Source organism: Salvia hispanica, chromosome 1 (genome assembly GCF_029641045.1).
Source record: "Salvia hispanica isolate PSC_SH4W2 chromosome 1, Shi_PSC_v1, whole genome shotgun sequence".
Classification (NCBI taxonomy): domain Eukaryota; kingdom Viridiplantae; phylum Streptophyta; class Magnoliopsida; order Lamiales; family Lamiaceae; genus Salvia; species Salvia hispanica.
The window spans coordinates 59512467-59584555 of record NC_142692.1 but is presented as its reverse complement, the minus strand read 5'-3'; the positions used below and the strand labels follow the sequence as shown (position 1 = coordinate 59584555).

The 72089-nt window shown below is 38.3% G+C and overlaps 1 protein-coding gene, 1 long non-coding RNA gene and 4 pseudogenes across 3 annotated transcripts; 3 read left to right on the top strand and 3 right to left on the bottom strand.

Annotated features, from left to right (window-relative positions):
• Window positions 1-32946: 32946 nt before the first annotated feature.
• LOC125220299 (SNW/SKI-interacting protein A pseudogene) lies at window positions 32947-33592 on the top strand (annotated as a pseudogene).
• A 2832-nt stretch (window positions 33593-36424) lies between these two features.
• Window positions 36425-41917, bottom strand: LOC125219944 (uncharacterized). The gene is made up of 3 exons (XR_007176260.2): window positions 41662-41917; window positions 41509-41582; window positions 36425-36694 (listed from the first exon to the last, which is right to left on the bottom strand). It is a non-coding gene; the product is annotated as an uncharacterized LOC125219944 (long non-coding RNA).
• Window positions 41918-44161: 2244 nt separating this feature from the next.
• LOC125220300 (putative proteasome inhibitor) lies at window positions 44162-45010 on the top strand (annotated as a pseudogene).
• A 1405-nt stretch (window positions 45011-46415) lies between these two features.
• Window positions 46416-50609, top strand: LOC125220302 (SNW/SKI-interacting protein A pseudogene; annotated as a pseudogene).
• A 4574-nt stretch (window positions 50610-55183) lies between these two features.
• LOC125224204 (BTB/POZ domain-containing protein At1g67900-like) lies at window positions 55184-58076 on the bottom strand (annotated as a pseudogene). The gene is made up of 4 exons (XR_016130355.1): window positions 57543-58076; window positions 57118-57186; window positions 55983-57046; window positions 55184-55898 (listed from the first exon to the last, which is right to left on the bottom strand). The product of XR_016130355.1 is annotated as a BTB/POZ domain-containing protein At1g67900-like (transcript).
• A 3222-nt stretch (window positions 58077-61298) lies between these two features.
• LOC125220303 (uncharacterized) lies at window positions 61299-62336 on the bottom strand. Its single transcript, XM_048122461.2, has 2 exons — window positions 61644-62336; window positions 61299-61490 (listed from the first exon to the last, which is right to left on the bottom strand). Exons 1-2 carry the CDS (start codon window positions 62334-62336, stop codon window positions 61299-61301), a joined length of 885 nt encoding a protein of 294 aa, XP_047978418.2.
• Window positions 62337-72089: the final 9753 nt, after the last annotated feature.

Below are 72089 nucleotides of genomic sequence, written 5' to 3'. Positions count from 1 at the left end.
AGTCTCAATTAACAGTGTCGTTTTAAGGGAAGCTAATTGTAGTGTCAACTAAGTCGATGTAACTCGCCAACCTCCTCTCACGATTATGTAGCACATCAATTTGATCATCGCAGAATGTGTCACTCAAACGTGAAGCAATTATCCAGAACTTAGAATAGAAACAGAGTAAGAACAAAACAGATATTAAATAAAAAGGAATTGTATAACCAAAGACATTAATAACACATCCCTAGAATTTTATGAATTTAGTTACACATGGAAGAATAATCTAAAAAGGAATTGTATAACCAAAGACATTAATAACACATCCCTAGAATTCTATGAATTTAGTTACACATGGAAGAATAATCTAAAAACATACACCTTCTATTCCATAGTAATAGAGTCATTTTGTCATTTTGGTACGTTCCATGGTAATAGAGTCATTTCCCTTTTTAGTAAAAGTCAACACATTTTTCCACACCTACTTTACTCTCTTTTACTTTTTTCTCTCTTCATCTCTCCACCTTTTTCATTTTCCACTTTATTCTCCTTTTACTTAACTCACCTAATACATTTTTCATAATCTCCGTGCCAAAAAGTAACCCTCAATGGAGGGAGTAGTTTTTAAGGAAATCATATAGAACATAAGAACTAAAGTGAATAAATCCCAAAGGTTGAATCCTTGTAGCATTGATCTTCTTTTGAATCCTTCTTCAAAACCCTTGCACATTGATGAACATAGATGAACTCTCAAATATTAATGCTCTGGAATTATGCAGAAAAAAGAAGATCCTTTTTAGAGAAGTTTGAGAGGGTATTTCTAGCTACAACTTTCCATTGCCTCTGCTTCTTGAACAGCGGTCACTGTCACTGCACTTGTTTCAGCGATCGCCGGCAATCATCCCGTAGCTTCCGGATCGTTTGGAGCAGCCGCTGAGCACACCCCAGCGGTCACTACGCGTGTTCTTCTATTCAGCACAACTTTCCCGGAGTGGACCGATCTTGGTTAAGCGGTCGCTAGCTGGGTTGCAACAGATTGCTAGATGTCTCGAAAGCTCCAGATTTCCAACTTTGATTTTTAGCTATCTTTTTAGGCTCTAAAATGCACATTTCTCACAAAACACGTCAATATGCAATTTAATGGGCGTGTAGTGCAACTTTGACACTCAAAACGGACCAAAAAAAAGGCCTTAAAACAGTGCAAAATCCGAGTGTATCAATTTCACAATAATAAGTAATTGAATATTCATATTTTCCAATGCATATGTATTAGGTTGGAATTTTTCGCTTAATTTTCAAATAAGATATTTTCAATGATATTATTAAATAAATGTATCATGTTAAAATATCAACATGTGGATGTGGTATGTGTATAAAGCTGATAGATCGTGCAGGTTGGGTTATTACCAGGTCCGCCCAATATCGATCCAACCTAATAAGGTCAAACCCTAATCCAACCCAAAATCGTTGGTTCAGCAATGATATTACACATTAACTTCGTGCATGTTTAGGATCAGTAATGTTAGTAAATTACTATACAAATTAGTTTGACACTACACAATAATGATCAAACGGTGATATTACACAATTAAAACTTGATATTATCCTATTAAATGGTATGATATTACATGGTTAAAACCTAATATAACATCATTAAAATTCAAATATAATATACTTTTGTTATTAAATAGTTAAAATAATAATTTTATTTCTTATCTTATAACCTAATCCCAACCCGACCCAACCTGAATCCACCCCTTAATCATCCGATTTTTATTTGGTCGACCCTATAAGGATCCAAACACATTAATTTCGTGCGAATTTGTGTCGTATTATCATGTCGTGTCAAAAATTATCAGCCCTAATATGTATTGATAACATGGATATCAAGAGATTATATGAAAATTAACTAACATTTTATGTCCCAGCATTTAAGGTTTTAATTAAGGGATTAGTCATATACATCACGATGTCTAATTATAGTATACTCGGTTCCGTAGGATTTGTAAACAGGGTATTAATTAAGTTGTTTTAATTTTTCTTACTGTTTTGTTCACATAAATAATGACAGATTTTGGTGGTGTAAAAGACATGTTTTCATTTAATGTGTACGTATGTGCATGTGAACTTCGGGATCCTTGTTGTGTTTTCCGATATAATTGATTTATTTTAATAAATGTGTCATATTAAAATATCAAATTTTATACGTGTATTGATATCATTTATATCACAAGAGATAATAAGGTAATTAACTAATGCCATTTTATATCCCAACATTTGATATTTTATCATGGGATAAGTAATAAAATCACGATTAACGAAGTCTGATAAAATTATACTCCCTCCGTCCCATTAAATAAAAAATATCTTAATTTAATATTTTGTTTACAGATCTTACGGAATTGAACATAATTTAATTAGACTTCAGAATTTAAATGACTTAACCTTTAATTAATAAATCAAATGTTGTGATATAGTATATGGTAGTATCGGTTAATTTCTTTAAACCTCTTGGTATACATATATCAATACTCACAAAATCCACATTTTGATATTTTAACATGATACATTTATTAAATAAAATTTGTCGTGAATCACCACAAGCATCCCGAAGATCATGAGCACATTTATATTGTGTTTATGAATCTTACGAAATTAAAACCACCGAAATCTGTCGTTTTATATGCGAACAAAACAATTAAGAAAAATTAAAACATCTTAAAATTTATATTCTGTTCATGAAACTTCATGATTTAAATTACTTGCCCCTTAATTAAAAACTCAAATGCTGGGACATAAAATGGTAGCAGTAGTTAATTTCCATATAATCTTTTGTCCCTTGACATCCATGATATCAATTGAACAATTCCAACTCATATAAATGCATTGGATTATTTAAATTTTCAAATTAAAGAAACTGAAAAATATGTTGAAGACCTAGTAATCTTCAACTAGTACCATCATGCGATAAACAAGGTGGCATGTGCAGGCTTTGTCGCAGGTCAGCTCTGCCTCCTGCCTATCCGGGCTTGGCGCGGAGGCCATGAACTCCCCTCAGCCATCGACCACGTGGAGTCCGAGATGAGGTGCATGGTTCTTCATGCACTCCATGTAGACGACTCCATCTCCATCCCTCGTGGCAACTTGTTGTCTGAGCACAATGATAGAATAGTTTGTATCGTGAAGAAAAAAGAACATACACACACTGACACACAAGGATGCATATGTATTTATATACATAATTATCCACTAAAATCCAAAATTGGTCATTTGCTCAAAATATATTTTGGTCAGATACATTTTGATTTATATTTAACGATTCTGTGATAACTCAAGAATAAAGTCAAAAGGCGTTTGACAGAACCTATACATATGAATTAAAACATATTATTTAGAACCAGAAGCTAACACACTTAATATATACAACTGAAAAGTTATTTTAGAAAAATATATGCAACTAATTTTGGACTTTAGTAGTAATAATTATATAAAGGTAAATGGAACAGATAAGGTTAAGTTGTTGGCTTTTGATCTTTATGTTGAGATATGTTGAACAGTATAATAATTTCGTTATCTTTAAGTTAAAACTAGAAATCTTAGAATTGTTATTGTAACAACCCGCCCTCTTAGGTTACAATAAATGCGGCGGCTGCTACCCAAAACCAACTCTAAAGAAGTAAACATAGACTAGGGTTTCATTTAAAGAGTATTGACCAAAAGAATTGAAAGAGATATCAGAGTATTAAATGCAACAACTTAACCTAGATGATTAGAGGAAAGAAAAGTATCATAAATCACGATAAAAAATCTCGAGAGTACGACATCATATCCAAGTCAAAATCACAAGGAAAGACTAAGGCTTCAAACCGAAGGCAAGATGCAAATATTCCAAAAACAAATTCTAGAGTGTATCAAAAATTCAGCGGAAAACGACCAAGAGAAAGTATAGCTATGTATGAAGACACAACTACGCTTGAAGTTCAACATATCCTTTTTAATTCATTACTCTGCTCAACACCCACCACCACTCGTCGTCATTCAACCTGCACATAAGGAAAACACATGCAGGGCTGAGTATTTTGAAATACTCAGTGAGCTTGTTGCCAAAACATTTTATAAGTTATGCCACCCTTACCAAGTGTACTCGAGTTTTAAGCAGTTATAAAAGGAATATCACGAGTATCACAAAATATATTTTCATAGACTGGCCAGTCAAAATAACCTCCCATTTTCTCATCAATTAACAATCATTCCATGGTGCGACGAAAGTGTGGCCACACTTTTCGCCCACGAGACCGGCCGACTAGCAAGGACGGCTCTCGATCCCATTGTGTACACGTAGGGCTTGCGGCCCATACTCAGACCCGAATTCGTATAAGCATATCCAACAATCACATTTAAACAAACATAGGCATGGCATAACAGTTAAACCACCCTTATAACCCCGAACAACATTTTGATAAAATAAAAGAGAGTTTTTAGAGTAAAGCCCACCTCGACTGCTTAGTTTTCAAGTAGATTCGCTTTTCCGTTATCTGGCTTCGCAACCAAAGTTTCACCTTTTAATCACATAGGCACATATCACAAATTAGGTTCAATACTACTCTTACTCATGCATGTCTCATTACTTTTCCCTCTTCCCAATGATTTATCTTATCATTACTAATTAATCAAGATCATGTTTATCGCACACGAAGACTTAACCATCAAACACACACTACACAACACATCAACACACACACACACGGCACACACACACACACTCCACACACACACACGGCACACACACATACACATGTCCCCACATCCCTTTTTATCCCTCTTTCACTCAACCAAGATGCATGAGGGTTCAAGAAGACCGATTAATCGGTTAGAAGAAGAAAAAGAAGAGGTAGAAGAAGAACAAACATAACTCTTAAACAAAAATACCTTTTTAGCGAAAAACAATCGGTAGAAAACAAGTATGAGCCTTGATTCTTCAAAGTTCTTGGATTAAACTTCAATTTCTTCTCAAAGGATGAAGGATTAATGGAGTAATGTAGAAGAAAAATTGAGAGAGTGTGTGGGAGGGTGGGGCCGAAAATTATGGGGGCTAGGGTTGATGTTTCTCTTATTTATAGTGCTCAACAAGATCTTTAGGTAATTAGGATAGAATATTTGGTAAGATCTCATTCTCACAATTAAATAAAAATAAAAATAATATTGTGAAGTAGGGAAGAAGAATTAACAAAAATAGACTAGGTATCAAGCATGGAAATTTTCGAAAACTAGGCTTCTAGGATAGACAAGATTTTGTTTTGTTATATTTTACGGAGTAGAATAAAATATCACGGAGTAAAATAAAAATAAGAATTCTCTCAATTTGGAGTAGAAATAAGCGTCCCCTATGCCTATTTAAATAAGGCATGGATTCCTAATATTGCCTAGAATAAGATAAGGCAAGATCTTTTGAAGTATGGAAAGATTTGGTAGAATATTTAAATTCTAGGTATGGAAGGAAATCAAGTAGGGAGTCAAATAAAATAAAATAATTCCTTCCTTCCCAAAAATAGTGATTTTCGAAAATCACTAGAAAAATAAGGGGGCTCGATTTTTCCATCTCTAAACAAGGAAATAATTGGCTTTTGGAATTAATTTGGATAAATATCCCAAGGATTAAATAAATTCCGGAAAAAATAGAAATTCCTTCTCCAAGGGGCTAGGGTTCGAAAATTACAAGAATTAGGGTGACAAGTATTTATGGATATTTTCCTCTAATATTCTCACTCACCCATAAACAATTAAATTGCCACATAATCTCATAACTTAATATATCACATGCCACATCATTAAATCAAATAGTTTGACTTTTCAAACTTTCAACAAAAACCCTAGGCTCGACTTGGCCAAGGCATCCCATGAAATAAATGCATTCACGACTCCACGTCATCAAATAATTAATTCTAGGGCTTTAATTTAGGGTTCTAAATTCCGGGATGTTACAGTCATCGCACAAGTTTTTTTCATCTTCCTATTTCAATTGTCAATAGTTGACTTCGAAAACTCTTGAATGTCAAATTAGTAATTCCTCCTTTCTATTAAGGCTGCATTTGGTACACGGAATTGGAGGTATGAAATTAGAATTGAAGCCTTCAATTTCAAATCCAGTGTTTGGTACTTTAGTATCATTAAAATTCTTGGATTTGGAATTGAATTACAATTCCAAATCCTCCAATTCAACAATTTGAATTCCATATCAAAAGTAGTGAAATGACAAATATTTATTAAATTACAAACACAATGCACACACTACACACATTCTCACACACATCACACACAGCGCGCGCGCAAACACACACACTTCACACACAAACGCACACACACAGCACACATTCACACACAGCGCGCGCAAACACACACAAACGCACACACACAGCATACATTCACACACATACGCACCCACACGGCACACACTCACACACACACTGCACACACAAACGCGCGCGTGCGCACACACACAAATGCACACACTGAAAACACAAACGCACACACAGCACACATTCACACACACACAGCACACACACACTATTATATTATTTTTATTTTTTAGGTACACTATGGCGGCGACATGCTATTTTGAATGAGTTATTTGTCTATAGATAATGTGCATTTCTCTTGAAAAAGTTTTAAATCCAAATACATGAATTGTAATTCATCTGACTTTTTCTTAAAGAAACTAGGAGCGAAAAAAAATAACCATAATCTCCAAAGAAAAAAAATCTTTGTTTTCTTTAAATTATTGCATGACTCCATCACGTAGAGTATTTGTAGCATAAATACATATACTCTGTTAGACAACTAATTTGAAAAATTAACACTCCGTTAAAACTTAAAAGTTAATAACATCAAAAATGATACAGTATCATTTTAATGCTCATAAATTCTACACTAATTTGTCACTATTACTTTCAAAAATAAGTTTTGGTGTAAAAATCTTCTACAATTATAAAACAAACTCAAATCATTTGTGAAACAACACCAACAATAGTGCTACTACAAAAATTTTGTGAGATAAAAATTTAAAAATGGTTTATATTTCGAATTTGGTGTGATATATACTTAAGAGTAAGAGCCAAAAGTAGTTCTAAATATAAGATGATTTTACGATATTGGTCCAGAATATTATCTTTTCAATTATTTGGTCCAACAAAATTGAAAACGGGGCAGATTTACTCTCTTTTGGACTAGATAGTTGGGCTATGGAGATTCTTTAACAAAATAAATCCGTTTACCCCTTTTTTAAATATAGAAAAATAGTGTACTGACATTTCTTTAGTATTTTAATATAGTTATTAATTTGTATTTTTCTAGTTATTAGGGCATCCACAATGGGACGCCCTAAGCGACGCCCTATGCACCGCCACGTCAGCATTTTATCCTCCTCCCATTCCACCTGCAGTGGGGCGGACTATAGCCCGCCCTAAGCGATGCCCTAAGCATTTTATCTATTATTTGAATATTTAAATACTTCAAAATTTGAAAAAAAAAACTTCATTTCATTAAAATTAAAACATTACAATACGAAATAAAAAAACTACAATTTCTCAACGGTGGCGGTTGCGGTTCCAAACTTCTTCAATCATGTCGGTCATGAGCTGAGTATGGTCTTGTTGGTTGCGCATAGAGGCCTGTCGCTGTAGAACCGCACCGAAGCCCATCGGTAATCCTCGAGTGACAGGCGAGGTCGTCGTGCTGGAGCTAGATCCGGCTTCATCATCCACCCAATCGGTGACATGTCCACGTTCTTGTTCGACTATCATGTTATGCATGATGATACACGCATACATGACGTCGGCGATGACTTCCTGTTAGGTTTGATATACTGAAAAGCATGTTTCGAGCAAGTTTCGCTCGAATAGAATCTTGCTTGTATACGTAAAACTCTATAATCCACTTTTAACCCGATTCAGTATTATTCGAGCAGTTTCGCACGAATAGAATCAGTATATTAGTATATTATTACATTGTGTTTGTTTGTGCATTTATAAGATGTTTTACAAACATTTAAATACATAAGAAGTAAACAAAGTCTAAGTCTTTCGCTTAGTAGACCGGTTGTGGGCGTCGTCCACTTTAAGGTAACACGGTCAGATCTAAGCAATGCTTTGCAAAAGAAAAAGAATAATTCCACCACCTAGATAGGCTTAGACTACCTATCGTGAAAGGTTGCAATGTCAGTCCGTATATTTCTAAGCCTTACTGAAATAAGATGACATTGGTGTGGTATAGCACTGAACGGATCTAACAGCAAGACGTGTCTTTATGCTATCTACTGAAAGACTAGGTCTTGATAAAATACTATTTCTTAATCTACATATGTTAGCATTGAGCATACGGTATTGATTATGCACTACTTTGACTTATCAAATGGTGCGGGTTTTTCGCAACCCAATATTCCTGATATATTGGGTAGTGGTGATTAATATCTAGAGGTGCTAGGATTGCTATTATGTTGAAACGTGCGCGAGGTGAGTCTCGTTTGATAATGTCCTCAAGAGGAGCTCGAACAAAGTTTTATTATTCGGAAAACTGGCCAGTTGGAGTTTTATCGCTCTATGAATAATAAATAAATGTTTCTTGCTAAGTCCACTCTTGGAATTAATAAGATATTAATTAATTAAGTCCATAGCAGACATTAATTAATTAATGGACATTTATACCTTAAGCGCGGGAAATAAATAATAAACAAAGTGGAAACCCGGATTACTTGTAATTTCGGATTTGGATGGGGAGAGTTCAATATTACTTCTGTAGTGGCTGCTCGTAATATTCCAATATAAGCTTGTATTAAATTGTGGGTTCAATTTAATTAGTAAAAGGCTTAATGGGGGAGCCCATATCCAAAACCTTCCATAGATCCATGTCTGGACCCAAAAGGAACTTAATATAAATAGGAGAATAAAGTAGACAGAAAAAATTATTATTCATTAATTTCTCTACAAAATTTCGTTCCTTTCTCTCTACAGAAGGAAGCGAATTTTTCTTGATTTTCTCCTCCGTGAGAATATCAGCTCCTCCTCCGTTAGGAATTTTTCTGTCTTCTTTATTCGAGTCCTAGTATTTTGATAAGATCAGCCCACCCTGATATCGAGATACAATTCTGGAACCAGAGAGAAGATCTGTGGTCTAGTATTGAAGATCATCGTGGAGAAGGCGCGAGCAATCGACGATTCTTTGGAGAATCAAATCGGTAACTCTAAACCGTAGTATTCATGTTTAGGATTTACTTTCTATGAGCATGAATTATTTGCGTTCTAGCATGCAATTATCTGTTTAACATGTGAATTGATTAATCGCATAATCGGTCAAATAGATCTGTATCTGATTTATTTGTTTTGTACAAGTCTTCCGCTGTGCAAGGGGCACAAAACCCCAATAATTGGTATCAGAGCCAGGTTTTTAGCTCTGATTATGTGAATTAATTTCATGTTATATTAATTGCTTGAATGCATGTTTTAAATGTTGCCTGTTTGGATAATTTGCGAAACCTTTTCTCACCGAATTGTGTTGTTTTTATCCATGAATATCAACTCGACGTGTTATGAGGAATCTAATTCCTTATATGTGTAATGATCGCTCCAATTTTTTTTTTTGGGTACGTAATTTGAATTGCTATGTAATGATTAAATATCTTAATTACATACCTCAATGTATTCTGTTTCCAATTACCTGTACGTGGAATGAATTGCGGCAATTGCCGTAAGAATTCATTTTGTTTTGCCTTACGTGGATCAAATCAAATAAATCTTCTTCACGAAGTTCGTCCATTCGTTGCTGCTCGGAGACTTCGCGAAACATGTAGAAGCAGCAGCGCGTTGGCTGCGATGCAGCGATGATACAGCGGCGGCGCCAGTACAGCCGCGGAGAAGCAGCGACGTCGTCACGGAGGCAGCAGCGGCTGCGGAGCCGAGAGAGCTGTCGGAGGCGACGTGCAAGCAGCGACGACGACGCAGCTGCGTTGACGTCAGGCAGCAGCGGCGTCCCTCTTTGAGCAGCCCCAACAGTGGATGAATTTAAGGATTCGTCCTATGCGCGACGCTCGCGCGGGTTCCACCCGCGCGACGTCGCATTGCCTCGTTCTTGTGACTTCGCTTTCCAAAATTGAATTAGGGTTTCCTAATCCTTGGAATTAATTTTGGAAAGTATTCAAGATTAATTTAGAAATAAGATTGGAATATATCTTTTGGGATTTTATATATTATATGAGATTTAATTATGAGTTAAATCATGGATTAATTAGATTCTTTCCTTATTTTATGGATTTATATGGATTTTATTCCTAGATGAATCCTAGTTAAATTTGGATAATGACAATCTAATTTTTTATCTATATCCTATGGATTTATAAGGATTTATTCATAGACAAATCCTAGTCGGATTTAGATAATGATAGTATTATTTTATTCTTATCCTATGAGTTTATATGAATTTATTCATAGATAAATTCTGGATGGATTTGGATAGTGATAATATAATATTTTATTCTCATCTTATAGATTTATATGGATTTATTCCTAGATAAATCTTGGATAGATTTGAATAATTATAATGTAATATTATCTTATTCTATGGATTTATATGGATTTATTCCAAGATAAATCCTAGATGAATTAGGATAAACATTTATATTAATTCATTTTATCTTATGGATTTGAATAGATTTAATTCTATTAAGACAAATCTTAGATGGATTAAAATAAGTATTAATCCAAGTTATTCTTATCTTTTGGATGTATGTCCTAGATAGATTAGGATGTTAATGATATATAAGAAAATCCTTATTTAATTGGATTTAGATAAATTTATTTATCTAAGAAATCCTAAGTAATGTTTGATATATTCTGGATATCTATTCTAAATAGAATTAAGATTTGTATAAATCCTGATTGATTGGATTTTATTTTTATCTTATGGATTATGATGGAAGTGTTTCTATCTAGTAATATCCTAGTACGATTTAAATAATGATAATCCTAGATCAACGTTATCTTGAATTGTAGGATTTGATTTTATCGAAATAAAATCTAGAATAATCCTAAATGGATTTAGATAGATAACTCTATCTTGATAAATCCTAAATAAATTTGGATAATTATTATCCAATATAAAACTTAATTATTTAATTGATTCTCCCTTGACTAGATTAAATAATTGTCGTTAATTATCCTGAGTGTTTAAAATGGCATGCATTAAATAGATTTATCTGTTTATTTGGTGTTTGTCTATTTAAAGTGGATTATCTGCTTTATCTGCTTATGTGATAATTATGCAAAAACCATACAAAATGTCTAAGTGATGATTACAACAAGTGCGTTGTATACGGTCTCCATCGGTTGGACTTCCAAATTTTGTGAAGCTGATTTTCCAATATTATTGCCACCTGCAAAGTAGGGACAATAATCCTACGAAAACAGTAAGTTCATAAGGGCGGACTTCTCACATAATAAATAAAATGAACTAGAAAGTGGCTCCCAATATTATTGCCACCTGCAAAGTAGGGACAATAATCCTAAGGAACTGCAAGTTTCAGGGTTCAATCAGAATTTATGAGATAGCTTGGTTTTGTTATCAGCACATGAACATTGTCATGGGAGTGTGTCGTAGAAATAAAATTCTGTAATGCTAAATCTGATGGTCGTGCTTAGGCAACATTAGGCGCATTAACCTCCAAAGGAGGATACAATTTAATGCGTCGGTGTTGTGACCAGTAAAATTGTCAAAATTTTAATGCGTATTAACCTCCAAAGGAGGATACAATTTATTAATTTTGTTGTTGTAAGATACATAATTGTTTTGTGGTTATTTGTGATTATGTATTGAGCATGAGTATTTGATAATAAGTTTATTTGCCAAATCTTCATTATGTCATTTAATATTTGTATGCGATCCTTAAAGAAAGAAAACTCGAATGCCTAAATTATGTAGATCGGAAACGAAAATGGATAAGTTTCTCATCGCTGAAAACCTTGAGTTTATACTCAATAATTCATGTCCTCCATTTCCTCGACATAATTCCACGAATAATGTTCGAGAATGCATTATGCATGTACTTGACAAGCTATTTGAGGAATAAGGTCAAGCTATTTTCCTTTAAGTAGCTCGACAAGTCTTGGTTAATAACGATGAAAGATGGATATCAATAGAATCTGTCAAGATGATTCGATTGGAATATCCTAAAGTGACAGAATGTTTTGAGGATCTTTTGATCACTCAAATAGTTTCTGACACAAGTCATCGCCTAAAGTAACAAGAAATGACTACAAGAAGGTTTAACTGAAAAGTAGAAAATCTTCAGAATAATAGTCGTTATGTTACTGTTAGAGCAAAGTAACATGATAGATGACAAATTCATAAAGGCTGCATTTTTTAAGTCCTAGTTCATTTGAACAAAAGACTAGATGTGGAAATGGGAGAGCCTGAATTGTCATCAAAGTTTGTTTAAAGCAAGAAAAGATGCTTTGTGAGTTGGATTGACTTATTTTATAGAAGGACAATGACTTACATGACAATGCAACTTTTAAGTAAGAGATCTTGATCCAGTTAGGTTTTTGTTGCAGTGGGAGCTATTAATGCTCAACTATTGTTTTATGGTTGATGCTTAAGGCATCATAGTATTAAAATTATATAAGTGCGACAAGGTTGAGTATTCAACAACACATCAACTTCTTAATCATTGAATGATAAAGTATTTATGGCTCTTAGCCTTAAGGCCAATAAAATACTTAGAAATTGTTCGAACTATCAAGATTTTAACATTTCGTTAATTAGCTTGAGAGTTGAGAAAGTCTATTTGATGCACTATGAGTTAGAATCATTTGATTTTTCAAGAGATTCAGAATACTTATAGAAGTGCAACATAAAAAGAGAAGCAAGTCTTAATGGTTTACACAAGGAGACGAGCAAAGGGTTATGACCAGTAGAGGGAGTCTAATCTCCATTAACGAATCCAAGCATTCATCTAATGAATGAGATAGTTATGTAAGAAGGAATCTAAGTCTTTCTAAGACAAGTTTGATTAAGTGATGAGTTGTACTCATTAAAATCTGATCATTGATGGGATAAACATTAAAGAAACTACCAACATCAGTACCTTCTACAAAACACGAGTTGTGGACTAGAGCGACTCTAGTCTAGCACATCTCAAGGTGTAATGTTGTTCCAACACGTGTTGGAAAAGTGTCCAAGAAATTGGAGTTGAGTAATGAGGCATGTTTTATGGTTTGTCCCAAATGATGTAAGGTTATAAGTTCTGTAATCTTCAAAGATATAATTCTTGTATGAAGATCAAGAGATGAACTACAAGCCTAACAGCGTGATAACTCTCAAAATAAAGAGAGAGATATCGGATTTTCCACATTACCAAGAAGTCATACCATTAGAAACTTTTGCACTAATAAAATCAACTTCAGTACCTAAGATTGTAAGAACCATATCGTAGTGGGAGCGTTCCACTGGAACACAACAAGTTCATGGGTCTAAGAGTGTCGTAAGACTCAGTCTTAGATTAACTTGAACATAATCCCTTTAACTACAATGTAATATTGGTTAATTTGGATAATCATCTTTGAAAAGGTGATAAATTCCATATTACCATCTAAGATAGACAACATGTTTTACAAGACTTGCAATACTACCTACAGGCTGTGTCAGTCAGTGGGAGCAAGTATCTTTGCAAGTGTAAATATGGATCTCAAATGGCTAGACAATGACAATGGGTTATGCCCAAAGAGAATTATCTTCTCGCTATCGTTGTGCCATGATTTATTCGATCATATTGTCTATTAGAATTTACATAAATTAGAATGTATGTATTATGATTGTCAAGACAGCCTTCTATAAATAGAAGTCTTGAGGAAATCATCTACTAGAACATTCTAATGGATATGTAATTAAGGGCAAGAAACGCATGATTGGAAGCTTATAAAGACCTTCGTGGTCTTAGGCAAGCATCTAAATCAGAGTATATGTGTTTTATCAAAATTGTCAAATGTCTGGAATTTGACTTTTGCCCATAGCAGTGCTGTAAGCACCAGGAAGTTGAAAGTGCATTAAATGTGGTATTATTGGTACTCTACGATGATGAAATGTACAAAATTTGCAAACAACTAAGATTGGCATCTGGCGCAGGAAACTGGTTGTGTACCCAGTTTAAGATAAATGATCTAAGAGAAACTAATTACATTCTTAGCATCTAAGTCCTTTTAAGATGCTAGAAAGAATGTTAAGATTCTTTTAGGATTCCTATATCTATACATTGCTTGGAACATTTTAGCATTAGAAATTCCATGAAAAGGTTTATACCTTTCAATATGGAATTGTCTTGTCTCTAGTCAAGTGTCGTTTGACGCTTAGTGAGATCAAGAATTATGAGACTAGTTTCAGAGATAGTTGTCTCATGTATGCAATAATGTGTACTAAGTTTGATATTAGTTGTGCTTATGCATAGCAAGTATATATCATATTAACCATGGCAAAGGATTTTGATTGAGGTAATGAATATACCCTAGTGCTTGAGAAAGACTAGTAACTATATTCTAGTTTACTAGTCATTCATGTAATGTCCTTGGGGTTACACTGTCTTAGTTTTATGACTAACTAATCAGTGATCGAGTAAGTCATCCTCTGAATATGTGTTTATCTTAGGAATATCTTCCTAATAGCTTTAATCGTAAGTTTGAGTATGCCTATGAGAAATATTTTTTACTACTCTAGTGAAGGCTAACTCAAGGGACACACGAGTTTATTAAGCTAAGCAATCACATATGGGGATGAAATTAATTAAAGATCAAGTGCGCAGCAAAGACATTATGGTGAAAAAGATATTATTAGAGAACAACCAAGCCGATTTTTCTTTCACTTTGTGAAATGAATGGTAGTTCGATATATCTAGTATCAATACCTGCTTTGTGTATAAGTGGGAGAGTTTTTGGCAGTGGGTATACTCGAAAGCATGTTTTGAGTATAAGTGGGAGATTGTTAGGTTTGGTATACTGAAAAGCATGTTTCGAGCAAGTTTCGCTCGAATAGAATTTTGCTTGTATACGTAAAACTCTATAATCCACTTTTAACCCGATTCAGTATTATTCGAGCAGTTTCGCACGAATAGAATCAGTATATTATTACATTGTGTTTGCTTGTACATTTATAAGATGTTTTACAAACATTTAAATGCATAAGAAGTAAACAAAATCTAAGTCTTTTGCTTAGTAGACCGGTTGTGGGCGTCGTCCACTTTAAGGTAACACGGTCAGATCTAAGCAATGCTTTGCATAAGAAAAAGAAGAATTTCACAACCTAGATAGGCTTAGACTACCTATCGTGAAAGGTTGCAATGCCAGTCCGTATATTTCTAAGCCTTACTGAAATAAGATGACATTGGTGTGGTATAGCACTGAACGGATCTAACAGCAAGACGTGTCTTTATGCTATCTTCTGAAAGACTAGGTCTTGATAAAATACTATTTCTTAATCTACATATGTTAGCATTGAGCATACGGTATTGATTATGCACTACTTTGACTTATCAAATGGTGCGGGTTTTTCGCAACCCAATAATCCTGATATATTGGGTAGTGGTGATTAATATCTAGCGGTGCTAGGATTGCTATTATGTTGAAACGTGCGCGAGGTGAGTCTCGTTTGATAATGTCCTCAAGAGGAACTCGAACAAAGTTTTATTATTCGGAAAACCGGCTGTTGGAGTTTTATCGCTCTATGAATAATAAATAAATGTTTCTTGCTAAGTCCACTCTTGGAATTAATAAGATATTAATTAATTAAGTCCATAGCAGACATTAATTAATTAATGGACATTTATATCTTAAGCGCGGGAAATAAATAATAAACAAAGTGGAAACCCGGATTACTTGTAATTTCGGATTTGGATGGGGAGAGTTCAATATTACTTCTGTAGTGGCTGCTCGTAATATTCCAATATAAGCTTGTATTAAATTGTGGGTTCAATTTAATTAGTAAAAAGCTAATTGGGGGATCCCATATCCAAAACCTTCCATATATCCCTATCTGGGCCCAAAAGGAACTTAATATAAATAGGAGAATAAAGGAGACAGAAAGAATTATTATTCATTAATTTCTCTACAAAATTTCGTTCCTTTCTCTCTACAGAAGGAAGCGAATATCTCATGATTTTCTCCTCCGTGAGGAATTTTTCCGTCTTCTTTATTCGAGTCCTAGTATTTTGATAAGATCAGCCCACCCTGATATCGAGATACAATTCGGGAACCAGAGAGAAGATCTGTGGTCTAGTATTGAAGATCATCGTGGAGAAGGTGCGAGCAATCGAAGATTCTTTGGAGAATCAAATCGTTAACTCTAAACCGTAGTATTCATGTTTAGGATTTACTTTCTATGAGCATGAATTATTTGCGTTCTAGCATGCAATTATCTGTTTAACATGTGAATTGATTAATCGCATAATTTATTTGTTTTGTACAAGTCTTCCGTTGTGCAAGGGGCACAAAACCCCAGCACTTCCTTGAACCAGAAACGCGCCGGACCTTTCACGATTGCCCAAAAGCCCGCTCCACATCCTTCCGCGCGGACTCCTGCTTTGCCGCAAACAAGACTCTCCTCTCACAATTGGGCAACTGATCGTCTTCCAAAAAACAGGCCACCTTGGGTATATGCCATCGGCCAAGTAGTACCCCGTATGATGTGTGCGGCCGTTGGCAGTGAACTGGATGGCCAGACCGCGACCCCTGCAATTATCGACGAATAGGGTGGACGAGTTGAGGATGTTGATGTCGTTGTTCGACTCGGCTACACCAAAGTAGGCATGCTAGATCCAGAGGCGGTGTTCAGCGACGGCTTCTAGGATCATCGTCGGGTGGCTGCCCTTGTAGCCGCTAGTAAATTGGCCTCTCCACGCCGTCGGGCAGTTCTTCCACTGCCAGTGCATACAATCGATGCTCCCTAGCATCCCAGGGAAGCCGTGCACCGTCTGGTGGATCCGCATCAGGCTCTGGCAATCATCAGCAGTCGGGCGTCGCAAATATGTGTCGCCAAAAGCCTCCACAACTAACTTACAAAATTTAATGAGACATTCACGGCCAGTTGTATCCCCGACGTGAAGGTATTCATCGAACATATCCGCTGATGTGTCGTAGGCCAACTGGCGGATCACAACCGTGCACTTCTGCAACGGCGTAAATTCGGGTCTACCGATCCCGTCTTCCCGAAACTGGAAGTACTTATCACGTCCCTCCAACGTGTGCACAATGCGGAGAAAATGATCTCGGCTCATTCTAAATCGTCGGTGAAAAACATTCGGGCCCCACCTTGGATTCTCGGCAAAATAATCTGCGAACAGACGTTCGTGCGCTACGTCGTGCTCGCGGGGGACATACATCCGACGTCGTATCGGGCGAGGGATTCATTTTTGAGACGATGAGAGAGAATAATTGATAAGGCCAATTTCATGCATCGGTAATGTGCAAAAAAATGTTATAATTTGCTGGGTCTAACACGTTTCCTAAGCCAGGTGTGTGAAGAAAATTGCTAAATCAAGGAAGTTATGAAGGAGATGGTCTAGCAGGAGAATGGAACGAAATGAGCAGGAATTACGAGGAAATTGGCGTGATAAAGGAAGTCTACAGCTGAGGGCAACAAAGTCATTATCTATACCTCGCTGGGCCACTAAAACGCCTATAAATAGAGAAGAGCATGCAGCGCAATGGATATAGTTCTTTCACTCTTCTTAGCTCATACATTTTCACACACTTGGGGATGGTTCTGGGGTAATCGTGATAGGGGGGGTATTTTCTAAAGATTTCGTGCTTGGCAACACCGTCCTAGTGAGGGCGAAGATACAATTACTTTTAATTTCAGCTGTTTTTGCTAGTTTCCACCGTCGAACTTCACTTTTGGGAGTCGACTTGATGTTGATAATGTTTTACTGCTTTACCGTTCATGGATCTGCGTTGAGCTTTTAATTTCAAGTTATTTTGCATAGATCTCTCTGCTGTTAGCGTAATTCTTCAATTGCTATGTCGATCTCTGTTTATTTCGTTGTTAAGGTGTTTGATGTGGAATTTGGTGACAGATCTGTGGTTGTTTGAGTATTCGGAGTTCTTATTTGTAAAATCTGACGTGATGGAGAGTTTCTTCTGTTTGGAGTTCATGACGGACGCTTGGATCCGGAGTGGATTTAGCGTCTGAGGTTGGATTTGGCGCGTGGAAAGACAGTAGTTTATTAGACTTGTTTTATTTCTTCTTGGTTTCTATTTCACTTCGTCTAGGGTATGCAGATCTGCTAAGTTCTTCGTTTATTATGCATAAATTTGATTTCAAGTCAGTAGCTCTGTTTTTGTTTTGCTCATGCTGTTCTCCTTAAAGAAGTTTTACGCAAATTTGGTTGTAGAAGACGATGTCACTGTCAGTTAGTACGAGAGTTAGTTATTCTGCCAACTTTTCAGTCGTACCTTGCTTTTTAGACATGGTCCCCACCGCAGATTTAATTCCTAGGTCTAGCTGTTAGGTTAAGTTTTTTTTTAGGTTCCCAAGTCAAGTTAATTCTAATTTTCCTCAACCCAAAAAGATGCGTGGCAGCAGCCAACACCAAAAACACTCCCAAATCCTTGATTATGAGTCTTACGCATCCTTCTCTGTGGGATCGATCCCTACTTCCCTATACTAGGTTTAGTAAAGTGGTTGAGGGTTTTTGAAAAGAATAGTGCTTTGTGTGTCCGACGACCGGGATTCCTCGCGACCCACGAGTTCCTAGACCGAGTGATCTAGTGGACTTGCTGCATCTAGGGAACCTGTTATTTTCTTTATTTGAACAGCCTTAGCACAATTTAAACCCTTTCAATAATTGAAGAGAAATTGAAGAGATGTGACATTGGAGTGTGTGAAATGGTAGAGAATCGTAGTGTGTAAATATGAAAAATTTTTGGAAAAATCGGGATTCATCGAACAAGGCTCGAGTCAAGGCCCGACCCATCGTCCGCGACGTCCACAGTGGTAGACGATGGGGTATCCTCCGAGCATCATCCGCGGACGATGTATCGGGCGCGGACGATGGTTTACCCATCGTCCGCGATGCTGCGGTGGCGGACGATGCGACGGATGATGCATCATCCGTCGCATCGTCCGCACCATTGCGGATGCCCTTATGCACATACTTCCTCCGTGCTTTATAACCAGTCATATATTAATTCGATATAAATTTTTAAAAAAATAAAAGAAATTGCGTTCTGACTGTGATTTATATTTTTATATATTTTCATAATGAGAATGTGAGATATAACATGCCCGTCTGCATATAATTTGTAATACCCGCACCATTAGTTTGCTTTCGATATATTAATATGGAACTAGAAATGTAACGTCCTCTCTTTTCGTGTAGTTTTCTTTTTCAATAAGAGAACAACTAACCATCAAAACACTTCAATACATAGAACAAGGCTTATTTCAGTGAACAAAAATTAATAATAAATATGTTACATGGATCAAATCCTCAAATAAAGGAAACAAGAAAAGGGAAGATAAAACGTGCATTAATCAAATGAAATCGGTCTCTCCTTCCGGGCTGGAAGTCGCGGCCCCATCCGATCAACCGTCGGGCCGAGGCATCAAGACATCTCGAACAGCCGCTTGGCAGCTCAAGCCCCCTCCCCATCCTGCAATAAAGAGACTAGCTTAAGCTACTAAGAAACAAAAGGAATTAAGTGCTACTAATTAAAGAAATGGGACAACATCTCTTTTGATAAGAGACCAAAGACTGCCAAAAAGGGGTAAGTCCAGCTTCAAGCAAACAAGTCCAGCCACAAGCAAACAGAGAGGATTAATGGCCGAGTACTAGGTACTCAATATAGCCAATCCTCAAGTATAATTTGCTGCAGGATAACAACAAGAGGTACGACAGCCATTATTTCTTCACAAGTACTATCTCACAAACAGCCAACCAATGTGAACAAAGAGCCAAAGAATGCAGATTCGATTTCTGCCATATCTCAACAAACTGCAGCAGCAGCTTATATAAATGTCTTCCCCTTCAATACTTGTTTCCCTTCACCACTCACCACTTCCCTTACTTCACAACAAGGAGTTCCAGAGTGGCAAGTGATCTTGGAAGAGTTAGGAGCAGAAGTTTTGTAAGAGGATAGCTACTGCAACAAGAGGTATAACACCCTCTCTTCCCCACCATACTTATAGAAACATGAAAGCACGAACATTTGAGAACAAGTAGGCACGGCATATTAGAATTTCCAAATCTTAAGTAGCTTTCGAGATACAGTAGGCTTAAGATTTGCTTTTAGCAACTTTCATAATAATCAAAACTCCTTCCAATGAACTAAACTTTCCCCAAAATCACAACTTTAAAGAACTTTAGCCAAGATTCTCTAACATCATAGAGGACATGCTCCAAAATGGAAATCTAGAATAAAATGTAAACTAAGGACTTAAATACGAGACTTAGCTTAGAAGGGCTGCCCGGCAGCGACGGAGCCCGGAGGATCACCGCGGAGCAGCAGCTGTCGCTCCCCGAGCCTTGGACGGCGATGACGGATGCTGCCGCGGAAAAGCGGCGAGGCCTCAGCCGCGTGGCAGCAACGGCACCAGCTCGTCGTCGTTCCAGGGCTGGCGGCTGGCTGGAGGTGCTGCACTGTTGTGTAGCAGTCGAGAGGGGGAGTCAAGGGGGCGATGCCTCCTCTCTGCTGCTGGACTCGCCGAGGACGGGAGCGTGAGCCAGAGGCAACAGACGTGAGTCTCCGGTGAGTGTCGTAGCTGCCTCGCGAAGGGGGCAGCGGCGAATGGCAACGAGCGGCGAATTCGCCGGAGACCGCAGGGGAAGATGAGAGGCGCTGCTTCTCGATCCTTGTAACTTAGAGAGAAGAGAGGGACGCCGCCGGAGGCAGCGGCGAGAGGCGGCGTGAACAGAGGCGCCGCCGGATTTCTCTTCAAAGCTAGGGTTGGGTGTGTTGTTGAATTGGGGATTTTGTGATTTATGGTAGAGAGAGGCCGATGGATTAGTGATAGAGTAGTTGGGTTTCCTTTTTTTTAGTTGTTGGGCCTCTTGTTTTATTTTTATGTTTGGGCTAGTGATAGTATTAATTTGGGCCACTAATTTAATTAGAGTATGGACCAAGATTAAATAATTGGGCCGATGACCTTTTTTTTTTTTTTTTTGTTGGTTTGGAATTTAATTTAAGGACTTGAGTCGGAGCTCAATTAATTATTTCGAATAATTTATCCAGTTTCCGAAGATGGAAAAATGTTAAAGTAAGATGTGAAAGCCGACCGGCGACGCCCCGCGACGCACCTTAAGAAAATTCAAAGAAAAGATTTGACAAGGGATTTTATTTAAAGAATCCATACATTATTAAATGCTCAAGTTTTTGTTTTCGAGAAAAATAGAACTTTCCGGATCTTAGCTTAAGTGCTCGAATAATTAATATTTGAGAACTTTTACGCTAACAATAAATAGACCTCGGATTTATTTTAGTGCTTGAATAAATGGCATAGGAGGTAACACCCTCTAGTTAAGCATTTGGTTTAAATTAATTAAATCTACTGATTTAATTAATATTCAAGAATTCTATAACCTTTCTAGAAAATTTTAAGGAAAAGAACAAAAGAGCACGCACTTAGGATGCATCCACGTTTAAGCTTAATTGATTTATCAAAGTCTAATTAAGTATTATGTTATTTCCTAAAGGGGCGTCTACGAACGTCATCTAAGGCCAAGTTAAGGAAATTACGGAAAGAGCTTTAGCTTTTGAGGTGGGCATTCTTTTAAAACGTGTTTCTAGTATGAAAATGTGAAATTTTGCTCAAGTATGTTGTCATGCCATGTTTTGTTTTATGATTACCTATCTGCTTGGCTATGCCAATTCAAGTTAAATCGAATTCGGGTCCCAGTAGGGCCGCAAACCCTACTCGGACTAGTGTACACATAAGGGGACCGTGAGCTAACAAAAGGGGTTGGCCGGTCCAGTGACCGTCGTGGAATGTGGCCACATTCCCGGTTCACACAAGGTTCAGATATGGTATATCTATGTTACGTGATTGCGCAATCAAAATCTTTACTAAAGGAAAAGTATTTAGTGACTCGGGTCCTTTAAGTAAAACCCCGTGATCACTCAACTGTGGCATTGACAATTAAAGATAGAACTATTTTTGGCAATGTGCCCACTGAGTATATCAAATACTCAGCCCTGCATGTTATTTTTCAAATGTGCAGGTTGAACGTGGACGAGCAGGCGAAGGTGTTGGGACAAGCATATTAAATAAGTAGTTAGGTAGCCCAAAGTAGCATGTCTTCATACGTGCTATTTTGTCTTGGACTCTTCCGCTGCAAACCTAGAATTATGTGCTAGAAAGCTATGAACTTAGTCTTGATACTCTGAACACGTTTTGACTATGTACTCATATGCCTTTGATACTATTGATTTAAGTGATTTCATCCTTTTTATGTTGTCCCTTGATTATTGAGAATTGTTTAGTCGCGAAATAGCTACGCTCACTAGCACTAGGGAGTTGTGGTCGTGACAGAGTGGTATCAGAGCAACGTTCTTTCGCTCTGGACCCAAGAACCTTCTTTTCAAGCCTTAGTCTAGAATGATAGTACTAGACTAGAATAGTACTAAAATGGAAAGCTTAAAGGGACCCAACACCTCTCCTCGTCACGTTCAACCGCAGCAAAGGAGGTAAATACCTATGTTCTTAAAATTTTCTAAAGGAAAATTTTTTTTTAGTCATGCAAAAACTACGCAACTTTTTTCTCAAGGAAATGTATCTTGCATGAAACTTTATGAGTTGCTTTTGACATTAAGTGTAATGTGCTATGCATGATCAACTATGTGATCTTTGAGCTTATGGTGATGGAGTTAATAACTCATAGCTGGGACTACGCATGCGAACATAGAATGCCTAAGAATGACGTTAGACTAAACGCTCTTGAACAGTTTTGTAAGTTGATGACTTCCTTACCGCTTTTCTAAGCGATAAAATGAACAAGTATATGCAAGTTAGGGCAAACCCCTAATTTTGTTTCAAGAATGAGGAAATATAGATGAATGTGTCTAAAAGTGGACCCCACACCTTTTCCTCTACCCTATCTCTTGACGAGACCACGATCCATGATGTTGTAATTGGAACAATTCCAAATTTACAAGAATGAACCTAACAATTTATAAATAACCCATCTATTCTTAGATGGTAACGATCACACGAGATACGAGAAACTACCTACGGCACATGGGCGTCTGTTGAACGTTTTAAATGATGTGAACAACATGAAGTTCCCTTTGTCTTCATGATCTCAATCATAACCGAAATGAACGTACCCTCGATCCAGTAAAGGAGGTGTATCCTTACACGAAAAGATAACGTACCTACGATCTAATTAAGTGATCCAGTCTTGCGTAGCAAGTCAAGGAGGCTACGCGATCTAGAAACAATGCTTATAGCACGCTGTGAAGCACGATGAAGAGTGCAATGTTTTACGAGAATGGCCGTCCTGACTTGTCGAGAACATTATGAAAATATGACCTTCAACGACAGTTATTAGTGGTAACACCAGGAATCCTAGCTTGGAATGTATGGTTTCCTATAACGCCCTGATCATGTCCGAGCTCCGAAAGAGCAAACAAGGGAGTGTCACATAACTGAACAGATGATTATGATCAACAGTACTTACTTGGATTCCAATCAATTTCTTTCTATGAACCTCCTTAATGAAAATGCCCTCGTCTACCTTATACTTTAGATTGACTTGCATTTATGCAAGTAATGCCTCACTTTTTCCTATCCTATGAGAGTTGTGACTCGCTTTCAGTTGGTTGACTATAGTAGTTGAGCTCCTTGTTTAGAAAATGTAAAGTGTCGAATTCATAAGCTTCGATCATAAACCTTCGATTCTAAAGTTGCTTACGACCATTCCCTTCAAAATAATCTCATTTTGAACATCCTTAACAAGGGTGTCTTGCCGTCTATTTAAGACTTTTGATTGACTCGCATTTTGGCAAGTAATAAGTCACTATCATTTTTTTTTTTCAACGAAAGTGGTGACTCACTTTCAAATTCTAAATTCAGAAGAACTCATATGTTCTCAATTATCTTTGTTGGTTGTTGTCTCCTACGCCCCATCATTTTGCAAGATTAATATCATGGTTTCTTTAACTCTCATGATATAACTTCACCCTTAAGTTGCTTATTGTTCAGACATTTCTCCTCGGAGAATGGCACATTAAGTGGAACTTTTGTTCACCTTCTTATTTGGCAACCATATTGTGACTATTTCGTGCTTATATGGGTAAATTTTTAGCCCAGTTCCACTACATGCATTGTTTCTAGCTCATGATTTCTTTCTGAAACACTAAGTTAAGGCTAATGTATTGCATTTTTTTTCTTTCCTTGATGGTAGTTGACTTTTCCAAAAATATTTCTTTCACTTTGGTCGCTACCTGTGAATCCATGGATGTATTTCCATGATTTCCACATTATGACGTTGGTGAACCATGATCAACGTTAATTCATGGCAATTGTTTACATTTCTAAACCCTCCTATGACTAATCATCTAAGGTCTTGACATGTTGAAACCATCATCCTTGATGTCCGGATCTAGTCAAGTTGAGCGGACAATTGAACTATCTTGTTTGACAACCTACTATGGAAATTGAGAGTTAATAAAGTATCATCTTATTCTCATGACCTACCCCATGTTCTTTCAAGCTCCCATCAGAAGTGAGTTTTCAAATTCGATGGGTTTATCTAAAACCATTGGGGCCGCCTAGTTTTTTTTGAATTGACACGATGAGTTCAATTGAACCCAGTTCTTTCTTTCAAAAAAAAATCAATTGTTGCAAATTGATGATGAAAATTCACAACAGTCGAGCAAGAGATGTTATTCTTATCCCTTTGGATATTCTATAGTCCTTTCAATAAAAGAAATTTGCAGTCATGCTTCTTCTAGGTGACATCAGTACCTATCCAAGTTAAGACTGTTTGATTAATCATCGAGTTCTTAGTACAAGGCAATCACGAAGGGCATAGTTGTTTGGACTTTTCGCACTTGTGTGCCACCGGTCACGAGCTGCTATGGGATGGATCGTTACGCTATATGCATAGAATATAGGCCACAAAAAGAGAAATGTAAAGGAATCTTATATACGTACAGACCTAATGACTTTTCGTTGCACAAGACTTATTTATCTAAGTGATTAATCGTTTGGGGCACAAATAACAAAGTGAACTAGGAGAGCCACGAGGAAATGGAGATCAAGATCATCGTTAGGTAACGAAATCTAGTGAAAATATGAACACTCTCACAGATTACGTTTTAATGAACGGATGTCTTCGACAAGAGGAAAATTGTCTGAGATATGGCGCAATAAAACCAATGAATGAAGGAACGATCAGGAAAATGGAAACGTACTTCAAATGAGAATAAGAAGCAATAGCACACAGATGGAACCACCGTGGAGAGTGCAGAGTTAGGACACACAGATGCCTTAATTGTGGCAGAAGCGGACATTTCTCCAGGGAATGCCGAACAAGAATACTAGGACAGGAGGGCGGCAGGACTATTAAGGGCAGCGTCCGTAGTTGCGGGCACTTCAAGCTGAGCCAAGAAGAAGGACAGTCCTAATCACTATATCACCAGCGGCAGCTACGCCAGAGGTTTCCCACTCAGACTATAGTTACTGCACCGAGGCAGAAGCAGCCTAAGATTGAGCAGGGAACCAAGAGCAAGACAATTTAGCAAGTATGGGAACTCTCCTCAACATACCTATTGTCATTCTTTCATGTCAGCACCTTGCGTGGATACTTTAGAATTGCCTACTGATGAAATCGAACATAAGATGAGGGTGTTCTCACCCATAGGAGGCCTTAAAGATACCTCACGAACTTGCTCGAACGTAGAATTCACTATGGGAAACCTTAAGCTAGTGGCTCACAATTTACATGTAATGTTGATGTGGAACGTCGACATCATATTGGGAATGGATTAGTTAGCCGAGAACTACGCTACCATTCTTTGTAAGGAAAGGCAGATCTCTGTGCAATACCCAGAGAAAGAACCCACAATCTTTCACGGAATATCCGTGAGGCGACGAAAGTCCATAGTTTCTGCGCTACAAGCGGCCACTATGATAAGGAAAGGATGCTCTGCATACCTCGTTTATCTGAATGGAGAAGAGAAAGAGGACCGTAAGATTGAAGATGTAGCAGTGGTACGAGAATTTCCAGATGTCTTCCCAGACGCACTACCTGGATTGCCGCCAGACAGGCAATTAGAATTCACAATCGATCTCAAACCAGGATCGGCCCCAGTATCGAAGGCACCATACAGAATGGCGTCTAAAGAGTTAGAAGAACTCAAGATACAGTTACAGGAACTACTAGACCTAGGCTTCATCCGACCCAGTGTGTCACCATGGGGCGCACCAGTGCTCTTCGTAAAGAAGAAGGACGGAACACTGAGAATGTGTATCGACTACCGAGAGTTGAACAAGCTGACGCTCAAGAACAAGTATCCTCTACCGAGGATTGATGACCTTTTTGACCAACTTCGAGGGGCCGGTGTATTCTCAAAAATGGACTTGAGATCAGGCTATCACCAACTGAAGGTCCGACATGACGATGTACCCAAGACGGCGTTCCGCACCAGATATGGCCATTACGAATTCACTGTAATGCCTTTTGGGCTTACAAATGCTCCGGCGGTGTTCATGGACCTAATGAACCGCGTGTTCCACCCATACTTGGACAAGTTCGTCCTAGTCTTTATAGATGATGTACTTATCTATTCGAAGAACGAGAATGAACACGAGGAACATCTGAGAACCACCTTAGAGACGTTGAGAGCCGAAAAGCTCTATGCTAAGTTTAGCAAGTGTGAGTTCTGGCTTAACGAGGTGAATTTCCTTGGACATATAGTAACGGCAGAAGGGATCCGAGTAGACCCTACAAAGGTGGAAGCAGTACAACGTTGGCAGTCACCAACAACACATAATGAGATTCGAAGTTTCTTAGGTTTGGCTGGATATTATCGAAGGTTTATTGAAGGATTTTCTAAAATAGCCAGACCAATGACTCAACAGCTCAAGAAAGGAGCTAAGGTCAATTGGACGCCGGAGTGTGAGGCAAGCTTCCAGTTGTTAAAAGAAAAATTGACCACCGCACCAGTCTTAGCCGTGCCAGCACCAGGAGCAGACTATGTGGTGTACACCGATGCATCAAAGACCGGACTCGGATGCGTACTGATGCAGAATGGCAAGGTGATTGCGTACGCGTCATGCCAACTCAGGCCACACGAGCTAAATTACCCCACTCATGACCTGGAACTAGCAGCAGTGGTACATGCCTTGAAGATTTGGAGACATCACCTCTACGGAGTTCGATGTGAGATCTTCACGGACCATAAGGGCCTTAAGTACTTCTTCGAGCAGAAGGATTTAAACATGCGACTACGCAGATGGCTCGAATTAGTCAAGGATTATGACTGTGGTATAAATTACCACCTAGGCAAGGCCAATGTAGTGGCAGATGCCTTGAGCAGGAAGACTATGCCCCAAGTGGCCACCTTCCTCACACAGAATGAGGAGCTCATACGGGAATTTGCTAAGATGCGACTGGAGGTAGTAAGAGCACCAGAGACGGTGGAAAGTAGGACCGCCACTTTAGTGATTGAACCAGACTTAAGGGCCAGAATTGTTGAGGCTCAAAGGAGTGATGAAGCATTAGAGAAAGTTCGTCTTAAAGTGAGGTCGGGAAAAGAGGTGAGTTATCATGAAGAAGCGGATGACGCCCTCACTTTTGAAGGGAGATTATGTGTACCCGATGACGAGGTTCTCAGAAATGAGATCATGAGCGAAGCGCATGAAACACCCTATACTGCCCACCCAGGAAGTACGAAAATGTATCAAGATATGAAGAAGCAGTTTCGGTGGGATGGCATAAAGAGGAGCATAGCGTCGTTTGTAGAAAGGTGCCTAGCATGTCAACAAGTGAAGGCTCTACATCAACGACCCTATGGGAAATTGCAACCCCTAGAAATCCCCGAGTGGAAATGGGAACACATTGCTATGGACTTCATGACAGGGTTACCAAGGTCACAAAAGCGCGCACTTCGTGACAGGATTGCTATTTGGGTGATTATAGATCGCCTCACCAAAAGCGCGTACTTCGTACCAGTTCGTATTACTTACGAATCGAACAAGTTAGCTCAAATCTATGTGCAAGAGATCATACGATTACATGGAATACCGGTGACGATCACATCAGACCGTGATCCGAAATTTACTTCTAGATTTGGATAAGCTTGCAGCAAGAGCTAGGCACCAGATTGAATTCAGTACGGCATTCCATCCACAGACTGATGGGCAGTCTGAGAGGACAATCCAGACCTTGGAAGATATGCTGAGAGCCGTAGTGCTCAACCGTGGAGGAAACTTGGAGCTAGTACTACCATTTATAGAGTTTGCTTACAACAACAGTTATCAGCATCTATAAACATGGCCCCAAATGAAGCATTGTATGGAAAGAAATGTAGATCACCACTTTATTGGGATGAGGTCGGTGAGAGAAAGACGCTTGGACCAGATTCTGTAGAGGAAATGATAGAGATCGTCCGCCAGATCCGTGAGAGAATCAAGGAAGCTCAAGACAGGCAGAAGTCTTACGCGGATGCTCGCCGAACCGGCCTGCAGTTCAAGGCGGGAGACAAAGTTTTTTCTAAAGGTATCTCCGTCTAAAGGGATTTCGAGATTCGGCGTCAAGGGCAAGCTAAGACCACGTTTCATCGGACCCTACGAGATTCTAGAAGAAGTCGCTTCTGTGGCGTACAGATTGGCACTCCCGCCGAGTTTCGGGAACGTGCACAATGTTTTTCACGTATCTCAATTGAGGAAATATGTGTTCGACCCAAAACACATAGTCCACCAAGAGGAGATGGTTTTGGAACCAGACTTAAGCTATGAAGAGAAGCCAGATGCAATCTTGGATAGGAAGGTCAAGGAATTGAGGAATAAGTCCATTGTAACAGTGGAAGTTTTATGGAAGCATCATGGTCACGAGGAAGCTACGTGGGAATTGGAAGACAAAATGAAGGAAAAGTACCCAGAACTTTTTAAGTGACATAAGCAAATTTCGGGACGAAATTTTCGTTAAGGAGGGTAGATTGTAATACCCGCACCATTAGTTTGCTTTCGATATATTAATATGGAACTAGAAATGTAACGTCCTCTCTTTTCGTGTAGTTTTCTTTTTCAATAAGAGAACAACTAACCATCAAAACACTTCAATACATAGAACAAGGCTTATTTCAGTGAACAAAAATTAATAATAAATATGTTACATGGATCAAATCCTCAAATAAAGGAAACAAGAAAAGGGAAGATAAAACGTGCATTAATCAAATGAAATCGGTCTCTCCTTCCGGGCTGGAAGTCGCGGCCCCATCCGATCAACCGTCGGGCCGAGGCATCAAGACATCTCGAACAGCCGCTTGGCAGCTCAAGCCCCCTCCCCATCCTGCAATAAAGAGACTAGCTTAAGCTACTAAGAAACAAAAGGAATTAAGTGCTACTAATTAAAGAAATGGGACAACATCTCTTTTGATAAGAGACCAAAGACTGCCAAAAAGGGGTAAGTCCAGCTTCAAGCAAACAAGTCCAGCCACAAGCAAACAGAGAGGATTAATGGCCGAGTACTAGGTACTCAATATAGCCAATCCTCAAGTATAATTTGCTGCAGGATAACAACAAGAGGTACGACAGCCATTATTTCTTCACAAGTACTATCTCACAAACAGCCAACCAATGTGAACAAAGAGCCAAAGAATGCAGATTCGATTTCTGCCATATCTCAACAAACTGCAGCAGCAGCTTATATAAATGTCTTCCCCTTCAATACTTGTTTCCCTTCACCACTCACCACTTCCCTTACTTCACAACAAGGAGTTCCAGAGTGGCAAGTGATCTTGGAAGAGTTAGGAGCAGAAGTTTTGTAAGAGGATAGCTACTGCAACAAGAGGTATAACACCCTCTCTTCCCCACCATACTTATAGAAACATGAAAGCACGAACATTTGAGAACAAGTAGGCACGGCATATTAGAATTTCCAAATCTTAAGTAGCTTTCGAGATACAGTAGGCTTAAGATTTGCTTTTAGCAACTTTCATAATAATCAAAACTCCTTCCAATGAACTAAACTTTCCCCAAAATCACAACTTTAAAGAACTTTAGCCAAGATTCTCTAACATCATAGAGGACATGCTCCAAAATGGAAATCTAGAATAAAATGTAAACTAAGGACTTAAATACGAGACTTAGCTTAGAAGGGCTGCCCGGCAGCGACGGAGCCCGGAGGATCACCGCGGAGCAGCAGCTGTCGCTCCCCGAGCCTTGGACGGCGATGACGGATGCTGCCGCGGAAAAGCGGCGAGGCCTCAGCCGCGTGGCAGCAACGGCACCAGCTCGTCGTCGTTCCAGGGCTGGCGGCTGGCTGGAGGTGCTGCACTGTTGTGTAGCAGTCGAGAGGGGGAGTCAAGGGGGCGATGCCTCCTCTCTGCTGCTGGACTCGCCGAGGACGGGAGCGTGAGCCAGAGGCAACAGACGTGAGTCTCCGGTGAGTGTCGTAGCTGCCTCGCGAAGGGGGCAGCGGCGAATGGCAACGAGCGGCGAATTCGCCGGAGACCGCAGGGGAAGATGAGAGGCGCTGCTTCTCGATCCTTGTAACTTAGAGAGAAGAGAGGGACGCCGCCGGAGGCAGCGGCGAGAGGCGGCGTGAACAGAGGCGCCGCCGGATTTCTCTTCAAAGCTAGGGTTGGGTGTGTTGTTGAATTGGGGATTTTGTGATTTATGGTAGAGAGAGGCCGATGGATTAGTGATAGAGTAGTTGGGTTTCCTTTTTTTTAGTTGTTGGGCCTCTTGTTTTATTTTTATGTTTGGGCTAGTGATAGTATTAATTTGGGCCACTAATTTAATTAGAGTATGGACCAAGATTAAATAATTGGGCCGATGACCTTTTTTTTTTTTTTTTTGTTGGTTTGGAATTTAATTTAAGGACTTGAGTCGGAGCTCAATTAATTATTTCGAATAATTTATCCAGTTTCCGAAGATGGAAAAATGTTAAAGTAAGATGTGAAAGCCGACCGGCGACGCCCCGCGACGCACCTTAAGAAAATTCAAAGAAAAGATTTGACAAGGGATTTTATTTAAAGAATCCATACATTATTAAATGCTCAAGTTTTTGTTTTCGAGAAAAATAGAACTTTCCGGATCTTAGCTTAAGTGCTCGAATAATTAATATTTGAGAACTTTTACGCTAACAATAAATAGACCTCGGATTTATTTTAGTGCTTGAATAAATGGCATAGGAGGTAACACCCTCTAGTTAAGCATTTGGTTTAAATTAATTAAATCTACTGATTTAATTAATATTCAAGAATTCTATAACCTTTCTAGAAAATTTTAAGGAAAAGAACAAAAGAGCACGCACTTAGGATGCATCCACGTTTAAGCTTAATTGATTTATCAAAGTCTAATTAAGTATTATGTTATTTCCTAAAGGGGCGTCTACGAACGTCATCTAAGGCCAAGTTAAGGAAATTACGGAAAGAGCTTTAGCTTTTGAGGTGGGCATTCTTTTAAAACGTGTTTCTAGTATGAAAATGTGAAATTTTGCTCAAGTATGTTGTCATGCCATGTTTTGTTTTATGATTACCTATCTGCTTGGCTATGCCAATTCAAGTTAAATCGAATTCGGGTCCCAGTAGGGCCGCAAACCCTACTCGGACTAGTGTACACATAAGGGGACCGTGAGCTAACAAAAGGGGTTGGCCGGTCCAGTGACCGTCGTGGAATGTGGCCACATTCCCGGTTCACACAAGGTTCAGATATGGTATATCTATGTTACGTGATTGCGCAATCAAAATCTTTACTAAAGGAAAAGTATTTAGTGACTCGGGTCCTTTAAGTAAAACCCCGTGATCACTCAACTGTGGCATTGACAATTAAAGATAGAACTATTTTTGGCAATGTGCCCACTGAGTATATCAAATACTCAGCCCTGCATGTTATTTTTCAAATGTGCAGGTTGAACGTGGACGAGCAGGCGAAGGTGTTGGGACAAGCATATTAAATAAGTAGTTAGGTAGCCCAAAGTAGCATGTCTTCATACGTGCTATTTTGTCTTGGACTCTTCCGCTGCAAACCTAGAATTATGTGCTAGAAAGCTATGAACTTAGTCTTGATACTCTGAACACGTTTTGACTATGTACTCATATGCCTTTGATACTATTGATTTAAGTGATTTCATCCTTTTTATGTTGTCCCTTGATTATTGAGAATTGTTTAGTCGCGAAATAGCTACGCTCACTAGCACTAGGGAGTTGTGGTCGTGACATAATTGTATCATATTTTCCTTGACATTTTGTTATAAAATTAATAAATAGAAGTAAGATCTATATTCCATAACTTTTTCCATCCATTTCTTTACCTTTTTTTATTTAAAGTTATAGATGGAAACTAAGCATGAAACGGGGATAAAAATATATATTGATATACATGCCATATTCGATCTTTTCCGTATTGGAATTGTAAAGGAGGGTTTATAAATTGAAACACAAGGTATTAAGATCATTACGCATCTTCTCCTCCGTTCGCATTGAAACTTCTTTCTCCTCTCTGCGATTTTCAGTACTCCCTCCATCCCAAGATATTATACCCTTATTCCACTTTGGGGTGTCCCAATACACTTGAACCATTTCTATTTATGGTAAAAAATTTACTCTACTACCAACTCCACTTACACCATAAACAACTATCTCCTAAATTCTTGTGCCCAAAAGAAAGGGGTCTAATATCTTGGGACGAAGGGAGTAGTTTTTTTTCAATTTGCGATTGATCGTTCGAAAAATTTCTACTCCATTTGTTTATCGCTGATCGAATTGAACCATGGTGGAGTTCGATAATGCGGCTAATTCAGTGCCTCCTTATATGAAACGGGTAGGGTTTAAGCCGTCGAAGCGTGAGGATTTTGGGGATGGAGCGGCTTTTCCTGAGATTCACTGCGCGCAGTATCTATTTGGGATTGGGAGGATTCATTATGCAAATTCTTTGAGTCAGGATGAGAATGCGAAGAAGATTGTGTATTCTCAGCACTCGGATCTTGTCCCAGTCTTTGCCAAGGATGTTGTTGCAAAAGAGGATGGAATGGATCTTGATGAGAAGCAGAGGGAGATTGATGAGACAACACAGCAAACCAAGGCTGCATTAGCAGATTGTGAATGTTAGGTTGAATGCTGCGGAATCTAAGTTCATCAGGTATAAGCCGTCTCAGCAGTCGGCATGTGCTAAAGGGAGAATCATTCGCGTGGTGGGAATGGCAGTAGATCCTTTGGAGCCTCCCAAGTTCAAGCACAAGAGAATTCCGAGAGGTTCGGATTCTCCACCAGTCCCCGTCATGCATTCTCCCCCTCGGCCCATGACTGTGAAGGACCAGCAGGAGTAGAAAATCCCACCTAGCATATCCAACTCGAAGAATACTAAAGGTTATGTGATTCCTCTCGACAAACGGATTATTTACATACTTTATCTATAGAGTAAGACGCTACGAAAACCTGATTATGGCCACTGAGCAGTCGATTTTGGTGGTGATATGGGCGGCGTGGCCACAATTCCGCACCGCCTTTGATAAGGCAGCGTATGCCGTCCATGCATCCTTTGTTGCCACCGTATACGTCCTCCATGCCACTGGTCCTCCTGCTTTCGCCGACGACACTCTTTCCGTACGTTGCAAAGGTAATTTACGTTAATTTCACTATTTTAGGGTTTTCCCGATCACTGATAAAATTGAGAACCCGCTAAATTGCTGATCCGTTGTTTTTTATTTGGAAGGAAGATTACAATGGAAGAGGGTTTAGGAAGATAGAATATAACATAGAGCATTAGGAAGATAGAGTAGCAAAAAATGCACTAGCAAAAAATGGAAGAGAATGGTAGAATATAACAGAGAGCATTAGGAAGATAGAGTAGCGAAAAATGCACAACTCCAAAGCTAAAAGAAGTCCCCAGCAACTGTAAACTTTTTATATTTTCAATTTTAGTGTGTTGTCTGGTGTATATATTATGGGCTCCATGAAAATAAATAGTTAAAGTGGAGAAATGGTAAAGTAAGAGAGAGAATAATGTTGAGAAGAGTCTTATCTAAGTTATTCTCTTTTTTACTTTTACCATTTCTCCACTTTAACTATTTATTTTCATTTTTACAAAACGAGTGCGCAAATGTGACCGGGACTCCTAATGGCGGACGGAGGGAGTATTAGTTTTGCGGTAGCAACGATGGAGTTTGCTACAAAAGATGGGTGGATCATTGATCACAGGACTGTATATCCACATTTGTCTCAATTCCTCTATCAGTTTTCGACTGTACCATCTCAATCTTGTCTTTATATATCCATTCCTAATCATTTTTGCCATCAATTTAATCCCCTCTTGTTTGACTTGGTCGACCAACTCATAAGAGAGATAATACAACAAGTTTGGAATAGCTGCTTCTAGGTCTGTCTTGTTGAAAAAATCCTACTGCCACACCAACCAATTAAACATGTTAACGTATGCATCATTTTACTATTTTCAATTTGAAATAGCATATTTTACAAATTCAAATACATACCAATGCTTCTTTATACCATACTTCACGATTAGAGGTTTGTTTGCATCTATTGAGAAACTTTTGTTTTTTCTCACATAATAGACTCCACTCTATGATCGGAAATTTGTCTTAACATGCATGTCTCCATCTTCAGCAATTTCTCTTATTTTTTTACAACTGTGACCCCAAAAACAAATAAATAAATCAAGTAAAATAATGTTGTTTTTACTAAGAAAAGTAAAAGGGAGTCAAGATAGTACGTAAAAGTATAGTATAATGAGAAACAAGTGAAACGGTTGATCATCTTGAATCAAGATTTTCATGTGTTAAAAATAGGGTTACTAGTATTTTTTTTATCTATTTTAACTTTAAATAGATGCAGCGTTGTAAACTTACGTGTTTAATAAAATGTATACAAGCAGTGACGGATCCAGGAATTTTGGTTTGGAGTACGAATCGTAAAACATGAAATAATATACTATAAAATAATATTAGAAATTTTTTTAAAAAAAGCAATATTTTTTTAGATAAGAAATGTACTGCAAATAATATTACACAAAATAATGAAATAGTATAAATAAAAATCAAAGCAACTAAACAAAATTATATAAGAGCATCATTTGAAAAACAGGAATATTTTTCGAGGACAAGTTGTGCTACAGATAATACTCCCTCTGTCTGCGAATAGAAGTCCCGTTTTTCCATTTTAGTCCGTCCGTGAATAGGAGTCCCGGTTCACTTTTACCATAATTGGTTTTACCATAAATGGTAATAGGGTCTCACCTTCCACTAACTCATTTCACTCACATTTCATTTAAAACTAATAAATACAAGTGGGACCCCTATTCCACTAACTTTTTTTCACCCACTTATCTTAACATTTCTTAAAACCTGTGCCACCCATAAATGGGACTCCTAATGGCGGACGGGGGGAGTATTACATAAAATTATAAAAATAATAGAGTAAAATCAAAGCAATTAAAATAAATAAATAATAGAATATAATATGAAAATTCAAATTATATAGAACATGCTACTCCACTAAACAACCTAATAACTAAAAAATTAAGTACATAAACAGAAAATAGGTGCGCAAATAATTACTACTAGATATCTACGTAGGGGTGCGTTAAAATGACAACACATCTTATAATAACATCATACCACCATTTCTAGCCAATCATTTGTACACGTGGACGAATAATAAGTGTAAAAATCTCGTCCAGCAATATACAACACTGTATACAATAATTTTTTCTCGGCCAACAATATCCAACACGCTATACAACAATCTATAGATTGTTGTGTAGCGTTTGTAATATTGCTGGATATATGGTGTCACAGTGTCACTTTAAGAGGTGTTGTCATTTTTAACACAAACCGATCTACATAACTTAAAAAAAAGAGTCTAATATTATAAAGAATAGTAAATAATTGAAAAGATTATTTCGTCTAAACATAGCTAAAAATATATACATTGAGGTGTGAAGTTAAATAGGTTTATTTGCGCCCAGGCGAGATTTCGAACACGGGCTGGAAAAGAGAATCCTGGAGCATTTGACCACTGCAAATAGTACTTAAACGAACGAGATTTGGGGGTACACTCGTACCCCTTTGTTCCAACGTGCGTCCACCAGTGTATACAAGATAGCCAAGATAAAAAAAATATTACTCCGTATAGTAAATGTCACGACCGCCCTTTTTAGGGTTAATAAATGCGAGTGGTCGCGACTAATGGGATTTTAAGAAAGGATAATTTTCTAGGGTTTCAATAAAGAGTTAGACAAAGATAATTATTATTCAAATAACTGAGGAAAAATCAGAGTAATGACTTAGCATTTAAATCCAAAGACAACGGGTATCATATTTAATAAACCAATAGTAAACAGGGTTCATAACATAGTTGTGAAAGAATGTATTATTCAGCGGAAGCATTCAAGAGTAAGAGTGACACCATGTATGAAGACACGACGTCCCTCGAAGTTCAAAATAAATCCAACAATGATTAAGGTTCGACTCAACACCAACACAAGCTCGTCGCCGCTCAATCTGCACATAGGAAAAACACATGCAGGGTTGAGTACTATAAAATACTCATTGGACTCATGCTGAAAAAATTTTAACAAAATATTTATATTTATCATGCCATTGTTACGCCACCATCGGGGTTTTAGCTTTTGAAAGGCCCGAGACACCAAAATATTCCATTGTTCAAAATCACGACTGCGCAGTCATTTTCCCATAGACATTTACCATATCTGCTCATACATGACTTGGAATGTGGCCACAAACCAAGTCATTAGACCGGCCAACCCGTACGCTGACACACGGTCTACCATAGGTGTACACTAATCCAAGTAGGGTTTGCGGCCCTACAAGGACCCGAATTAGATTTAAATAATAAATGGCAAAGCCATTTCAGATAGGCATGTCAAAACAAAAATTATGTCACGATAAACAATTTGCATTTCATTCCCATCGATAAAATAGTTAGGACATTGTCCTCATTTAAAAAGAGAGCCCACCTCAATCGTTTAATCTGTAATATATTATTTCCCTTGCGATCATAATTCACTTACAAGATATCACCCTTGTAATTGAAAATAACACATAGATCAACACAAGGAATCAAACAATTAAATAAGATGCATCCTTAGGCTTCGATTATTTTATCAATAAGATTATAATTTTTCTATTTAGAACTTGGTTTATTTTGATAATTTCAGCTGCCCAAAGAATTAAAACATCGGCCCAACTCAAAAGTCATAAACTCCCATTTCCAAAACACACGCATGTACTCCCATTTTATTTAAAACAAACACCAAAAGTTTGGCCCAATATCTAATTAAATACACCCTACGTCCGACAATAGGAGTCCTGTTTTTCTATTTCAGGATGTCCGCGAATAGGAGTCCCGGTTCCCTTACCATATTTGGAAATACAAATTAAATATATCATCAACCCCCCTAAACCCATCCCATACCGATGACACCTCATTTCTCACTCTCTCTCACTCTCTCTATCCTATCACTCTCTTCATCCTCTCACTACCTCAAACCCTAATCGCCGCCGCCTAGATCTGTGAAATGGACTCCTATTCCGAACCAGTTTCTCCTATCTCTCTCTCGGAGACCCCTAATCCCCTTCCATTTCCTCCTCCTCAAACCCTAATCGGAGCTGCCTCGCCTTACTCCCAGGAATGGGAATTCGACCCCTCAGAGGCATCGATTCCGACCCCAATCGCGACCCACTACTCTCCAATCCCAACATACTCGTGGGAGAACACCGCCTACATGTATGCAACTGTTGTTCCTGAGACGCCGATGGACGATCTACTCCCTGAAACTCCGGTGACTGTGTCGCTTGAGTTTGATTGCATGTCTATTGTTGTTCCAAAGACGCTGATGGACGATCTACTCCCTGAAACTCCGGTGGCTGCATTGCCTGAGTTTGATTTCATGTCTCCCTTTGTCCCTCAAACGCCTGCGATCAGGCGAGCGAGAAAACGCCTGATTGAGGAGGAGGAGTGGTTCAAGGAATTATTGGTGATGCTCTTGCCAGGCATGACGGATCTACTCTAAATCTGTGAGTCTTTCTGTCAATATTGCCTTAGAACCACCCCCTACATTCATAGGGTTTGGAGGTTCATATGGTTGGGGATTTATGGGATTCCGAGGGGGTTGGGGATATCTGGCTCTATGATGAAGGGTTTAGGATTGTTGAGATCAGCCACCCCCAATGTTGGGTTTGGAGGCTGAGTATAAACTGCCCTATGATGATATTTTTCTGAGGGTAATTGGGGTTCCTCGATTGGTTAATGTATTCTGCTATGTTTGTGGATTGATGGTTCTGATTATTGCTTCTGATGATGTTGCTATTGTGTTGGTGGTGCTTGGTTTGTCTCTGCCTTGTGTTAAATTGAGTTCAGCCACCCCTTTAGAGGTTTGGAGGCTGAGTATAAACTGCCCTATGATGATATTTTTCTAAGGGTAATTGGGGTTCCTTGATTGGTTAATGTATTCTGCTATGTTTGTGGATTGATGGTTCTGATTATTGCTTCTGATGATGTTGCTATTGTGTTGGTGGTGCTTGGTTTGTCTCTGCCTTGTGTTAAATTGAGTTCAGCAACCCCTTTAGAGGTTTGGAGGCTGAGTATACACTGCCCTATGATGATATTTTTATACTCCTTGATTGATTATTGCTACATGCAATGTCTGTGGATTGATTGTTCTGATTGGTTTTTCTGATGGTTGTGGTGGTGATTGGTTTGTCTCTGCCTTGTTGTTAAATTGAGTTCAGCCACCCCTTTAGAGGTTTGGAGGCTGATATGTCATGCCCTATGATGATATTTTTCTGAGGGCTATGAAAACTTCATTAAATATGTGCATTACATGTTCTTTGCATTAGTTTTGCATACAAAACACAAAATATCAGACCTTACTGACCAAAAACATGAAGGCCTTACTACCAAAACACTTCCACTATCTATCTAGAATCCAAAAGCAGAAGCCAAAGCCCTAATGTCATATCCACAAGTACTCCAACACATCTCTCACAAGCTCCTCATCCACATCCAGTGCATTGGGCAGCCCCACAGTTCTTTCCAACCTGTTCTTGTTAATGTGAGGGACCTTGTAATTGTTCCCACCCCTAAATACCATGATCTGTGTGAGGCAAGCCTGCAATTAGAGGAATACTCTGTTTATGGTTTGTGGTGACAGCTCTCATAAGAGCTACACACATTCTCCAACAATGTGTCAACATTATTGCATGGTTTCTCATGCTGCAATGTCTGAATGGCCCTGAGAAAACCTAGGTCTAAAATGTTGGTGTCAGGTGAATTAGGTGGTTGACAAATCAGATGGATTTTAAATCCATCTGATTTGGCAACCGCCTCAAACTCAGCATCCACACCATTTATGTGGGGTGTGGCATTGTCTTGTGCCACTTGGCCTTAATTGCTGGTAAAATCTGTCAAGCACAAAAAAAAAACCTAAATGATGATGTTTATAAACATGAGTATGATCTGATAGGTTGGGAAAAATAGCATACCCGGTGTATAATGCAGTCACTCATCACACTCTTGTTAACTGACTGGATTGGTTTAGGCTCAAGTGTGCCTCTAGGCCTATTCTTGGATTTCCTTTTTGCTGGCACCACTTTCCATCAAATTTGGTTTGGCCATCCAAGCTAAACACAGGCCTACTTACAGCACACATGAACATCACTTTGGTGATGAACCTCTTTGACTTGCATGCCCTATATGGCTCATCCTCATCCGGCAAGAGGTAATACATGTCTGATGCCTTGGTCATATAGAATCATTTTTCATCACTATGCACAACATTGTGCATGCTTTCAAACTGAACTCTACCTGCATTTATACTTGGCTGAAGTTTACTAAGGCACCATTTCAACCTAGCTAACTTATTTGCATCAGTTAGGACAGGTTTGATAGCATTTGTATGTGGCCTTAATTTGTCCTCCTTAATCCACTGACCAAGTGTACTTTTGCTAACAGACAATTTGTGTGCAATGTTTCTAATTGAAGACCTTTCAAGTGTGGATAAAGTTCTAACCTTTTCTTCATCTAGAATTAACTTGTTTGAATGATGATAGCCTTTAACCTTGCCTTCCATGATTGCAGGTTCCCCCATTTGCATCTGTTGTTTTGCTTTCTTCCACAGCCTATAAACTGTCTTCCTGCTTATGCCGTGCTCCTCTGCTGCCTCCATTACTGCCCCTCTTGTGAGCACTCCATCGATGCTGTGCTTCAGTAGGAACTGCACCACCAAGTTCTTCCTGCTGCTGCTTAAGAACAGTGTTGTTCTTGGCCCCTCCTCCATCCCAATGATGAACTTTTTCTGACGGAGTATGAAAATTTTCTTCTCACTGTTGTTAGATTTTTTGTTTTTTTGGGAGGTTGGTTGAGGTGTGTTAAATGCAGCATGAATGTATTTATAGGAGGCTACAAAAGCTGAATTTTTAGTGCAAATTTGTGTTCAAAGTTCCCTCTAAAATGTTTAAGATGGAAACTTAAAATGTTTTGGTCACTCCGTGTACTATGTGAACAGATTTCGGTGGATTTAGGAATGGAAGACTGATTTGGGATTCAATTTTTGGTTCTATTTTATTTATGCATATTTCAGTTTTTTTTTAAAAATTTAAATTAGGAATATTAAAATTTGGTCTTCCATGACTTTTTAGAATTCATCCAACATTTTAAGTGGGTCTCAAATTCCACTATCACACTACATTTATTACACACTCAAACTCCATCTTAAAACCCGTGCCACTTGTAAATGGGACTGCTATTGCTAGACGGAGGGAGTACTCAAAATCCAAGGAGATTAAAAGAATTTAAAAAGGACACAATTTACTCCTATTTCACATACAAACACATATACGCCCTTTTCACTTTAAAATATTTAAATAAAAAGAAAAGAAATTTAAAGATGAAGAACACATATTACACTTCTCAAATGAAAATCCCGTCGGCCTCCCTTCTCCCTCTCTCACCTTTCTTCCCCAATTTGGGACTCAATCATACACCTCCAGAAATAAATTTCTGCTGGCTCTCTATCAAAATTAACACACCAAAAGTTACGGAAATTAAAGCTCCGTCGCCCAGCACCAAATCGAAGGGTCACCGCTGCTGTGGTGTTCGCACTGTCCAGATCGGCAGGTCCCCCAAAGCAGCCCCAATTAACCCCGCCGATAAGTTCTAAAATTGATTACGTGAATTAAACTTTGATTCTTTAATTCAGTTTGCCTCGATTCATTGGATTAGTGGATTGATTACAGATTGTGGTATCCGGTGATGTATGCAGTATGAAATCGGATTGGGTAGAAGAATTGTATACCTTTAGCAACAAATCGGCTTAGGCAAAAAGATCGAAGCTTCTGGTTTTTCCCCTTCCGAATTTGATCCAAATTTCTGTCAGAAAAGGGTTTCGGTGTAAACATGAATTCATCTTATTAGGAAGAACATGGAAGGGACATGAAGGGATGATTACCGTGGTCAAATTAGGATTTGGAAGAGAGAAAGATGAACTCCTCTACTGCTCACTCCGCCGCTTTGTGGTTCAAAAGTGAAAAGAGAGTGACTGCGAATTTGAGTGAGGAGGAGAGATTAGGGTATGAGGATTAATATACTACATAATGTGGGAGTATAATTGAGAGTTGATTGTGGTTTAATTTTGGAACAGATTGTAGAGTGGTTGAAACGGTAAGGAGAGGGTGTAAAAAGAGTAATTTATTTCACAATTAAATTGGAATTGACTGATTTTTAATTGAAAATAATTTTTGCGGGAGAGGAGAAAGGCGTGATGAAGAAAGAGGAGAAGTCTTTGCGGATTTTTTTTTATTTAATTTATCATACCTAACTTGGAATTGAGTGAAATAAATATTCTTCATGGAAATGAATTATATATATTAAAAAATTAATTCTGTCAATGCACCTTTAAATCCTAAATCAAATTAGGTCACAAGAATAGCAATAACCAAAATTTATTCGCCAATTAATTCACAGACGCCACGGCGTTCAAAGCATTAAATGCAAAAAAAACTAGGGTTCGAAAATTAGAATTCAAAAAGTGGAGCGTTGCAGTAAAAGTTTTGTATGATAAAATTAGCCAACTTTAATAAACAATTAGTATTAGATCAACCGTGAAAATTAAGACATACCTTATTTTAATGCTAGAAATATCGGCCGCTGAGGATGCTGCTACTCAACATAAAATTTGTGTTGTCAATTCACGAGGTATAGTTTGAAGATATGAAACTTCATTCTTCTTTGGAATTCTCCTCATCCTCATGATTAATGATAATTCCATGTGTTTTGACTTCTGTAACTTGTATTGGAGATTACATTTTATAGGTGGTTTTTATAAGTTTTAATTAGGGATTGATTCCTAATCAAACTGCAACATGGAAAATATTTGAGCATTTTAAGGAATCTAACTTTCGCGAAGAATTTGTAATTATGAAAAAATTCGCAGTTTAATTATGGAATCTGCATACACATATTTTGTTTCCTTATTTGAGCTTATAATTCAGCTAATTAAACTTCTAGAATGAATTTTTATTTTATTTATTATTGTAAACACGGTGGAGTTTCTTGAAGTATGTGCATATGGGGAGTGTTATATTGCTAACTCAATATCTAATTGCTAACTACAACTAAATAATAGCCATTAGATATTCAAATTAAGGGCCTAGATCATCAACCAAAAAATATCAATACGATCAACAAAAAATGTTAATAAAGCCATAGGATTAATTCCATAAAATATCAATAGGGGTATTAATGTCAATTAACTTCATGTTTAGTTATAACTAACTTTTAAAAGAAATCCCAAAACTTTAAATTCATATAACATATATCAAATCAAAGATAATTTTATAAGGATTCCAACGATATCATATATGCATATGTTCCGACGTCAAAATTTGAAAAAAAATTCAAAAAATTTTCAATTTTTTCGTAAAGCAGAAATGTCAACATACTATATAAAATATGTCAATATAATACATGTAGAATGTCAATATAAACAATGGGTTAACATTCTTAAAGCATCGTGTTGACATTCTCAAAGCATTGTGCTGATATTTCCGAAACACTATATTGACATTTTCATCTAAAACCCTAATTTGGCGCTTTTTTTTATTTTTTTTATTTTATTAATAAAAACGAAAATTACACGTGGCAAATTGTAGACCACACGTTTTCTAAAATCCTATGGCCTTAAATTAGTTGTAATTAGCAATTAAATGATGAGTTAGCAATTGATCACTCCCATGTGCATATTATTCAAATTATTAATACCGTACCTTTATAAATTTTAAAATAATTGTAGAATATTTTATTGTAATTATCAATAGTTTCAGTCATAATCGATATATAATCTTTTGGCTTCAGTTTCGGAAATTTATTTTTCAAAGATATCGTAATTATGAGAACTACGGAACGTGAACATATATACATACGTACATATATTTTGTTTCTTTATTAGAGCATCGGTGAGGAGAGAGTTGTAAAGTAATAATATAATTACTATATTTACTTTTTTTTTTATATAAAAAATTATTCTTCAATAAGAAGTATTCGAAAAGGTATTATATTTTTTTCATTTTAAAAAAATAAAATTTTATAACTATCATATTTATCTTCTTTTGTACTATCATTTTATTTTTAAAAATAATTTACCTTAAAATATACCTTTTCTTATGGAATATGTTACTTTTAAGACATATTTCACTTTTTAAAAAAGTAAATTAATACATGGTATACCTATTATATATACCTTTCCCTCTTAGTGATCTTAGATTAAAATTCCCTGCCTCCCGCCATCTCCCTCTTTCTCTCTCTCTCTCAACCGGAGCCTTCCTCGACGCCACGCCCTCTTTCTATCTAATTATATTAGTATTGATTTCATTTAAAAGTTATTAAGACTTGAAGAAGAAGAAGAAAGAAAGTAGAGGAAGTATTTTGCTACAACACCCAAAATCTACAATATGGCTACTGAGCAGTCGATTTTGGCAGTGATATGGGCGGCGCGGCCTCAATTCCGCACCGCCTTTGATAAGGCAGCGTACGCCGTCCACGCGTCCTTTGTTGCCACCGGATACGTCCTCCACGCCACCGGTCCTCCTGCTTTCGCTGACGACGCTCTTTCCGTATCCTGCAAAGGTAATTTACGCTAATTTCACTATTTTAGGGTTTGGAATGCTATTTCTCCAAATTTAATATGTTCAATTTGTTGATTGCTGCGGACGTGATTTCGTGCAGATGAAGTTGGGATGGATGGTTGGAACAATGTCGAACATAAGTATGCGTTCGTATCTCAAAGGGTTCAAAAAAGGTGCTCGTGAAGTGCCTTGTGATGAATGATAAATTGATCGTTGATGTTCTCAAGGAAGGAGGCTCCGAGCCTCTGCATCTTGAATTGGAGTAAGTTGAATAAGTATAAGAACTTTGATAGTATTATCTTTGCTTACATATAAAGGGTTTTTCGACTCACTAGTATATCGGTTTGTAGTGCTGGTGAATATGTCCAAGAGGATGCCGGGAGCATTTATGGTTCGCAGTTCAAGAATCTGGGGAAGCTAGTGGAGAATATTAACAAGGAAATTTTAAACAAACTGGATGCTGCATCGGCTTCTAGCTCTAGGTACTTATTTATGTTGGTTGATCGTTGCTCTTTACTTGCTTCTAATGTAACTGTTTTGCTTTCTCTGCATAATCTTAATCTAGGCCTCATGTATCCGTTTCTTAAGTTGCTTTGTTATGTGAACTGTAGTACAGAGGAAGAAAGAGATCGGCTCAGGGTAGGACCTGATACAGAAGACCCTTATCTACCGTGAGTATTGTCTCTCTCTCTCTTTCTGTGGCAGAAAGTAGTATGTATTCTTTGATGAGCTAACACGTGTATCTTCTGAACAGAGGCATACCCCCCGGTTCCCGCTTTGATCCTTATGGACCTCCTAATGTACCTGGATTTGAGCCTGGTCGATTTGCCAGGTAGTTTACACTGATTTCGTTGTCTAGTTGAGTAATGAGTCGAACTGTCCATGACTATGTTTTACCATAGTTTAAATTTTTTCCTCTCTTGATCACAATTAAATACTAGTCTAATATGATGTATATGTGACACAATTTAACATGAATGTATCCAGAAATCCACCAAGATCTGGAGGAGGATTACATCACAGACTTGGAGCGCTTCCATAATGGCTCGGATATGGTCAACGGATGGAGAGTCTACAGCCGAGGAAATAGAGGAGTAGTTTGGCCGGAAATTTAAGAAATTTAACTTTCACGAAGAACAGGAGTATTATAATTTTTAGCTCAATTCACAATATCACGGAAACAAATTAAAATTGATAGTACTACATGATACACTAATAATAATTGACAACGGTTTTAATTTTAAGAATTCCTTCATTTTGATTTTAACGATTTATTTTAAAAAAATTTAATTTCTATAAATTCTTAAAAATATTGCAACACATATAATAAACATTGTTTAGTTGGTATTGTTTCTAGACACCAGTATAATAAACATTTTCTTCTCTTGTTTGGTAGACTTGATTTTTAATTTTGTTGTTCCCATTTATATTCTACGTCTGTGCTTCATGGAGAGTGAAAGCTGACCGTTCTCTATCCTTTATTCTTGTATTGATATAGAGGAAAAATAGGATTTTTTACCAAATTTTAAGAGGTAGTATTCGTACTTATTACTTTATGAAGATATTACTAGTATTTTATACTATTATATTACTTTTATTTTTTAGGTAGAATATGGCGGCCACATGCTATTTTGAATGAGTTATTTGTCTATAAATAATTTGCATTTCTCTTGAAAAAGTTTTAAATTCAAATACATGAATTGTAATTCATCGGACTTTTTCTTAAAGAAACCAGGAGCGAAAAAAAATAACCATAATCTCCAAAGAAAAAACAATCTCTGTTTTCTTTAAATTATTGCATGACTCCATCACGTAGAGTATTTGTAGCATAAATACATAAACTCTGTTAGACAACAAATTTGAAAATTAATACTCCTTTAAAACTTAAAAATTAATAACATCAAAAATGATACAGTATCATTTTAATGCTCATAAATTCTACATTAATTTGTCACTATTACTTTCAAAAATAAGTTTTGGTGTAAAAATCTTCTCCAATTATAAACTAAATTCAAATCATTTGTGAAATAACACCAAATATAGTACTACTACAAAAATTTTGTGAGATAAAAATTTAAAAATGGTTTATATTTCGAATTTGGTGTGATATATACTTAAGAGTAAGAGCCAAAAGCAATCCTAAATATAAGACGATTTTACGATATTAGTCCAGAATATTATCTTTTTAATTATTTAGTCCAACACAATTGAAAACGGGGCAGATTTAGTCCTTTTGGACTAGATAGTTGGGCTATGGAGATTCTTTAACAACATTAATCCGTTTACCCCTTTTTTAAATATAGAAAAATAGTGTACTGAAATTCTTTAGTATTTTAATATAGTTATTAATTTGTATTTTTCTAGTTATTAGGACATCCACGGTGGGACGCCCTAAGTAACACCCTATGCACCGCCACGTCAACATTTTATCATCCTCCCATTCCACCTGCAGTGGAGCGGACTATAGCCCGCCCTAAGGGACTCTCTAAGCATTTTATCTATTATTTGAATATTTAAAACATTACAATACGAACTAAAAAAAACTACAATTTCTCAACGGCGGCGGTTGCGGTTCCAAACTTCTTCAATCATGTCGGTCATGAGCTGAGTATGGTCTTGTTGGTTGCACATTGAGGCCTGTCGCTGTAGAACCGCACCGAAGCCTATCAGTAATCCTCGAGTGACTGGCGAGGTCGCCGTGCTAGAGCTAAACCCGGCTTCATCATCCACCCAATCGGTGACATGTCCACGTTCTTGTTCGACTATCATGTTATGCATGATGATGCACGCATACATGACGTCGGCGATGACTTCCTTGTACCATAAACGCGTCGGACCTTTCACGATTGCCCAAAAGCCCGCTCCACATCCTTCCGCGCGGACTCCTGCTTTGCCGCAAACAAGACTCTCCTCTCACAATTGGGCAACTGATCGTCTTCCAAAAAACAGGCCACCTTGGGTATATGCCATCGGCCAAGTAGTACCCCATATGATGTGTGCGGCCGTTGGCAGTGAACTGGATGGCCAGACCGCGACCCCTGCAATGATCGACGAATAGGGTGGACGAGTTGAGGATGTTGATGTCGTTGTTCGACTCGGCTACACCAAAGTAGGCATGCTAGATCCAGAGGCGGTGTTTAGCGACGGCTTCTAGGATCATCGTCGGGTGGCTGCCCTTGTAGCCGCTAGTAAATTGGCCTCTCCACGCCGTCGGGCAGTTCTTCCACTGCCAGTGCATACAATCGATGCTCCCTAGCATCCTAGGGAATCAGGCTCTGGCAATCATCAGCAGTCGGGCGTCGCAAATATGTGTCGCCAAAAGCCTCCACAACTAACTTACAAAATTTCTTGAGACATTCACAGCCAGTTGTATCCCCGACGTGAAGGTACTCGTCGAACATATCCGCTATTGTGCCGTAGGCCAACTGGCGGATCGCAACCGTGCACTTCTGCAAAGGCGTAAATCCTGAAACTGGAAGTACTCATCACGTCCCTCCAACGTGTGCACAATGCGGAGAAAAAGATCACGGCTCATTCTAAAACGTCGGTGAAAAACATTCGGTCCCCACCTTGGATTCTCGGCAAAATAATCTGCGATCAGACGTTCGTGCCCTACGTCGTGCTTGCGGGGGACATACGTCCGGCGTTGTATCGGGCGATGGGCTCGCGCCACCGCTGCCTGCTCCCGCTGCATTTGTGCCAAGCATTCCGCCTTGGCTTCATTAACGGCATCGAACAAGGCTCGAGTCAAGGCCCGTCTGCAGCCATCCGATTTACTCAAATCGTAGTCGTCGGGATTCATTTTTCAGACGACGAGAGAGAATAATTGTAGAGAAATTGAAGAGATGTGAAATTGGAGTGTGTGAAATGGTAGACAATTGTAGTGTTTAAATAAGAAAAAAAATTGGAAAAAAAAAAAAACAAAACGCGTGAGCATTGTATGACCCATCGTCCGCGTCGTCCACAGTGGCGGACGATGGGGTATCCTCCGCGCATCGTCCGCGGACGATGTATCGGGCACGGACGATGGTTAACCCGTCGTCCGCGATGCTGCAGTGGCGGACGATGCGACGAACGATGCATCGTCCGTCGCATCGTCCGCACCATTGCGGATGCCCTTATGCACATACTTCCTCCATGCTTTATAACCAGTCATATATTAATTCGATATAAATTTAAAAAAAAAATAAAAGAAATTGCGTTCTGACTGTGATTTATATTTTTATATATTTTCATAATGAGAATGTGAGATATAACATGCCCGTCTGCATATAATTGTATCATATTCTCCTTGAAATTTTGTAAAAAAATTAATAAATAGAAGTAAGATCTATATTCCATAACTTTTTCCATCCATTTCTTTACCTTTTTTTTATTTAAAGTTATAGATGTAAACTAAGCATGAAATGGGGAAAAAATATATATTGATATACATGTCATATTCGATCTTTTCCGCATTGGAATTGTAAAGGAGGGTTTATAAATTGAAACACAAGGTATTAAGATCATTACGCATCTTCTCCTCCGTTCGCATTGAAACTTCTTTCTCCTCTCCGCGATTTTCAGTACTCCCTCCATCCCAAGATATTATACCCTTATTCCACTTTGGGTTGTCCCAATACACTTGAACCATTTCTATTTATGATAAAAATTTACTCTACTACCAACTTCACTTACACCATAAACAACTATCTCCTAAATTCTTGTGCCCAAAAGAAAGGGGTCTAATATCTTGGGGCGGAGGGAGTAGTTTTTTATCAATTTGTGATTGATCGTTCGAAAAATTTCTACTCCATTTGTTTATCGCTGATCGAATCGAACCATGGTGGAGTTTGATAATGCGACTAATTCAGTGCCTCCTTATATGAAACGGGTAGGGTTTAAGCCGTCGAAGCGTGAGGATTTTGGGGATGGAGGGGCTTTTCCTGAGATTCACTGCGCGCAGTATCTATTTGGGATTGGGAGGATTCATTATGCAAATTCTTTGAGTCAGGATGAGAATGCGAAGAAGATTGTGTATTCTCAGGACTCGGATCTTGTCCCAGTCTTTGCCAAGGAAGTTGTTGCGAAAGAGGATGGAATGGATCTTGATGAGAAGCAGAGGGAGATTGATGAGACAACACAGCAAACCAAGGTTGCATTGGAGCAGATTGTGAATGTTAGGTTGAATGCTGCGGAATCTAAGTTCATCAGGTATAAGCCGTCTCAGCAGTTGGCATGTGCTAAAGGGAGATTCATTAGCGTGGTGGGAATGGCAGTAGATCCTTTGGAGCATCCCAAGTTCAAGCACAAGAGAATTCCGAGAGGTTCGAGTTCTCCACCAGTCCCCGTCATGCATTCTCCCCCTCGGCCCGTGACTGTGAAGGAGCAGCAGGAGTGGAAAATCCCACCTAGCATATCTAACTCGAAGAATTCTAAAGGTTATGTGATTCCTCTCGACAAACGGATGGCTGCTGATGGCAGTGGGCTGCAGGAGGTTCGGATTAGTGATAATCATGCTAAGTTATCAAAGGCTCTGTATGTTGGAGAACAGAAAGCTAGAGAGGCTGTTGCAGCGTGTTCAAAGGTTCGAAAGGAGATGGTGATGAAGGAAGAGGAGAAGAAAGTTATGGAACTACGGGTGTTGGCACAGAAGGCTAGAATTAAGAAAAGTGGAGTAGCTTCTGCTAATGATGGTGATATGATTGTGGTGTGTGAAAGGGATAGAGATGGCCAAAAGCAAACAGATGATGAGAAAGAGGAAAGATTGACACGGCAAAGAGAGAGAGTGAGGCAAAGAAGACTGGAGGCGAAAGATGGTGGCGTGAGGAAGAAGGGGAAGATAAGCCGGGATAGAGACCGTGATATCACTAAGAAAGTGGCTCTTGGGATGGCCAACACTGGTGCAAGAGGGGGTGATGTTATGTATGATCAAAGGCTCTTCAACCAGGAGAAAGGGATGGATTTGTGTTTTGGTTCTGGCACGGACGACGCCTACAATATCTACGACAAGGGTCTGTTTAATGCACAATCTGCTTTGACTACTCTGTTCAAGCCCAAGAAAGACCGTGATGATGAGATGTATGGTGGTGTTGATGAACAGCTTGATAAGATAAAATGCGTCAAGGTTGACCGGGCGTTCACAGGTACTTCCGAGAGGGCTGGCCCAATAGACATGCCTGTTGAGTTTGACAAGGAGCAAGATCCCTTTGGTCTTGACGAATTCTTGAAGGAGGTCAGGATGAAGGAGAGTGGCGTATCCAAGCGAGATGGCTCAGACAAAGATCTACCCTGAGGAGGTAGATTACCTTTACCTTATGTCCAAGCTTGAAAGCTTCTTTTGACCAAACCCTCTCTTTATACGACTGTTTTGCTACAGCTTGTTTGCTCATAAGTATTTGTGTTTTGATTATCCTCTATCAAGTATATAGATAATATTGTTGCCACTACATCGTTTATCCCATGTATATTTGACTATATCAAAGTTTTCATTTTCTCTAGTCCATATCAATTATTTCATTTTACCAAACAAAATATTTGGTATTGAATTAAAATTCAATTCGTTCCAATTCAATTCCAATTCCAATTTCATGTACCAAACGGATCCTAATTGTTAAGCATTTGTTTTTCAATGCATGATTTTATATAGTGTTGTTTTGTAAGTTGAGTGGAAAGATAATAAAATAGAGATGATGTTGTTTCTATTATAGGAAATATATCAATTCAAATGAAACAATAAAAAAGAAGAATGTTTTATTAATTTGAATTATGATAAATTATTTGTGAATTTGAAGCCAAAATGTTAAATAATAGTGTTATTTGATCATTATTATAGAAGGCAATATATACTTCTTTCATAATAATGTACAAATTTAAATTTTATATACTTCCTCCGTCCCAAGATAAGTGATACGCTCTGATTTTACACTGTTCTAAGGCCATTATTTGGTCCGTTTTGATGTCAAAGTTGCATTACATGTTTATTACTTGCATAATTATCCATTTTGATATTTTGACTATTTAGTGAGAAATGTGCACAATAGAGTTGAAAAGGGGCATAAATAGGTCAAAATCCGGAAGTTGGAGCAGAAGCACAACCCAGCGGTCGGTTGCTGAAAACCAGCCCATAGAGCTCGAAAGCTGTCCGTCGGGCCCCTGGGCCGCTTTGCGCGCAACAATCCCAGTTCAAACCCATTTTTTCGGCGATTCTGAAGTCCAATTAGGGCAGAGCTTCGCGATGGTACCTTGAACATCTACATACTATTCTCTTCTTTTTTGACAAAGCTTCGCAATGGTACCTTGAACATCTCAATTGAAGTTCTGTGGAGGATGTTATGGTCATTCTACGAACGTCATGCGATGCTGTCAAGTGCTGAATTTAGGCAGAAATTCAAGGAAGGAAATAAACTAATCCCTGTGTCCACGAATAGAAGTCCCGTTTTCCCATCTTAGTCCATCCGCGAATAGGAGTCACGGTTCAATTTTACCATAAATGGTAATAGTGTCCTACCTCCCACTAATTCATTCCACTAACATTTCATTTAAAACTAATATATACAAGTGGAACCCCTATTCCACTAACTTTTTTCCACCTACTTTTCTTAATATTTCTTAAAACTCGTGTTGCCCATAAATGAGACTCCTAATGGCGGACGGGGGGAGTATTATCTTGTGAAGTCAAATCTTTTCCTAAACCCATGGAGCATGAAATTTCCAACTAGGAGGACACTTTTTTACCAAGTTTAAACCTTTTTCAAGCATATATATACCTCAAAACCTAATTCATAATATTGACACATTCATAGCTTCCAAAATTGGGGAGCCCCTAAGACTCCTCCTCCACCCTTAGTGTGTAACCTACTTTGTGCCACATGGCTATACTTATCTGACTCATTCTAGTAATGCATGAATTGTACTAGGGTATCATAACTATGTTTTGTGAAACTATAATTGTGAAAGCTTTATCCTTGAAATTTCACTCTTTGCCTGATTTGCTTTGGTTATTTGAATGTTTTGTTTTATTTGTTTTATTTATTTTTGCCTAGTTAATTAATTCACCCCAAAACTTGTGTTTCTCTAGATATTATATGATGCTTAGTACATGATAGATAGTTGCAAATATATTCTCTGTGTTCGATATCCTGGTACTGACATTTAGCTATACTAGATCTACCTTGTATATTTGCAGATATATTTAGTGCTAAAAATAGTGTATCAAGTGTTTGGTGCCGTTGTTGGGGAATATTATTTCTTTAAGCTTATATTGTAGAAAGGTTGATAAATCTAATTTAGAGTGTAATATTATTTAATTGCATCTTTTCTTTTGATTTTTTTGGGGTACTTGAGGAGAGCACAGAACATAACAATGGATGCGTTTCAATATTGGAGACAACCGACATGGGCATACACAATCAATGAAGAACCTGAGCAAAATTACCATGGACGTAAAATCATATTACAAGAACTTGAAAGACAAAGAGAGGACAGGCTACAACAAGCAAGAGAAATTAGTATGGATAATATGATGAAGTCCTTGGAGAAGTCATGTGAAGAGATCAAGGAAGGACTTGAAGATATTAGCAAGATGATGAGTGAGGTGATACTTCTATATTTTGAAGAAAAATCAATCATTGAAGAAGAAAAAGAGGAAGAAGTTGCAGAAATCCCCCAGAGTTCTACTGAGTTCAATCAAGATGAACCAAACGAACCATCATGTTCAAGCTCAAGTGACCATGACCATGCTTCCCCATAAAGATGAAGAAGATGAGACGAACAAAATTATGGTTAATTCTTTCAAACCCTCTCTCTCTCTATAATGATAATTCCTTTTATTGTTGAAAAGGCTGATTTTAGTGAAGATTTACAGTTAAGTCATGCATGGAGGAAATGTAAGAGCAAAACTGAAAAATCAAAGTTCAAGCTAAGAAGTTGTCCAAAATATCTGAGGTACAATTTGTGTGTGTTCAATCTTATATGTCCATTGTCAAATTCTGTGTTTGCTCAATCTTCAGCTGCAACACTTGATAAGCTCCGTTTAGCGCGGGTGAGATATAAAGTTCCGTGTTGATTGTTTTCTTGTTTTTGTTAATTTTCTAGTTTTGTTTGTTTTTCCTTCGTAGAGCTGAAACTAATAGTAGCTTTTATTTTTAGTGTCTTTTGCTTTAATTTTGTAAAAAAAAAATATTCTTTTTCGTTGAAATTATTTTTTTACTGGATCAGCGGTCTGCTGAGTTAATTTAAGTGGCCCGCCATGAGAAGAACAGTGAGGACAGATCATCCACATCGGTACGCTGAATTGCAGCTGAGACGTGTCAGGCACGAGATTTTCGTATAAAGTATGTTTCTTCCTTCCTTCTTTCATTCTTTTTTCTCTTTTGATTTATTTTTCGTGGTACTTGAGGAGAACGAGGATCAACAACAAAGGCTTTCTTGTAACGCTTTAATTTTAGCTTTGCTTGGGTTTTAATATTTATTTTCGTTTATTAATAAAAAAACTTAAAAAAATAAAATATTTATGTTTTCGTTTTTTATAAAAAGAAAAGAAAAAAATTTGTATGTTCATTTTTGTACAAAAAGGGTTTTGGGAAAAAAATGGGAGTAGGTTCAGTGGTCCATTGAGTTTAACTAAGCTGCCCGCCATGAGAAGAACAATGAGCACAGATCATCCACAGTAGTCCGCTGCAGTCAGCGCTTGAGTTTAAATTCTTCAAAATTTACTCTATATATTTTTGCCCCTCTAAAGATTATTTTCTGGCTCTGTCCCTATTAATTACACACTGACACTTCAAATTCACATCACACAATTAAATTCTTTGGATTCTACCAAGTTGTTCTTGTGCTCAAATGTCAACCAACACAAGGTACGTTCTTCTCATAATTTATGTGCATTGATCTTGAATTCTTTCATTGAATGACTTTATTGTTGGTATAAATTTTGGTTATTTGGATTGGAGTTTGATGGAGTGTGATATACTTGTGATAAATTGTTGGTGAATTTGTGAGTTGGATTTATTGGAATTAATTATTGTTGGGTGTGCTTGGTAGGATGTAAAGTCGAGCCGAATACTATAGCTTGGCTCATCCAACATTCATCTATATGATGTTTGAGCTTAACCTTGTTAAAAGCCCATGCATGCTCGAAACAAAGGCTCGGAACATATTTAAATTATGCCCTTAATTAACATGCTAGTCAAGTCTCAAGTTCAATCGACGATATAGTACATATGTTTTTGTTGATCAATTATTGTCATAGTCATGAATGTGCTTTTATACGTGTGGCGCAAACAATATCCCATATTGGACAATGAATAAGAGTTGCAAGTATATAAATGGACCCCAACTCCATTAGTATGAGGTCTTTTTGAGGAATATCCCAGGAGCAAAATCGTGAGGGCTTTGCCCAAAGCGGACAATATCATACTAATGTACAGTTCGGGTTGTACTGCTGAACCCTAACAGTGGTATCAGAGCCCTGGTTCAGGGGTGGGGGCTGTGTGGCTCGAGGTTCGGTGGATTGCGCTTGCAAGCTCTCTAATGCCTCAGTGTGAGCTCGATCAAGACCTGTGATGACCTGGCGACCTGTAACATATGTGGACGTGTGGTCTTGTCTGGTGGTCTTGGTTTGAGGGGAGGATTATGGGGGCAAACAATATCTCACATTGCAGAATAAACTAGAGTTGCAAGCATGTAAATGGGCTACCCCAACTCCATTGGTATTAGGCCGTTGGGGAGTATCCCAAGAACAAAACCGTGAGGGGTTTGCTCAAATCGAACAATATCATATATTAGGGAGTTTGGGTATGCATCGTTCAGTGAGTTTTGAGACATTATAACAAATGTCGTTTGGGTTAAAACGTCCTATATCTTAAATCAAGAAAGTATTTGTCTCATTAAAAATATACAACAAAGTTAGCCTGCTGCAATATTTTGCAATGAGTGCTTCATTATGCAAATTATAAATAACTAGTACGAGTACTACATTCACTACACAAAACTACAAATACACTATGCTATTTTGCACGAAGAGAATTTTCCTAACAGAAATTTCAGTCCTACCAAAAATAGTAACCTATTTCCTTATGATCTAATATTGGTATATTCAACAAAAAATCTCTCAATTCTTTTCACTTGCACTTGTACTAATATGCCATAGCTTGCTGAACATCCTCTTAGATCTGCTAGGCATCATGCTCAAAGACTTCATCTTCGAAGGCTTAACAACGCGATCACTCTCCACGTCATGATCCTCACCCAGCCTCATCTTCAGTATCGAAATGCTAGACTTTGGCGAATTTATCCTGGAGGCGCTCCACTTGTCCTCCGGTGGCAAGCTGCTGAACGGGGGCTTCGCCTTTGAAGGAGTCGGGCGCCCTTCCAACAACACCTTGATGTTGCTTTGGATCTCGGCCACATGGCCTCCCTCTATTGAAGCCCGTACCTTCTCAAAGAAGAAAACCTGCACCACTACCCTTAAAGGGAGCATCTCGTTCCGTGCAGCATGCGTGCATGCTTCCACAGATAGCTTCTTGCAGTCGAGGATTTGACAGAGACTTTTCCTCTCTCCCTTGCTCAGCTCCGGATGCTCCTGTATAATTAGTCCGGAAAACCAAAGTGATCAAGAACACCTCCTTCTGAATTATGATCAATTAAAGTGAAATTCATTTGCTACCTTTAAGTAAATATCAATGGCTTTGTAGAGATCATCATGAACAACCCTTGCAATATCTGGTATTGCTTCAGCAATGGCTATGAATTTGGACATAGGAAGATTAGCATCTCTTGTTATCTCTAGCAAGAATTCATCTACAAGCTTTGCAATCCTGAGTGCTGCAGAGGATGATCTCCTCCTCTCTTGAAACTCGACATCAACGCCCTGAGCGGACCGGTACACAAACTCCTCCAACAAGACTAAAACGACATCCACATCATGCCTCGTCCCATTTTCACAGCAGCTGGGCAGTAAAAGGTCGCCGACTATGGCCTCTCTAGCTGAAGCCCTGCCCTTTTTTCCAGCTCTTTCTTAGACGAGACGGAGGCTTTCACCACATTAGCTGCCTTGAGCAGTTTCAGCAGAAAACTGCAAGAAACAGCCCCTTTCTCAGCTGGTAATAAGCTTACAACTGATTCCAAAATCAGCCTATTCCTTGAATGTACTTCACCATCATCATGATGCATTTATCCAAGTTTGGGAGCCAACGCGACGAGTAGGCTCTCAAAGCATCACCGACGAGGCGAGAAGGTACGTTCCCACCAGACTTGATTGCCACCATCACTCTCCAATAAAGATCTATCCCCAATTCGGCCAAGTCCTCACCCCACCACCCTTTAGTCCTATGCCTATGGCTTCCGGTCATCCCCACCTCCTCTGGGTGTGACAGAACCCTCGAGGCAACAGCCTCAATGCACCTCCCAGTCACCCCAACCTCCTCCGACAGCGAGGGGAAGGCCTTGGTGGTCTGCAATGTCACAATGGAGACTCTCCATCCACGAAGGATGCAAGAATTCAAGAAAACCTCAACTTTGTATATGAGATTGCCCTTCTCTGCTTCCTCTATCATTTGGAGATATTCTGCTGCACAACGGACTGAGACGACGCTGAAGGCACTGAGCGTGATGTCGATGCCGTAGCAGAACTTGGCACAGAGCTCGAACGCCTCCACCCCCACCGATTCTGCATACAGCCTCTGCAGGCGGAGGCATATCGATAGCAGAGGAAACTGTGCTTGCAAACAGCTATATATCCATAAATATTTATATTTGTAGGATCAATTCTCAAATGCAATCAAAATGAGCATGAAATTCACCTTAGGAGTAAATATCTGTTCCCTTTTACTTGCACTATAAGATCACTTGAAACTTCACAAGAAACAGACCTGAAAAAAAAAACAAAAACACATCTTATTTCCAGCAAGATTGCATTTTGATCATGAATTCTTGCAGTCAAGCAAAAAGTGTACAAAGATGACCTGAAAAAACAAAAAATAAAAACAAAAGTTCTAGCAAGATTTAAAAACAGAAATAAAAACAAAAAATAAAAACACATCTTAATTCTAGCAAGATTGCATTATGATCATGAATTCTTGCAGTTAAGCTAAAAGGGTACAAAGATGACCTGAAAAAACAAAAAAAAACACATCTTGATTGCAGCAAGATTGCATTTTGATCAAGAATTCTTGCAGTTAAGCTTAAAGGATACAAAGATTTAATCATTTCTTGACAAAACAATCACCTTACAGCCTCTGTGGTGTAGAATGTATCAGGCCGAGATCCCAGCTTCATAAACTTCATCTCTGGATCTTTCTTTCCTTCTTCTAAAACTATCCAAATCCAACATCAACACACCATTTTCGGGATTCAGACAAGAGCAAGAGACAAAAAAGGAAGCCTTGCTCTTCACTTTGTTAGCATAACACAAGACTTTTAAATCCCCCCACCAAAATCTAAGAAAAGGGAAGAAACTGATATCCCACGCTTGAGGGAAACTTGAAGCTAAAGGTGTAGAAGAAATAGAAAAATAGAAATATTTATAGAAATACATTCATAATAACTAGCTACGAGATTCATGATATTTATGTATGATGCACGAATGAAAATAAAATAAAATAAAAATTGGAAGTCCAGATATTTAAACCACTCCATAAATATAAGTCACTTCTGTCAAATTCTCCACCTTAAATTGATATGGACATGAGAAACAAATGAAAAAAGAAATCTACACCCTATTTAACGATTATTAAGACTTTTTTCAAAAGTGTCACGCCCTATCTAGTGAAGATGATATGAAATAGTTTGAAGGTTTATGTTTTTGGTTTACACAATCAGCCCTCTGGTGAGTGGTGACTGTTTACGGTACTATATGAATATTAATATATACATGTGCAAAAGGAGTACATAATTAACACCCTATAATATATACTCCCTCTGTCCGCGAATAAGAGTCCCGTTTTTCTATTTTGGTCTGTCTGCAAGAGTCACAGTTCATAATTACTATAAATGGTAAAGAGGTCTTACCATCCACTAACTCAATCCACTCACATATCATTTAAAACTATATATACAAGTGAGACTCTTATTCCACTCACTTTCTTTCATCCACTTTTCTTAATCTTTCTTAAAACATGTGCCGAAAAAAATGAGACTCCTATTCGCAGGTGGTGGAAGTACATACTTTAGATCAAATTTAAAATGGATGAGTTGAAGGAAAACATGTATTTCCCCGTCTCGATTTAGTTGATAGATTTCTTTTGACTGATATTTAGGAAATTGATGTTTAAAAGTTAAGTGAAGAAAAAATAAAATAAGAATGAAAAGAAAGTAAAATAGAGAAAAAAGAGTAATGAAAGAGAAATGATAAAGTTTTTATTAATAAAGAAAATAGAAAAAAATAGATTGGCACCGGAAAGAGTATTATAATAGCTACATAACATTTTCATTATAAGAGTAAAATAGTCAAATATGTGTCGATAACGTGGTTTTATACACTTCATTTTAAATTAATCGTTATTTTTTGGATTTGTAATTGATCATAATTTGATCTAATAGAAGTCACAAATGTTATTATTATTACTATTATTATTGCTATTATTATTGCTATCATTATTATTATTATTATTATTATTATTATTATTATTATTATTATAAATTATGCACATATCCAATTTAATAATGAAACTGAATTTGAAGGAATTGATTACTAAATCCAACCTACTCAAAATCAAATAGCATGGAAGTTGTAACCCATAAACTCACTAATCTAAGTCCAAAACAAATCCTCTATGTGAATGACACAAATTGTAAACTAATTAGACAAACACAATTACCCCTATTCTCGACGACTTGGGATTCTTTCTTGTTCTTTTTCTCACCCAATTTATTGATCAGAATTCACTATTCGATGTGAAAATACCATGTGTAAAAATGAATATTCTTCTAAATTGCTAAATGAGATTAGGGTAGTGATAAAATGCAAACTCATATATTTTACAAACTTCAAGCTTTTCAACACAGTGTCAACACAACTTCAACGCAATATCGATACAATGTCAATACAATGTCAACACAATATTAACATAATGTCAACACGGTGTCAACCGTTGACACTGTGTTGATATTTTTTTTTGCTAGTATTTTATCATCTGTTGACATTTTTTAACGATCCAGATAATAGTTTGAAATTTATACAATATTTAGAGTTTGCATTTGATCACATTCCATTGATATTAACCTTCCTCCGTATTTTCCAAAATTTCTCAATGTTAATCATATCATCCATTATTATTATCACCCTCAGTTTGGTGGGTTAATTCACTTTGGGAAAGAGGAAAGTATGTGATTTGATAATAATAGTTTGATGGATTGATCCGTCTCTGTCGCCGAATCAAGAATACTATCTTCAAAAGTTGAAGATGGAGAGGGATAGTATGGAAGAGGCATTACAAAGGAGAGTTCCTATGCAAGATATACTTCAAGACGAAGTTTGTTCAAAAAACGATGACATTGAAGCACTCCAACATGTTGTCGACAATCTGCGTTGCACAGACAAAAATCTGAAAATGGCTATTGTGTTTTTATGTGTTGTCATTTGGCTAATTATCTAAGTTATGTAGTACAATTATCTAGGCTATGGACAACTACTTTATCTATGATGTTTTGTGTCCCTTTGTAGTCGAATTCCATAACATATTTTTGTGATATTAATGCACTTGTTCCTTTCAAAAAAATGCAAATGAGTTAATGCGATCAAACACGGCAGTAGTACGAAGTGGATTATTACATATCAGTAACAAAATAGGACAAATCCATCCATTAGTCCAAACTACATCAGTCAAGCTAAATGACATAGTATGATTGTCTAAAATCCATACAAAATACACACATTAAATCCATACAACTGACACAATTGTTTCAAGGTTCAAACTAAAAGATAACAGCAGTAAAGTTCTCAAATGCCGGTGTGACTTTCTTGTGTAAGAATAGCTCCAACAGTAGTAAAGTTCTCAAATGTCGGTGTGACTTTCTTGTGTAAGAACAGCTCGAGTATCAGATCCACCTCCACGACGACCTCCACCTCTTTTTCCACCTCGACCTCTGCCTCTCCCTGGAACAGCAGTGGTGCCAGTCGGTGTTGTGGATTGCAGTGGCGCCTTCCGAGGTCTCCCCATTTTGGCCTGAAAGTTGACTAGTTATTTCACAGGCCTTAGATAAACATGTATAATATCGACAGTTACTTACCTGTGGTTTAAGTGGCTTCTCAATAGTATCATTTTTGCAAGTCCTAGAGTTGTGGCCTTCTTGCAAGCAATTCTGACAAGTCATAAAACATATTTTCCTAAGCCTATTTGGGTGCACTGGATCCTTTTCATATGGATCCCTCCTCCTCACCTTCTTAGGCCTACCCAGCATCTTTCTAACAGGTAGTGGAACAACGGGATAACCTTCTGCAGACGGCCATAATTTCTCTCCATTCAAAGCTGGCAGCCCATAACCATAAGCCAACTTATACATACTAACTGTAAAGTACTCATGAACATAGTCATCCACATTATGCTTGAGGAAGTTAATAACATCACATCCATGCACACAAGGGATTCCAGTCAACTCCCATTTCCTACAACCGCATAGCCTCAAGGAAGGAGTAACAACGAACCTATACTGGAAGTATCTGACTTCAAATATCCCACCTATTGAAGGAATACTTGTGAAATTTCTACTCTTATAAATTATATTATCAATTTTCTTCCTCACTTTTGGACAAATACTTGAACTCTTCTTAGCACCCTCAATGTCTACATTCTTCCTATACAACCTGTCCATAGTGCAGTTCTAATATCCTCTAGCATGTCTATGATGTGTTTACTCCTTGACTCAAGAATATATGCATTGAAACATTCACATACATTGTTTAGAATTGCATCATAGCGTTGAAGTGGAGTGAGAAAGGCCTTACAGAAATTGCTAGAATCTTGTCCATCAGATCAACATAAGCCTATCCATCTTCTTTTTCTAACTCTCTACATGCACCAACATACTCCTGCATGTATGTACTTCTAAGTAGCTTCCAGAAAAGCTGCTTCAATGCTGGACCTTTGTGAGTTTTCTTCCAATTTGCATAAATATTTCTGGCACAATTTATGTGCTCAGCCATTGAAATAATCTCCTTCACAGCATTCTCAAGGCCCTGCATTATTATAATAATTATTAGTACAGTATAGTATAGTAGAGAACATGCATGTCCAGAACTCACAATATTCCTTTTGTTGGTCACTGATGATTGTAAATCCCACTCCAGCTCCCAGGTTCAACTCCTCAGCCAGAATTTTAATGAACCAACTCCAACAAAGCTCATTTCAACTTCAACCACAACCCATGCTATAGGGTACATCTGATTGTTACCATCTGTCCCTACAGCTGACAGCAAGATCCCTCCTAGATAAGTCTTTGGGAAAGCACTATCTAACCCAATGACTCTCCTACATCCCTCCATGAAACCCTTTTTTAAACCACTGAACCCAATATACATTGCATTAAATACTGCACCTACATCCACATGCAGTTCAAACCTGCCCTCTCTGTCAGATCTACAAAACTCCAAAGTATAGCTACTTAACTTTGCATAATGCTCTTCCACAGTGTCCACCAACATATCAATGGCCTTCCTCTTAGCATGATACAACCTGCACTTTGTTGCATCAAAAGCATACCTTTGCATCAGGTCTCTACCCAAATCTTTGCAGCTCATTGAAGGATGAAGCCTAAAGACATGTAAATACTTGCTAGCAATCCAAGTAGATGTGACAAGCTTATTCCTCACAGCTCTTGGACAAGTGTGAACATCATCCGATTTCTTTATTACCACAACACCATTTTTAGAAACCAAACTACCTGAACAGAACCATGCACAAGGATCATGACAAGCTGCTTCAAATTGTTTCTTGTTTGCTCTCTTGAAATGAATTTGCCAATCATTTTCCACTGCATTATCTGTGATGGCATCTCTAGCTTGCAAACCATCAACAAAGCTCATGCCCACAGAGAATTTCAGCAGCTTGTGATCACATGATCAGACCTAGGATCATACATTACCTTAGCATGTTTGTCCCTAGTTCTTCTAGCTTCATCTTCAAAATCAGTTGAGTCTGAGTATATGGCATCTTCTTCAGAGTTCTCATAGTCTGATACATAGTCACTCTTCTTACCTCCATCAACCAACCCATGAAACATGTCATCAGTTATAACAAACACTTCTTTCTGTTTGAGTTTCAGTTTCAGTTTCCTCCTACCTTGGGTGTATTCTTCATCTTCAGAAACTAACTCTTCAGCATCCATGTCATCATCTGTTTCCCCCTCTTGACAAGATGGTATATAAATCCCATCTTCATCACTGTCAACAAATACCTTAGAAGTTTCATCACCTACTACCTCAAAAGCTCCAACACCTACTACATCAGAAGCTCCAACACCTTCTACCTCAGCAGCTCCAACACTTACTACCTCACCTACCCTTCTAACAAATATTCTGTCCCAATCTTACTCACAGATGCACTCTTAGAGCCTGTCTCAGTCATGCTCACAGTTGTACTCCTCTTACTCTTTTTCCCCAGATGGACTCATAGAGCCTGTCTCAGTCATGCTCACAGTTGTAGTCCTCTTATTCTTGTTCCCGGATGCACTTCCAGAGCCTATTTCAGTTATGCTCCTTGATGCACTTCTGGAGCTTCTCTCATCCTGCCTCCCAGATGCACTTGTACAATTAACAACTAACTCTTCTTTAGACTGGAACAAACACTTTTGTACACTCTTTTCAACATTCTTATTAAATGTATTCTCAATACTATCTTCAACAGCTTTATTCTTCCCATTTTTAACAGTTGTTTCCTTCTTTCTCTTTGTGGTAGACTGTGTGTTACTCTTCACCACAGACTCAACCTTGGACTTATTCACAGACTGAATAATATTCTGCTTCTTACCTTGACCACCCAAATTCTCTACCACAGTAGTACGCCCATCAACAACATACACTTTGCACATCTGAGTTCTGACTTCCATTAAACGAGATATCATTTGCATCACTTAAGCCTCTTCCACCTCTGAAACCCTAACTTGTTCAATTCATCCACCAAATCAAAATAATCAAACCTATCTGGATCAAAATCACAAAATCACAACCTACTGCTGCAATTGATCCACCTTCATATCTCCCAAACTTTCCATCGGGGACAAACTGGCCCCCATGATGAAAAAAAATGTCAAATGTCTGCCTGATAGATTCAAAAATAAATCTTAATCAAATTTAAGGCAAACGATGCAATTGGGGAAAAAAATATGACTAACTAAAACCAACAAAACCTTACTACATCGGGACCATTTACCATTTCTCCAAAAAGATGAAACAACAACAAATATGGGAAAAAACATGGGGAACGATATTTTCAAATTAATCTACAAAGAAGGTTGGTTGTCACACTCACGGGTTGACTGACATCGCACAACGAGTCGCTTCAGGAGAGGAAACCCTAGCCTAGTAGCTCGTTGAAAACAAGAGAAGAAACCGTAGCAGGTCGCCGTGGTCGCCGTCCAGGTCGACGTCGCCGCCTTTGTCCCCGTCCTCGTAGTTGAACTTATGGGATAGACGACGTCGCCGCCTTTGTCCCCGTCCTCGTAGTTGAACTTATGGGATAGAGCGTCGTGTTAATGGGATTATCGATTTGGGATGAGTTTTTGAGTATCGATCTAGGGTTCCAATTTGGGGGGATAATTTGGGAGTGTTGATTTTGAGAGTGTTTTTTTTGGTGTGAAAGTCGTTTAAGTGTGGAATTTGTGGATTTTTAATGGCTTCACCAACTCATCGCCCACTAAGCAATTTAACACCCAATAAGCAGCCACATCAGACAAAATATGCCACGTACGCAACCTAATTGTCGGAGTGTTAGAGTTTGTATACTAGAAATCACGTTTCGAGTGATTGAATGCTGTAAAAATCTTATTTTATTTTCCAAGGAATAAAACAGATTATTTTTGTCAGAATGTTGTTACGTTTTACATTTAATGGATGTTCATGCATGTTTAAATGTATAAGTTAACTTAACAAAGTCTAAGTCTTTGTTTTAGTAGACCGGTTAAGGGCGGCGTCCACTTTAAGGTGGCACGGTCAGTCCTAAACTAAGAAAAAGATGAATTTCACAACCTAGTTGGAATTATACTATCCATCGAGAAAGGTTGCAATGTCAGTCCGCATATTTCTAAGCCTTACTGAAATAAAATGACATTGGTGTGGTATAGCACTGAACGGATCTAACAGCAAGACTTGCCCTTAGGCTATCTACAGAAAGGCGAGGTCTTGATAAATATTTGTTTCTTAATCAATGTAGGTTAGCATTGAGCATACGGTATTGATCATGCATTACTTTGACTTATCAAATGGTGCGGGTTTTTCGTAACCCAATAAACCTGATATATTGGGTAATGGTGATTAATATCTAGCGGTGCTAGGATTGCTATTTTATTGAATCGTGCGCGAGGAGAGTCTCGTTTGATAATGTACTCAAGAGGAGCACGAAACAAGGTTTTATGATTCAGAACCTAGCTAATTGGAGTTTGATTACTCTATGAATAATAAATAAGCGTTTCATGCTAAGTCCACTCTTGGAATTAATTAGAAGCTAATTAATTAAGTCCATAGCAGACATTAATTAATTAATGGACATTTTTATCTTAAGCGCGGGAAATGAAAGTTAATCGGAAACCCGGATTACTTATAATTTCGGATTTGGATGGGGAGAGTTCAACATTACTTCTGTAGTGGCTGCTCGTAATATTCCAATTAAACTTATATTAAATTGTGGGTTCAATGTAATTAGTAAAAAGTAAATTGGATGAGCCCATATCCAAAACCTTCCATAGATCCCTGTCTGGGCCCAAAAGGAACTTAATATAAATAGGAGAATAAAGAAGACAGAAAACAAAAGTTTTAACACTAAAATTTTCGTCCCCCTCTAGCTGAAGAGGAGCTCGAAATTTTATCCTATTCCAAAAAGGATTTCTTCTGTCTTCTTTATTTAAGTCATAGTATTCTGGTGAGATCAGCCCACACTGATATCGGAGTACAGTTCGGGAACCAGAGAGAAGATTTGTGGTCTAGTATTCAAAGCGTCACGTAGAGAAGCTACTAGTCAATTTCAATTCTTTTGAGAATTAATTAGGTATTATTTCTGCTCCGTAGAAAAGCATGTTTTAGGTTTCAATATTCTTAAAGCATGATTAATTCAAGTTATGAGCATGATACATGTGAGAATTACGCGAATAGATTTTTTCTAAATAATCCACTAAATAGATATGATTATTATGTGATTTATTTGTGCGATTAATAATTGTTAAATTATGTTAATCCGTCGCACCGCTTCCGATGCCAGTTCCTTCAATTGGTATCAGAGCCAGTCTTTGGCTCTGATTATTTGGATTTAAATTTCACAAAATTCATTTATGCATGTGTTATTTGATTTCGAAGCATGTTCTTGTATTTTATTGTTTATTTTTATGCATGATGAACTCAAGAACTATTGAATCAAAGAACTTGAATTATTCTATCTTATGAGATGTACGATTCGTCGGCGCTTGCGCCGGGACGAATCGCACTACATGCGATCGAAGAGGGATGTCGAATTGAGTGGGAGCATGGGAGGCGATCGATCAGCGATGCGCTGACGAGGATGGTCTCGTGCGCACCGCCGGAGAATAACCGTCGGTCCCGGTGCTGCCTGGAAATCGCGCCGATCAAGGATGGATCGATGCGATCACGCGGCGGCGAACACGAGCATGGGCTTGTCCATGCCGCCGGCGAGACCGCGATGCAGATATTCCTTGAAGCCGACGGCGGATCAACGGTGGTGGAGATAGAACAAGCTCGCTGCTTGTCCGAGAGCAGCAGCTTCTTTCTGCCACGACAACCCTAACCCTAACCCTAAAACGAAAACCTAGTCGAACCCTAAATAGCACCACGCCGGACCGGAGCCGCACCGCCACGTGCGGTTGCTGCTGGTTCACGGCAGGTTGACGTCGGGCAGGGAGATCTGCCGGAGCATCGCGGCGACAGCCGCGGGCTGGTTGGTCACGACGGAGGGAGTCGCGGTGTCTTCACGCCGGAGAGGGAAGAGGAAGTGGCGCGCCTCGCGCACGCTAACGCCGGGGAAGGCTGGACTGCGAATTTGCCATTCCGGCGAGCTTATCTCCGGCGAATCTTCGTCGTGTTGATTCGTGCAAACCTCGAACAACAAGATAACGATGGAAGATTATTTTAATGATTATTTGATTCATAAATTAAAAGATATCATTAAAAATAATATTATTTAATGAAATAAAATATTTTGGAAATATTTCCCTTGATTTTAGGAATATTTTGATTATTTTCTATATCTATGGAATATTCTATATCCTAGATGATATAGATAAGAATAATTTAATAGTTTCCTAATTATTATATATATCTAGAATCCTTAACAAGATTGATATATACAAGATTACATTAAATAATATAAAATTATATTCTTCAATCTTGAATATGGAAATTATATGAATTTAATTTTTCATGTCTAATTAAGATTATAAATAATGTACTTTATTTTAGATATATCTTATAGTATGACATGAATAAGAGTTAAATTCTAGATTAATAAATTCTTAAACTAAGATAATAAAGATAGTAAAAGATTTAATTATCCAGTAAATTAAATACCAACAGAATTTAATTAGTCTTAATCTGCCATAAGGCTAAAGGATAATTAATGAAAAACCATAACCCAAATATCTAAGCGATAATTATGAACTAAAAGTTTATATATGGTCTCCATCGGTTAGACTGCCAAATTTTGTGAAGCTGATTTTCTAATATTGCCACCTGCAAAGTAGGGACAATAATCCTATGAAAACAGTAAGTTCATAAGGGCGGACTTCTCACATAATAAATAGAATGAACTAGAAAGTGGTTCCCAATATTATTGCCACCTGCAAAGTAGGGACAATAATACTAAGGAACTGCGAGTTTCAAGGTTAAATCAGAAATTATGAGATAGCTTGGTTTTGTTATCAGCACATGAACATTGTTATGGGAGGGTGTTGTAGAAATAAAATTCTGTAATGCTAAATCTGATGGTCGTGCTTAGGCAACATTAGGCGTATTAACCTCCAAAGGAGGATACAATTTAATGCGTCGGTGTTGTGACCAGTAAAATTGTCAAAATTTTAATGCGTATTAACCTCCAAAGGAGGGTACAATTTATTAATTTTGCTGTTGTAAGATTTTGAAAAGTTTTATGGTTAATCTACTCAATTTCCTTACATAAGTTTATGACAAATAGTAAATTCTTCTGTTTGCAGTGCAATAAAATCCGTCAAGATGTCTTTTAATCCTCTTTCTGCAATTCTCAAAGAAAACAAACTCGAGGGGTAAAATTACATAGAATGGAAACAAAATTTGGATATAGTTCTCACAGCAGAAGAGTACAAGTTTGTGCTCACTACTCCACAACCTCCAGTTTTCGCGGCTAATGCCTCGGTGGGAGTTTAGAATGCGCATAAACGGTGGCATAAGGCGAATTAGATGGCTAAGTGCTACATGTTGGCATCTATGTCTTCAGTACTCAATCATCAGCATTCTGCCATGGCAACTGCCGCTGAGACTATGCAAAATCTTGCAAATCTTTTTGGTACTCAGAATCGAACGGCTAAGTCTCAAGCCTTTCGGAGTATCATGACGAAGACTATGAAGGAAGGCACATCTGTGATGCAACATGTCCTCGAGATGATGAGCCCAATTAGATTGAGATTTTGGGAGGGATGATCGATCCCGAGTCCCAGATTACTATAATCCTTCAGAGACTTCCCCCTAGCTTCCAGCAGTTCAAGCTCAATTTCGAGATGAACAAGCGGGATTACACTTTGGCTAAGCTGCTGACTGAACTTCATTCGGCGGAGGACCTTATGGTTCAAGCTAAGGTAGCTATGTTGAGTTTGGCGCCTAATTCCTCTGGCTCGAAGCCTCGCGCAGGAAAGAAAAAGACACCGAACCCAGTGGCAGCTAAGAATGCTAAGGGAAAGAAGAAGAAGAATGTCGATAAGAAGCCTATTGGAAAATGCTTCAAGTGTTGAGAGAAAGGTCATTCGAAGCCAGACTGTCCTAAAAAGGGAAAGACTGCAGTTATGCACCATGCTCTAGTAGTCGAGTCATGTTTGGCTTCGACATCTACTCATACGTGGGTTATTGATACTGGAGCAACTGATCATGTATGTTTTAATCCTGACTTAATGCAGGTGACAAGACGGTTACATGATCGTGAGATCGATGTCCAGCTAGGCGACGCTACTAAAGTGGCGGCCGTTGCAGTGAGAGACGTTTATTTGCGTTTTTCTAGTGATAGATTTTTTATTTTGAAGAATGTTTTATTGATACCTTATTTTAGAAGAAATTTAATTTCCGTTTCTAAATTGTCTTTTGATGGATATTCGATTTCTTTTAATGACAATTGCGTTATTAAGAAAGATGGTTCTTATATCTGTCGTGGTATCATGGAAAACAATCTGTACACAATCACTTCTACATAGTTTAATCAACGTAAATCAGAACTCAATGCTACATCGATAATTTCTAAGAAAATAAAAGAACCTTCAAGTTCAATGAATGAAATGTACTTATGGCACCATAGACTTGGTCATGCCAACGAAAGAAGAATTCATGCGATGGTTGATCAAAATCTTATTAAAGGTCTTGAAAAGGAACCATTTTCGAAGTGTGAATCCTGTCTCGAAGGCAAGATGACTAAGAGACCTTTTAGGTCAAAGGGGAATAGGGCCAAGGAAGTACTTGAGCTCATTCATACTGATGTGTGTGGACCAATGTCAACCGAGGCAAGTGGCGGTTTTCGATATTTCGTCACCTTATAGATGACTTCTCGAAAGTTGGATACATCTATTTGATGCGCTACAAGTCTGAAACTTTTGAAAAGTTCAAGGAGTTTAAGGCTAAAGTAGAGACCCGTCATGGTAAGAGTATCAAATGCCTGCGATCTGATCGCGGAGGCGAATACCTAAGTGCCGAGTTTTTAGAATACTTATCAGTGGCGGGAATTCAATCCCAACTGACTGCACCGGGCACACCCCAGCAGAATGGCGTAGCTGAAAGAAGGAATAGGACCTTATTAAACATGGTCCGCTCGATGATGAGTTATGCACGGTTACCTACTTTGTTTTAGGGGCATGCTTTGCTTTCAGCAAGCTATCTCTTAGACAACTTACCTTCTAAATCAGTTCCTACTACCCCATATGAGTTGTGGAATGGGCGAAAGCCAAATCTGGAACATCTCAGAGTGTGGGGGTGTCCGGGCCATGTATTGGAAAAGGATCCAACAAAGCTGGAATCTAAGACGAAGGTATGTGTGTTTATAGGTTACCCTAGAGGAACGAAAGCTTATGAATTCTATAGTCTCCGAGATCAGAAAGTAATTGTGAGCACTCATGCCACATTCTTAGAGGAAGACTTTGTAATGAATCATAAGTTCAGCAGTGAGATAGCTCTTGAAGAGCTAACTCCAGTCACAACTTCCATTAACCAAGAACAATTACCTAGTGTAACAACAATTCCAGAAACTTCAACTAATATTCCAGATGTTGTAGTGCCGCATCGCAGTGGGAGGGTCTCTCATGAGCCCGAAAGATACATTGGTTTGGGAGAGTGTATGGATAATTCCTCGGACAACAATGTACTTGATCCCTGGAATCTTGCAGAGGCGCAGGCAGATGTCGATCATTGCGAATGAGTGAAAGCAATGGATTCGGAACTACAATCAATGGTAGACAAAGACGTCTATGATTTGTCTGTCCTACCCGAAGGCTGTACTGCCATTGGGAGCAAGTGGATATACAAACGTAAACGTGGACCCGATGGACGAGTTAAAGTCTTCAAGGCAAGACTAGTGGCTAAGGGGTAGACCCAAAAGGAAAGCATCGATTACGATGAGACCTTCTCCCCAGTGGCCATGCTCAAATCGATCCGTATACTTTTGTCTATAGCAGCTTACATGGATTGGGAAGTATGGCAGATGGACGTTAAGACTGCGTTTTTAAACGGGAGTCTTGAGGACACCATCTACATGGAACAACCCGAAGGCTATGTAGCAAAGGGCAAGGAACACATGGTTTGGAAGCTTAAGTAGGCCATTTATGGCCTCAAGCAAGCATCTAGATCATGAAACCAGTGTTTCGATCAAACTGTACAAAAGTTTGGATGAAAAGGGAAATGTTGTGTTCTTAGTTTTATATGTAGATGACATTCTTCTAATTGGAAATAATAAAAAGATGTTGTCATCAGTGCGAACCTGGTTGTCCAGCCAGTTCGAGATGAAAGATATGGGTGAAGCGGGACACATTCTCGGTATCAAGGTTCTTAGGAACCGTGCAAAGAGAACGTTGTGCTTATCCCAAGAATCTTGCATCGATATAGTACTTAGACGCTTTAGCATGCAAGATGCCAAGAAAGGTTTTTTACCTTTTAGACGTGGCATCCATTTATCTCAAGAGATGTGTCCTAAGACATCATCTGAGATAGCAGAGATGAGAAGGATACCATATGCCTCGGCTGTTGGTAGTCTCATGTATGCTATGCTTTGTACTAGACCCGATATTTGCTTTGCTGTTGGCATGATAGCAAGATATCAATCAAATCCCAGCCAAGGACATTGGACTGCCGTAAAGAACATACTCAAGTACCTTAATCGGACTAAGGACTATGTTCTAGTTTACAATGCAGCCGAGCTCTGTCCTTTAGGATATACAGATTCAGATTTTCAAGCTGATGTAGATTCGAGAAAATCAACTTCCGGATATGTGTTTACCTTAGGAGGTGGAGCTGTAATTTGGAAGAGTGTAAAGCAGAAATGCATTGCAGACTCTACCATGGAAGCCGAGTATGTGGCCGCTTCGGAGGCTGCAAAAGAGGTTGTATGGCTTAAGAACTTCCTTCTGGAGTTAGGTGTGGTTACGAATATGCCAAGAGCATCACCATTTATTGGGACAATTCTGGTGCTGTGGCAAATTCGAGGGAACCACGGGCTCATAAAGCGAGCAAGCACATAGAGAGGAAGTATCATATCATTCGAGATATAGTGTAGAGATGAGACATAAAAGTGGTCAAGATTGAGTCAGAAAACAACCTGGCAGATCCTTTCACAAAGGCATTAGCAGTCAAGCCGTATGCAAGCCATGTTGAAGGAATGGGAGTTCGACTAATTCAAGACCTCAATCCGCTTTCAGTATAAGTGGGAGAATTAGACGTTAGCACATTTTGTATACTCGAAAGTGTTTTGAGTATAAGTGGGAGATTGTTAGAGTTTGTATACTAGAAATCACGTTTCGAGTGATTGAATACTATAAAACTCTTATTTTATTTTCCAAGGAATAAAACAGATTATTTTTGTCATAATGTTGTTACGTTTTACATTTAATGGATGTTCATGCATATTTAAATGTATAAGTTAACTTAACAAAGTCTAAGTCTTTGTTTTAGTAGACCGGTTGTGGGCGGCATCAACTTTAAGGTAACACGGTCAGTCCTAAACAAAGAAAAAGATGAATTTCACAACCTGGTTGGAATTAGATTATCCATTGAGAAAGGTTGCAATGTCAGTCCGCATATTTCTAAGCCTTACTGCAATAAGATGACATTGGTGTGGTATAGCACTGAACGGATCTAACAGCAAGACTTGCCTTTAGGCTATCTACTGAAAGGCGAGGT

Bases quoted from the DNA above. Each gene is read 5' to 3' on its own strand.
- LOC125220303 (XM_048122461.2), bottom strand. From the start codon at position 62,336: ATGAGCTTTGTTGATGGTTTGCAAGCTAGAGATGCCATCACAGATAAT. The intron at 61,491-61,643 runs GTTGGTTCATTA...ATAATAATGCAG, and splicing joins TTGAAATGAGCTTTGTTGGA to GGCCTTGAGAATGCTGTGAA.